Raw genomic sequence first — 72,089 nt, 5'->3', positions numbered from 1 at the left:
AAGCTTTGGATGTACCTGCATTTGTATCCAGGCTGCAAGCAAAATTTGCTTTGCTTAATGGATTCTGTTTGTCGTACTGTCTTGGAATAAGACACACCCACATTTCCAGGCAACTATTTAGGAAGCTTGTATTTCCAGAAGGTGCCTTAGCCTGGGTTGTGTCTGCCCTGGACAGAGACCCTGGACAGCGCCACTTCTGCCCTGGGGGAGTAACACAATGGACCACAGAGCAGTGCTGTCCAAGGGAAATACAATGTGAGCCATGTATGTAATTTAAAATTTTCTAGTAGCCACAAAAAAAAAAAAAGAAATAGGTGAGTTTAATTTTAGTAATATATTTATTTAATCCAATATATCTAAAATATTATGATTTCAACACAATAAGCAATATGAAAATGATTAATGAGATATTTTACATTAAGTCTTCATACTTTAGCACATCTCAATCCAGACTAGCCACATTTCAAGTGCTCAATAGCTGCATGTGGCTAGTGACTACTACATTGGACAGCACTGGTCCAGAGTTCTTCCACAGACTCCTTGAAGCCCTGGAGGGTCTTTTATTTTAACCTTCGTAGGCAATAAAGAGCCCAACCTTTTTTTGCCTTGACTAGGAATAGCTCACTACTTGGCCCTCCAACAGTATAATTGTCTCCGTTGCTCTCAGAGATGGAGTCTGGTAAATTTCAGGGGCCTTCCATTATGGTACCCATCGCTGCCACCCCTATTTGTGCTACATTCATACCTTGTCTGTGTTTCATGCTCTGGCACTTTTCATACTTCCTTTATCCTTTCAAAACTTACCTTTCCTGGGTCCCTTTTCCTTCAGGGTCCCACTCAGGGTTTGGAGGATAATGATAATAAGGGCTAATGGTCAAAATAGACTGTGGTATAATACTTCCTGGGTATCAGCATGTACCAACACACTTCAAAATTACAATCCTCCTGCAGATGGTGAGTGGCAATGGGACAGGATGGCAGAGCATTGGAAGTGGAAAGAATTTAGAGAGCTTCTAGTCCGGTATTTTATTTTTAAATTGGGGTAAAATTTAAAACTAATCATTGAAAGCATATAATTCAGATAAACAACAAGGTCCTATAGTATAGCACAGAGAACTGTATTCTGTGTGACAAACCATAATGGAAAAGAATATGAAAAAGAATATATATATGTATAACTGAGTCACTTTACTGCACAGAAGAAATTAACACAACACTGTTAATCAACTATACTTCAATAAAGGTTTTTTTTGTTTGTTTGTTTTTTTTTTCTTCAATAAAGTTTTAAAAAAGAAAACAAAATGTATGATTCAGTGCATTTAGTATATTCACTATGTAGTATAACCACCACTTCTATCTAGTTATAAAACATTTCCATCACTTCAAAGGAAACAGCAAAATTGAGCAGAAAATCCAGAGTTCCCATTTACCCCCTGTCCCCACACATACACAACCTTCCCCACTGTGGACAGCCCACAGCACAGGGGCACATTTGTGACAAATAGTGAAGCTGCATTGACACGTCATTATCACCAAAGTCCAGAGTTTGCATTAGGGTTCACTCTTCATGTTGTACATTCTATGGAATTTCACAAATGTACAGTGAGGTGTATCTACCACTGTAGTATCATACAAAATAGTTCTGCTGCCCTACAACTCCTCTGTGTTCCACCTCATTGTGGTTTCAATTTGCATTTCCCTAATGACTAATGACGTTCAGCAGTGGTCTAGTGGTTTTTAAGCAGCGCCTTGAGGAGACCCCTGAAGGGCCACCATGGTGAGGAAGAGAAGGCCAGGCAGGTAGCAACAGTATTCAAGACCCCTCATGCCTTCTTCTACCACAGTCACCCCACTTGTGTCTATTTGACACGTTTGACTTCGCGTTGAATGTTTCATCTGAGCAAAGGGTTCTGATGCTTGGGTAGGTTTAGCAGTCACTTACCCGGTCCTACATTTTCCACAACTCCATTTTACATGTGGTGAAATTGAGATCACAAGAAGCAAAAGATACTTGGCTAGTGTCTTGAGACTGGTAACTTCCAAAACCAATAGTGGAGCCCTATTTTTCTGACTCCTGGGCCCACCTGTCACTAATAACAATAATAATGATAATCACCACATATGAAATGCTTACCACGTGGCAGGCACTGTGGTAAGCACTGTCGTGTGACCCTCTCTTAATAACTCTATGAGGTTCACACCGTCATGAGGCATATGTCACACTTAGAGTAGAAGTCTTCACCATGGCCTGTGAGACCCCTCTCCAACCTCATACCTGCACCTCTTCCCCTCCATAGCTCTGCTCCAGCCACGTTCCTGCTGTTCCGTGTGAAGGCCAGTATGTTCCGACCTCAAGGCTTCCTCCATCCTCCTCTCTTGTCCTCCTTAATGATAAACTCTTACATTATATATAGTTTTGTAGACCTTTCAATAACAGATCATTGGGTTTTCTCAAAAACTCCTGTAGTAGGCACTGACACCTCCTTTAAAATTAAGGAAACTAAGTCTGGATTAACTAAAATCAGTTGTTCAAGGTCACACACATTTCCACATTCATATGTTCGTTTACTTAAAAAAAAATATTTTAGAAACTCTATTTTGTGCCAGGCACTGGGAGAGGTATGTTATGGTATTAAAGAGGCAAAAGAGAAAAAAATCCTTGCCCTCATGGAGCTTACAGATTCGTAGGACAGGTGAGATAGAAACACAATCATCTATAATACAAGGTAAGAATTCGAACTGCTATACATAATAACACCCGCGTGCAAAGATTTCATTAGAAGTAGGTTCATCTGCATACAAAGCCAAATCCCAGAATAACAGTGGCTTAAATAAAACAGACATTTATTGCTTTGTCACATAAAGGAGGTCTGGGGGTAAGCAGACCTCTGACTCTGGGGTCGTCAGAGATCCAGGCTCCTTCTATCCTGCCCTACCACCTTTGAGTGTGACTTCCATGTTAATACTGTAAGTTCGAGATGGCGCTGGACCACCAGCCACTCTACCTGAGTTCCATGCAGTAGAGGAGGAAAAGGAGGAGGGAAAAAATACAGCACTTCCCAGCTGAGTCAATTTCCTCCAAGCAGCCTTCCCGAGGTCCCACTTACCATTTCTATTTATCTCACTAACGCATGTTCTCTTGACCTAAGTTAATTGCCAGGGAAGCTGGGAAGTGACATTTTTTAGTTTACCTTTTTTGTCACACCAAAATAAAATTGAGATTCCATTCTAAAGAATAAGGGGAGAATGGAGTCTACCACAGTTGTTTATTGGAAGCACTTTTTCATAGTAAAAATTTGGGAATAATGTAAATATCTAAAAACATGATGGGTTCAATAAATCAACTGATTCATTAATACCATTTGAGCTTACATGTTACATTCTTGAAGAATATTTAATGACATGGTAAAATTTTATGATACTACAATGAGTGAAAAAAAATTACTGTTGTTCTAAGAAAACAATTAAGATAGTATGTAAGAACCATCAAAGAGGAAAAGCTACTTGATGATATAAAAGAATTCCGGTACTGTGCTTGTCTTTTAAAAGAGTCCCTATCATTTAGTGATATATTTATGGATGAAATGATATGATGTCTGGAATTTGCTTTATAGTCGAGGAGATTGAAAGGTTGGTGGGGGAATATAGATAAAACAAGAATGGCCATATGTTGATAACTGTTGAAGCTGTGAAGAGATAAATGGAGGTTTGTGATCCTATTTTTTTCTTTTATGCATGTTTGAAATTTTCCATAATACAGTTTTAAGCATAAAGTATAAATCATCTAACCTTTGTCTCATTTCTCAATTGGACTAATAATAATAATAATTAGCTCACAGGGTGGAGTAGAGGTTAAATGAAATGAAAGGTATGTAAAAATACTTGGAGATGAATAAAAGCGGTCAGAAATGCCAGTTACTCCCATCAGGATGGGGCTGGCATAAAGCCAAGTTAGAGACAAAAGCCAGGTTCTCAAACTTTTCATCTCTGGCGTCTTTCACCCCTCACTTTGCCTTCCGGCTAAGTACCCCAGGGGATGGCGGGATGTGCTGGCACAGCGGGGCTCAGTTCAAGCCAAGGGTGAGGCAGGTTTGATTATAAGGTGTCCCAGGCCCCCAACGCTACCCCTGTAGGTACCCACATTCTTGATCTAAACATGGGGTCAACACCACCACTATCACCCATTTAACTGCCACAGGCTGGGTCACAGTCAAGGTGCTCCACCAACTGGCTTTGTGGCATTGGGTGAATGACTCCCCTCCCAAGGCCTCAGAGTCCCCTCAGTCCAAGGAAGGAGTTGAACACACTTGTTTCCAAGGATTCTCTGCCCTTGATGTTTTCAGAAGATAAGTGTTAATAATATAACAACAACAGCCAGCATTTATTGAGTGCCAAGTATGAACCAGGCATAATGCTAAGCACCTTATAAGCTTTAATTCATGTGATTCTTACAACAATCTTTACAACACAGGGAAACAGGGTCATTTTCTTTTCTTTTTTGGCTGCATTGGGTCTTCATTGTTGTGCACGGGCTTTCTCTAGTTGCGGCGAGTGGGGGCTACTCTTGGTTGAGGTGTGCAGGCTTATTGCGGTGTCTTCTCTTGTTGCGGAGCACGGGCTCTAGGCGCGCAAGCTTCAGTAGTTGTGGCACACAGGCTCAGTAGTTGTGGCTCGCGGGCTCTAGAGTGCAGGCTCAGTAGCTGCAGCGCGTGAGCTTAGTTGCTCCACGGCATATGGGATCTTCCCGGACCAGGGCTTGAACCCGTGTCCCCTGCATTGGCAGGCGGATTCTTAACCACTGCGCCACCAGGGAAGTCCCAACACAGGGTCTTTTATTAGCTCCTTTTTATAAATGAAAAAGTAGGTTCAGAGAGGGTAAATCACAAGGTCACAGAGCTGGTAAGTAGCAGAGCTGGGTTTTGAACTCAGGCAGCCTGGCCCGGGTTCAATAGGAAGGAGAAAGCAGCAGATTGCATGGCATGTGCTTTTAGCTCTGTTAAGAAGGCTGCATCCATTGTACACACTAAATTCTGGAGTCCCTGACAAAGCCTTGGGTCTGTGAAACTCAGGAAAGAAGACCCCAGTACTTCTCCCAAGGAATGAGGAGGTGTTCTAGGCCTCAGTTGTGTAGATCAAAAGGAACAGGCTTTCAATGCCCCATTTAGGAGACATCAGACTGATGGTCAGCTGGCACGGACCAGTGTGGCCTTATGGACTCTTCATAGTTGTGATAGTTTTGATTAGTCTTTGCCCAGGGCATACCAGTTGCCAATTATTTACTATCACCCTGGATTAGAGAGAAGAATGTCTTGTTTGCAAGTATTTAGAAGTCAGATGGTCTTCTCTAAGGAGTCTGGAGAGATTCTCAGAAAATGATAGACAGCTCTCTGGCTTGGGCAGATAACCAAGCAATGTGCTTGATGGCCCTTCAAAGTCCTGCGAAGGCCCCAGGATCTCATAAACACTCACAAGTACTGGTAGATTGGTTGCTCATTTGGAGAAAGTGATAAGTCAAAACCACCAGAAGTGTTTTATAGTAGAAACATGTTTTTGCCAACCCAGTTTTGCCATTCCCTTGTTCAGTTACTCTATCTTGGTTTTCCTTTGGGGAACTAGCTCTCCCTCCCTACTTACTTTCTTGGTGGAACTGTCCATCAGGTTGCTCTATCCTCCCAGGCCAAGGGAGGACCACGTGACCCAGGGAGGCTGCTCAGATTCTCACTTGGAATATGAATCCCAAATCAAGATACAGTGACGGAAAACAGCACAGGTGCACCCCAAACAGCACCTTCAAGAGAGCCACTCTGGTTGCAAATATTTCTGAGACCCAGCTATTTCGTCTTTTTCTTCAATAGTTTTATTTTCTGAAGTTATCCGGAGTCTGTTTCTGATGCCTGTAACCCAAAAACCCAAACCCCAAACCCCTTACTCACACAGTGTTCAATATCAAACAAAAGTTAGTGTTTTTACTTAGAAGTTTTTTTTTTTTTTTTTTTTTTTTTTTTTTTTGCGGTGTGCAGGCCTCTCCCTGTTGTGGCCTCTCCCGTTGCGGAGCACAGGCTCCGGACACGCAGGCTCAGTGGCCATGGCACACGGACCCCATGTGGGATTCTTCCCAGACCAGGGCACGAACTCGTGTCCCCTGCATTGGCAGGCGGACTCTCAACCACTGCACCACCAGGGAAGCCCATTACTTAGAAGTTTTTAATCCTGAAGGACAGACCCTTCCTTCTTGGTTCAACCTCCCCTACCCCCAGAAGCTAGGTCTTTTCTCTTCCATTTCCTTCCAGAGCTTCCCGGGTCAGGGTAGAAAAAGGGCTCCTGTCAATGTGCTATGCTTTACCTTGAGGGATGAGTGAGGACACACTTTAAATTACCTATAAAACCCTTTGATTCACTCAGCAGAGGTTGCCATGGGCAATTTGCTAAGCTTATTGATTATTTTCTGTTTAAATTAAAGTTTGATGTCCTGGAACAGGCTGTGCAGTATATGGAGTTAATGGAAAAGGTTGAGATCCAGGGGAGAGACACTCGCTGGGGAAATGGAGGGTATTCAAGGGGAAAACAGGGAGTCTATGAAGAGGAGATTGTCAGCACCAAGTTGTAGTAAATATGATGGTGATAAAAAAGATAGAGAATGGAATTCTTTTATGGAGAAGGTAGCTTCCTTTAAAGCCTCAGGGAGACAGTGGGAAAAGTGTATTCATTCCACAAATATTTGTTGTGTTCGTGCCTGTTATATGCCAGGCATTGTGCTGGGCACTAGGGACAAATAGTGTGGAAGGTATGATCCTTGCCTCTGTGCTTAAAATCAGTGTTTCTGAAAGTGTGGTCGCTGGTGGGGCAACACCCCCATTGCCTGAGAATGTGTTAGGCCTGCAAATTCTCAAGTCCCACCTCAAACCTACTGAAATCAGAAACTATGGATGTGGGATCCAGTCCCTTCCAGGTGAATCTGATGCAGGCTAAGGCTTGAGGACCCCTGCTCTAGACCCTTAGGCCTCTGAGGAGTCGGCCTCAGGGTTCTGCCAACCCTGAGCTCAGTTCGTGTTGGTGTTTTTATTGCCAACATCTGTTGCGTATTTATCATTGCCAGGTTTTGTGCTAAGTATGGCATGGGTTACATTTCATCCTCAAAACAACCTGTTTATTAAAGGATGAAATGGAGACACACTGGAATTAAGTGGGGTCAATAGAATTCAAATGCAAGAATTAACCACCCTGCCTTACTGTTTCCCCAACACCAAACTCCCACAAGCTCTGTGACTCATTCTGCCCTGGTCAAAGCTGATTCCAGATAGAGACAGATCCCTGGTTTCCTCCAGATGAGTTATATTGTAGAGTTGGGTTTTAGATGCTCGAGGAAGTAAAAGAAGGGTAAAAAGTGTGAAATGCACTGGGAGGAGGCAGAGGGCATGATGGGTCCCAAGGAGAAGCCAGCCAGCAGTCCCCCATGCACAGTTAGGCCCGTCTCATGGGAGGCTAGAATTCAAAATCACCATATACTGATTGAGTGTGGGGAAATCTTGTCAATTCAGTCAGAAAGAGACTTCATGTTTGTTTGTTTAATTTATTTTTGGCTGTGTTGGGTCTTCGTTGCTGCACGTGGGCTTTCTCTAGTTGTAGCAAGCGGGGGCTACTCCTCGATGCGGTGCGTGGCCTCCGAATTGCGGTGGTTTCTCTTGTTGCAGAGCAGGGGCTCTAGGTGAGAGGGTTTCAATAGTTGTGACACACGGGCTCAGTAGTTGTGGCGCACAGGCCTACTTGCTCCGCGGCATGTGGGATCTTCCCGGACCAGGGCTTGAACCCGTGTCCCCTGCATTGGCAGGTGGATTCTTAACCACTGCACCACCAGGGAAGTCCCAAAAAGAGACTTTGTGTTATGACGCCTAAATCCAAGCCCTTTAACTCTTCCACTGATAGTGTGTATTGGTTTCCTATTGCTGCTGTAACAAAGTCAGTATTAGTTTCATGTTGCTGCTGTAACAAATTACCACAAATTTAGTGGCTTAAAGACAACACAAATTTATTCTCTCACAGTTCTGGAGGTCAGAAGCCTAAAATCAAGGTGTTGGCAGGGCTGTGTTCCTTCCAGAGGCTTCAGGGGTAAATCCATTTCCCTACTTTTCCAGCTTCTGGAGGCTGCTTATATCCCTTGGCTTTTGGCCCCCTCCTCCATCTTCTCTCCTATCTGACCTCTGCTGCCATTCTTACATCTCACTCTGACTTGAGACTTCTTTGTCCCTCTTGTAAGGACAGTTTAATTATATTATGCCCACCTGGATAATCCAGGATAATCTTCTCATCTTCATATCCTAACTTAATCATATCAACAAAGTCCTTTTGCCATGTAAGGTAACATATTCACAGGTTCTAGGAATTAGGATGTGAACATCTTTACAGAGGCATTATTCTGTTTACCTCACTATGTGACCTTAGGGAAGGCATTTTTCTTTCTGAAAGCCTCCAGTTCTCTCCAAAAATGGGAACTATAATAATTCTTAGTCCTAATTCTATAGGACTATGATTGTAATGAGTGGGTATCTCATTTCAATCACAGATGTAAATATTATTACTGCCTCAGTTTCCTCGTCTGGCAAATGGGAATAAGAGTGGTATTTCTTTTTCCTTCAGTTAAAACATATGTAATGCTTATTTTCTCTGAACCACATGGTTGTCACGTTGCATTGGAAAGGACTTGACACAGCATCTGCCACAGAAAAAAAACACTTGGTAAAATGCAGTTTGCAGTAGTTGTATAAGTTAGTTAGGTTGTAGAGCCCTAAATACGTGTCAGCCACAAGTGGAGATGAGGCCAATTCTCCTGAGAAACCAACCATCTGATGACTCATATCATGGTGCAATGTTTGGAAGACAAGTAATAAGCCCAGGTCCGAAGATGCTCCAGCAGTCATGAACTTAAGAGTCTGTCCACTGAGCTAACTGAGGGTCAAAATGAGCCTCCGCATCCCCGTGGTAGGTGACAGGTAAGGGCTGCATGTGCCCACTGGAGGCTGTTATTGCCAGTTCCTTGGATCTGGGTTTGTTGGGGATCGGGAGAACAGAAAGCAGCAGCCGGGTCCACCAGAAGAGAGACATTAAAGTTGATTAAGTGAGGGGCCAATTAGCGTCTGGCTTCATGCAGCGTGGAGTTAATTAGCCTCTACAAAACAACAACAGCTGCTTTAATGGTGGGGCAGGAGGCCCAGCAGAGGAGCCATGGGAAGAGAAGTGATAGGGCTGGTGCTTCATAACTTGGCTGCAGTGAGCCCTGCCCCACTAAAAATGTAGAACAAAGCCCTGGGTAAATTCCCTGCCTGCTTCCAGACAGTGCCTGGGCCAGAGAACCAGACCCTTCGAGGGTCCTCCCCCCAGGAAGAGGCCAAACTCAGACCTCAGACTTGAGTTTCTTTCTGAGCCTATTTAACACCACTTAGTTTGCCTTCTAACTAAAATCGCTACCGCACACATTTTGTCTTGATCCTCAACTTTATAATTCACATTGTTTCCTAACAGTGATATTTTTTTTCTTTATTCCCAAAGTAATACATATTCTGGGGGGAACATTTGGAAAGTATATAAAAGTACAGAGGAAAGAAATAGTCCCTCCACCCTGAAATAGATTCTTTCATTCATTAACCATTTATTGTTCACCTGTTAAATGCCAGTGCTATTCAAGGTGTTCAGACAAAGTATACATCAGTTTTGTTTTTTCTCCATGCAAATATATATGCTGTTTTACAAATTGGACTCACTATTCATGATCTTTAATAACCTACTGTTTTTAGCAATATGTCATCAACATTTCCTCCATCTTGTTAAAGTACCTTTTTAAACTACTCAGCCTTTATGGTTCTACTAATTAAGCTACATTTTAGCTGTCCATTTATTTATGCCTCTGCTACCTCTTCTAACAAAGTTCTTGGGGTCAGAGACAATATCTTTTTTTTTTTTTTTTTTTAACCACTACATCCCTAAGGCCTAGATGAGAGCCAGGCATGGGGTAGGTACTCATTAAAAATGTGATGAATGGGCTTCCCTGGTGGCGCAGTGGTTGAGAGTCCGCCTGCCGATGCAGGAGACACGGATTCGTGCCCCGGTCCGGGAAGATCCCACACGCCGCGGAGCAGCTGGGCCCGTGAGCGATGGCCGCTGAGCCTGCGCATCCGGAGCCTGTGCTCCGCAACGGGAGAGGCCACGACAGTGAGAGGCCCGCGTATGAGTCAGCAAATGGGTGAACGAATTTAACCATTCCCTTTTTATGGGCCACTGAGGTTGCTGTCACTTCTTTTCCATTATAAAAATGTTATTGTATCAGTTAAGATTGGGTTCAACTACAAGTGACAGAAAATCCCCCAAAGCAGTGACTTAAACAAGATAGAAGTTTACTTCTCTTTTGCAAAAGTGCAGGAAGTGAGTCCAGGGCTGGTCCCGAGCTTTGCTATCCACTGGCATGGACTCCATTTCCAAAGTCACCTCATTGTTCAAGATGGCTTGAACCACGGCCAACCACATTCCAGCCAAAAGCAAGGAAAGGAAGGGAAGAGAAGGACATGTACTCTTTCTTGAAGGACCCTTCCTGGAAGTTCCATATACGGCTTCTGCTTGCATTCTCATTAGTCAGAATTTGATCACATGAGCCTGTCTAACTGCAAGGGAGTCTGGGAAATGTGGTCTTAATTATGCAGCTAATATTCAGGGCTACTGTTAATGAGAAAGAAGGGGAAGGAAATTGGGGGACCATTAACCAGGATGGCTCTTGGACTGCTGGATTGACCCCAGCCTCTCAGGCTAGCCTTTCCCTAATGTGACCCTTAATGTTTCCAAATGGGGATCTGGATATCGATCAGGTCGCCATGGCTTCTTGGACTCAGGCCTGGGGCCAGTGCACCGGGAGGGTTTTAGAGCTTTCAACTCCCTGCTGCAAACTTCACCTTGCCAGTTGACATAGCCATCGCCAAAGATTGACTCAATAAAGATGCCCCATTTCCCAGAGGATGTTTCTCCAATTAGTGCAAAGAGGAAGTTCCAGCTGTGAGGACAGGAATAGGGTTCTGTCCTGAAATGCAATGATTATTAGTAACAATCAATCAAACGGCCTCTGAGGACAACGGAGAGAAGGCCAGCTCTCAAGGATGCTATGTGGGACAAGGATGACGGGCTGCCTGTAACAAGAGGCAGTGTGGCTCAGCCACAATGCGGCCAAGCCCCTGAGACGGTGAGGGACTTTGTAACAAGGTTTTACTGCCTGCAGTAAAAATCCTGCCAAAACGCATTCAGGAACATGTGGGGAGACGTGTATTCATTATTATGCCCCTAGCAGCTATCACAGGAAACCATCTGGGCTCGGCTGGCCTATAAATTTGCAACTTGCAGTTGGGTGGGCTGCGGGGACTTGGCCAAGTGGGAAGGCAAGGTGTGAAGTGGATCTGGCGGGTGGCACACACAGGCCTAGCTCAGAGAGTCGCCATACCTGGCAGCTACTTTTCTTTAAAATTTTTTACTGTGAAATACAGCACACACAGAAAAGTGAATAAAACATAAATATACACTTTAACAAATTATCATAAAGTGAATACATCTGTAACCACCACCCCAGTCAAGAAATAGGACATTGCCAGCCCCCCAAGACTCCCATGTGCTATTTCCTAAACACAGTGCTCTCTTTCCCCTCAAAGATAATAACCTTGACTTTAATGAGTATACCTTCCTTGCCTCACTTTACTGTTTCGTCACTTAAGTATTCACCCCAAAATGGTATAATTCAGTTTGCCTATTTTTAAAACTTTATTTATTTAATTTATTTATTTTTGGCTGCGTTGGGTCTTCGTTGCTGTGCGCGGGCTTTCTCTAGTTATGGCGAGCAGGGGCTACTCTTCATTGTGGTGCGCAGGTTTCTCATTGTGGTGGCTTCTCTCGTTGCAGAGCACGGGCTCTAGTTGCGCAGGCTTCAGTAGTTGTGGCACGTGGGCTCAGTAGTTGTGGCTCGCGGGCTCTAGAGCACAGGCTCAGTAGTTGTGGCGCACAGGCTTAGTTGCTCTGTGGCACGTGGGATCTTCCCAGACCAGGGCTCGACCGTGCCCCCTGCATTGGCAGGCGGATTCTTAACCACTGCACCACCAGGGAAGTCCCGGTTTGCCTACTTTTGAAACTTCTGATGTTGTACAGAATCATAGAGTTCATATTCTTTTGTGTCTGGATTTGTTGTGTGTGTGTGTGTGTGTGTGTGCGCTCAACATTATCTTTTTAATGCTAATCCATGTGGCATAAGACTCTGGTTTGTTCATTTTCATTCCTGAATCATTTTCATTCCACTTACCTATTTTATTGCTTTGGAACATTTTACTGATCCTGGACATTTGGGTGGTTTTTAGTTTGGGGCGATTACAGACAATGCTGCTGTGAACATTCTTGTACATATATCCTTGTGCACATATGTGTGAGTTTCTCCACAGCTGTGATTCTCAAACTTCAGTGTGCATGAAAATAGTCAAAAGCCTATTAAAATGCAGATTCCTGGTCCTTCTCCCTAAAGATTCTCATTCAGTTAAGTGTAGGGTACTGCCCATACAATTTCATTTCCAACAAATTGCTAGGTGATAATAGGAGGAAGTTGAAAACAACTTAAATGTCAGGTAAAGGAGGAATGGATAAGTAAATCATGGAATATTGTACAATTATTCAAATAAAGACAGTAGCAACATGAATAAATGAATTGATATGATGTATTAATGAATTAGTATAATGCTAAGTGAAAAAAAACCAGAACACAATGAACTTCCGTTCGTTAAAAGACACCACGATAGGGCTTCCCTGGTGGCGCAGTGGTTGAGAGTCCGCCTGCCGATGCAGGGGACATGGGTTCGTGCCCCGGTCTGGGAGGATCCCACGTGCCGCGGAGCGGCTGGGCCCGTGAGCCATGGCCACTGGGCCTGCGTGTCTGGAGCCTGTGCTCCGCAACGGCAGGGGCCGCAGCGGTGAGAGGTCCGCGTCCCGCAAAAAAAAAAAAAAAAAAAAAAAAAAGACACCACGATACAGTGAAAAGACAAGTCCCAGTGAAGAGAAGATATTTCCACACATATCAGTGACAAAGGAACGGTATTCAGAATAGGTAAAGGACAGATAACACAACAGAAAAAGGGGCAAAAGATTTGAACAGGCATTTCCTAAAGTATAAATCCAAATAGCCAATAAATATTTGAAAATGTATTTAACATCTATGGATAATCAGGAAAATGCAAATTAAAACCACAAAGGAGGGCTTCCCTGGTGGCGCAGTGGTTAAGAATCCACATGCCAATGCAGGGGACATGGGTTCGAGCCCTGGTCCAGGAAGATCTCCCATGCCGCAGAGCAACTAAGCCCGTGCACCACAGCTACTGAGCCTGCGTTCTAGAGCCCATGATCTGCAACAAGAGAAGCCACCGCAATGAGAAGCCCATGTACTGCAACGAAGAGTAGCCCCCGCTTGCCACAACTAGAGAAAAGCCTGCGCACAGCTACAAAGACAATGCAGCCCAAAATAAAATAAAATTAATTAACTAAACAAAACAAAACGCACAGAGGAATACCACTGCACACCCAGTAGACTGGTTAACATTTAATTTGGACAAAGTCAAGTGTTGGTAAGAAGGTGGAGCAATAGGAACTTTCAACTGCTGCTGATGGGAATGTAAAAGTGGTACAGCCACCTTAGAAACTGACATTATCTGGTAAAGGTGTTACAACTTCAAACCCTATAACACAGAAATTCCACTCAAAAGCATGCATTCTGGGTCGAGTATCAGCAAACTTTTTCTGTCAAAAACCAAACAGTAACTATTTTAGGCTTTCACGGCCAAATGATCTCTCACAACTACTCAACTCTGCTGAGCACTAATGCAGCCATAGACAGTACATAAAGAAATTAGCACAACTGTGTGCCAATAAAACTTTATTTATGGACACTGAAATTACAAAGAGAAAATAATTATCTCTGTGAGAAAAAAAATAGATGCGTTAGAAAAATCCTGGAAGGAATATACAGTAACGATAATAGCAGTTATGAATATGGGTATTTTTTTCTTTTTTCTATTTTCTAAACCTTTGGTAATATGGTTATATAAATTTATAGTAAAAATATAAGTTAAAGAGCCACTTCCTATTAGCAACTGACTCCTGTTTTCAGTACCTGCCGTGTGTCCGGCCTGTGTCCAGCAAGATGCTAAATGCCTTACATGTGTGATCTCATTTAATTCCCAGAGCCCTTGTGGAATGAGTGTTTTTAGATTATTGTCTCCTCATGAATGAGAAGTGGAGAAGGGGGCTTAGAGGTAGAGGAACTTCCCCCAAGTCACAAAATGAGAGGCAGAGCTGATGCACGGACGCAGATCTGCGACAGTCTGTGGTCTTCACCACTGCACCAGCCTGCTTCCACCTGCTAGAGAAGCACGGCATCTTTCAGAAGGAAACGGGTTTAAAGATGGTTAAAATGCAGTTCTGCTCAGAAGAAAGTAGGTCGTTAGCCTTTAGACCCCTCGGGCCCGGTGCCTCTGATTCTCAACCCCATCTCACGTGAACAAGCCGGGTGATCTTAGATGGTGCCCCGATCCTGCTGTGCCCCAGCTTATTCTTCTGTCAAGTGCAATAAACACAGCCCACCTCAGAGGTTGTTGTATTGATTAATGAGATAATATATATCCCATGTCCTTCAAAAGAGAGGCACTTGTTAATTTATTTCCCTCCACCCAAGGACACAGGAAAGTTTAAAAAGCCCCAGCCTTTTCCTGTCACTTGGCCTCTGGTTATTGTCCTGGGTGTAATGGAGTGGAAAACTCTATACATGTCTCACTCTGACAGTGAATTTCTAATCTTAGAAAACTTAATGGTTTTTGTCAACCTGATTGTCCAGTGAGAGCGGATTAAGAGAATGACTTCCTTGTCACTGGGAAGTTGACTTGCTTCACAGCGTTTTTCCTGGTGCCGGTGGGATGCATGATCGATACAACACAGACCTAAATACTTACCTGTGGTTTCGGGGCTGAGGACAAAGGTTGGGTGTTCCCTTTAAGTGCGTTCCTCCATTTCCACATAGACCCAGGCGGGATGTGCATTAAAGCAGTTTAGGCAGATGACCCGCGACTCTGCAGTCTGAGGGGCAGACCAGAAATTGAACAGTGGCTTTCTCTTGACCAGCGAAGCAGAGGCCCCTCTGGCTGAGGCTGGGTTTGTCTTTTCTGCTCTGTCTTTCCCGCCTGGGAAAGGAAGGTCCATTAGTTACTGTTTGTGCTACAGGGGAAGGATGGCCTTGCTTTTTTCTGTACCAGGACTTCCCAGACAATGCACCGGAGCAAAAATGGGTGATGACTGCTAATGAACACTTGGTTCCAAATCCCTGCCCACTGCCCGCCAAGGGCCAGGAACATCTCTCACACCAGGCTACCCTCTACAGCAGATGGAACTGAGGCAGCCTCCGCCAGAATTTTATCACCCAGGGAAACTCCTGCCCCGTGCAGGAAAGCTCTCTCAGTCCTGGAGGGCAAAACAAAGCCCTATTTTATTTGAGGCACTTAAAATGATGTCACTTCCTCAGGGATGTCATCTCTGACCTTTCCGATGAGGCAGGTCCCCTGTACTTTTTCTTCATGATAATTATTCTAACTAGAAATAAATCAATATTTACATCAATTAGAATGTAAGCTTCCTGAAGGCAAAGGTGTCTGCCTGCTTTGTTCACTGCTGAACCGCAGTGCTTGGAAACATTTTTGGCAGGCAGTAGGTACTCAATAAGTATTTGTTAAATATATTAACTAATAAATCTATATAATTGCTAGTTTATGACCTGTCTCCCCTATTTATGACTAGAGCCCCCATGGAAGAAGGAACCGTGTCTATCTCATTCACCGTGTATTCTGAGGACCTAGAACAGAACCTGGCACATAGGAGGCGCTCAATAAACACTGAAGGAATAATAAAGTACTTAAAAATGTTTACATTGAATTAATGGTAGTAATTTTATTCATGTAATAAAATGGTAATACAGTTATTTTAGAAAAAGAAAGTAAAGTAAAAGACACATCTCCCACCACTGTTAAACAGCTACTTTAATTATTTTGATGTTTTTCCTTTCAGAGTTTTTCACTTGTGTGTTTTATACATAATTTTAATCAGGTAGCTTTAAGTGCACTTGTGTGCACCCACCCCCACCCCCACACACATTAACAACTGTCCAGGTGGCAGGGATTTTTATGAATTTAAGAGCAGGAACGGAGGCCTGGATGAATAATGTCTTTCTTATTTTTATAATTAATTGTTGGTCCTACATTGGGATTGATAGCATCACGGGAACAGCTAGCGAGAAGCATTGCTCACTAAAGGTTTACCCCTGAGGTCAAGGCAAATCTGGCTATGGAAAATATTTGCAGGTTAGAAATAATCCAGAGGAAAATGCTTTATTTTTATGCTTACAAATCAGGGAAACTTGCCATGGCCGTTACTAAACATAAACTGGTTATAAACACCACAGTGGGCTTAGCAGCTCAGGGCTCATTTCTCAGGCTTTTTTATTTGGATCATTATGTGGAAATCAACCCAGTTTCTATCTTTAAGCCCCTAGTGATACAGTGCCAACAAGTGACTTTGACTGTATTTATAGAAGTGAGGAAACCACTGTATACTTTAAAAAACAAAACAACACCCTGTTCCGTTATATTCAAAATACCTTTCTAAACTTTTAGAGGGAAAAGTGTCTACTCCCTGTAAGGGGAAGCCTGTAATAGCAGAAAACCTGTTAGTTTACAATGAGAAAAATTCATGTGAATTACTTATTGATAAATAAGGTAGGCAGGAAGTTGAGTGAACAAATTACTCATCTATTGCTGGGGGACCACTTTGGGGCTTGGATACAGACTCTGTCTTGACTGGGAGGAAAAAGGTTGATCTTAATCTTTATCTTTTGTCTTTTATACCTGTTCCTTATTTGCAATAGAAAACAGGAGTAAAGGGTGAAGAGAGGGGATTTATTTGAGATTAATAAAACAGCACTCCTTCAGGAGATGGTCTAGTGGAAAGGCAGAGGAACTGGGTGCCGGTTCTAGCTCGGTGGCCACCGTAGTGTGTGAACCCAGTCACCTTTCTGGGGACTAAGGATGACGAAGACTTCATACCGCCTTCACAGAGTTGTTGGGGGGATCAGATAAAACCCTGACTGTAGAAGCCCTTGAGAACATGTAGTCAAATGTTTTTAAAATGAGCGGTAAGGCTCAACATTGCAGGAGGAAGCCATACTATTGAAAAGCCTGGATGAGGAACTTTGACATCTGAGCTACAGCAGCCGTATAGGAGACAAGCTGAGAACAAGCTGAGAGCTTGGGACTTTTGCGCACTGGAGGCACTGAGAGATGAAGAGAGTGTAGTTTTCTCAAGCAGTCAAAGGATTGCCCGAGTACTTGATAACAGTTGAGTTAAATGGGAAAAAGCATCCGTATCTGTTTCTACTTCTTTAATTTTTTCCTTTCTGTGACACTGATGTATTTGTAAAACAAAGATGGGAAGAGAAGATGAGCATTTATGCAAAAATTCTAAGAAAATTAGATTTCTAGGGTTAAATAGTAAGTTTTATCTCATTTTCCCCAGTTGTAATAACTGAAACTGCTGGATCTGATAAACAGTATATTCCCTTCAAACAGGCTTATTTTTTTTTTTTTTGGTACGCGGACCTCTCACTGTGTGGCCTCTCCTGTTGTGGAGCACAGGCTCCGGACGCGCAGGCTCAGCGGCCATGGCTCACAGGCTTAGCCGCTCCGCGGCATGTGGGATCTTCCCAGACCGGGGCATGAACCCGTGTCCCCTGCATCGGCAGGCAGACTCTCAACCACTGCACCACCAGGGAAGCCCCAAACAGGCTTATTGAATTCACTTATCCATTCAACAAATATGTATTGCATCCAGCTGAATGTCCATGGGGTAAATAATTAACTTCTCTAGGGCAGGTCTTAAAGCCCCATGTCTACTGGGCATTGCAAAGATCCACAAGATGAAACTAAAAAAGAAATTGCAAGATCAAAGTACCATTCAGAATTCAGAAAAGAAACATCAAATGTAATAGCAGGGACTGATGGCTACATGTTTCCCTCTCCTTCCTGGACACACAGATAGACTACATTTCCCAGTCCCCCTTGCATATGGCTACAGCCACAGGACTGTATTCTAGTCAGTGGAATGAGAAGCTGTACATCACTTTCAAGCCTGGCCCATAAAACCCTCCCACACAATGCTCTTTCCTTGTCCAGGTGGCTGGAACCCAGAGGACCTCACATGTTGAAGATGGCAGAGCCTCCATCAGTCTGGATCCCTGAACGACTGCACAGAAGAAGCCTGACCTGTGAGCTGTTCGCCAAGCCAGTGCCATTATGAGAAGAAGAAGTCAATCTCGATTATTTGGGGTCATTAGGCATTTGGGGTCTGTTGGTTCAGCAGTTATCCTAATTTAACTAATACATATGGCAACTGAGTCTTCACCTTATGGGCCTGTAAGAAGGAAGAAATCAGGAACAGTATCAGAGATTTATCAGCAATGGGTGCTTTTGCTAACTGTCATTAAAAAGTTCAAAGGCTTTGGGGTTCTCAGTCTGATTGTCCCAGGGACTTGCCTCCTAGTAGAATCATCTACACTTTTCTTTGCCTTGGTACTTCCATGGCAAGAGAGCGTATAGATAGACACATAGATACATAGATAGATATAGTTATATAGATATAAAGATATTTTTGAAGGTAAAGTATAAACATTATGTCCAAAATAGTAGCAATCTATTAAACTCTTTCAAGAGCAGATGGATGGAGATATGAAAGCAGGATATAATGTATCAGGAAGAACCTGATTTTCTATATCTCTGATCATTGCTCTGCCAACCCAACCCTGCCAGGGTACCCACAAAAATGTCAGGCATCTGTAGCCTGAGCCTTACTCAGGCCCTGGTCAGTGGGAGCCTGGCCTCATACTATACCAGGAACCTGCTATCTATCAGTGAGCACATGGGGTCTGGAAATAGGCTCTCTTCAGCTGCTTCAGCCTTGGGTTAGGATGCTTTGGTTGAAAGTGATAGAACACTCAAACCAAGCTGATTTCTGCTAATAGGGAGGAATTTACTGATATATGCAACTGAAAGCCCAGGGGCAGGGGCTAGCTCCAGGCACAGCTGGATTCAAGGACTCCAACAACGTCCTTAGAAACTGTCTCCTCTTTATTCTGCTGTTTATCATCCTCCAGTCTTGGCTTTGCCTGGTCCCAAATGGCTGCAGCAACATCAGCTACCTAAGGTGACTGCTCTTCTCTGAACCAATCCCAGTGGCCAGGGAGGCACAGTGCTTTGATTGGCCAGGTGTGCTCATATGGTCTACTCTGGCAGCTGGATGTGGGAACTCTACACAAAGTGCAGGGACTGAGAGTAGGGAGGAGATGGCTTCCCAGGGGGATATCAAGGGCTATTACCAAGAAAGGGGGGATGGGTGCCAAAGAGGCAAACCACACTGGGTACCGAGAGGTTCAGGTCACGGCCCTGTGCTGTTCGTTCATGCCTCCTTGCTCCCTGTGGTGCTAACCCACCTCCCTGGCCCTTCTAGGACCTAGGAAGAGAGACTGGAGCCCTAGTTCTGAACCCCAGCAGCAGGCTACAAATCCTGTCCCACTTGCTGAACCCTCCCTCCCCCAGGTCTGTTTTCTAGGTTTCCCCAATCCTGCAGGAGACCGGGGGCAGGGATGGGCAGCTCTGGGCTCTATAGTAGAATTCCTACCTGTGGATCTTGTTTCTGGCTTCTCTCACTGCTCTGCTCTCTGATCTCTGGTGCCATCCTGTCCCCATACACCATTCTGCCCACTCCATCAGGTTGCGCTCCTTGGTCATTATCATCTGCCTATATTGCACTTGGGTTTTGCTCACACTCTTTTGGACTTAACTGGCAAGTTCTCAAGAGATGAACTTCCATCTGGTTGGTCTCGTGGTGGTTCTGGATCCTGCCTTCCCCCTTCTCCCAACCCCAGTCCCACCTGCTCCCACAACCAGCCCTGCTCTACACTCAAGCCACCTCTAGACCCCATCGGCCCTATAGGCTCACAGGATGTGAGGCCTGGGCATTCAGCAGCCCTGAGAAGGACAGTCAAGTGTCCTCTGGACCACCTTGAGCCAGGGGGATAGTCTCTAGAATTGTGCTAGAGCTCTGACCTTGTGACTCTTCTCTGGCCTTGTAGAGTGGGAAGACTGGTGCTGTTTGGAGATCTGAAAATAAAATCACTTTTAATGCAGATGTGTCTATAGCTTGTCGGTGTACAGGCCTGGAGACAGCTCCTGCACAGAAAACATCCTGGCCCTGAGCTGCTGGAATGACAGAAGTATTATGGATTCCCCAGAGGCAGGATGGGAGCCATCCCACATGGGGCAGGGTCTCCATCATCAATCTTGGGGGAATTCAGGACATTTCAGGGGTTGGTTTTCCATGAAAACCATCTTGAAGAAACTTTCAGGTTTCAGGGAAAAGGGAATAAATGTTCTTTATTTGGAAACTAATGGAGACACTTATAAAGATAATGATAATTGTATTTATTGGGCCTTTTCTAACATGTTCCAGGCACCGTTAGGAGCCCTTTACATATCTCATTGCCCTGAATCCTTACAACACTTCGATGAGATGGTATTATAATCCCTACCTTTTATAGGTAAGAGGATGGAAGCATGGGAAGGCAAAATCATGTATCCACAGTTACACAACTAGTGAGTGACAAAGGACTAGGGTTCAAACACAGCTAGTCTGACACTAGGGGCTACATCAAAGTGCTTAGTTTTAGAAAAGGCTCAGGCTATATAAAGGGCTTAGATGAACTCGGGGACAGTCCCAGGTAGAAAATGCCAAAGCAAAGCAGACACGTCACTAGGAATAGACAACAGGTTGTCAGGCTGGTCCTCACCCGGAGTCTAGGCTCAGCCAATGTCACATACAGGGAGAAAGACAGACCAGAGACACCAGTGCTCAGAGTCAGGTTGCCAAGGTCTGAATAACAAGGGCAGGAGGCCCGGGGCTGGGCAGGCAGGGCCAGAGAGAAAGGTGATCTGCCAGGAGCCGACTGACCTGGCTCCAGACATGTGGGTGTTTCCTTCCTCCTGTGTGTATCTTGGCTCACAGTTCAACCCCTTTGTACTGAATCTGGACCTCAAAGCATAGTTCGCGGTGGGTTGGAAGGGGGCAGAAGTGGTCAGCCAGAGCTCAGAGACCACATCAAAGTATTTTGTGGGCTGAGTGTCCCGAGGGGGCCAAACAATGCCAGGGGAACTCACTGGAATATTTAAGGTGTGTGCAGAAGAGAGAAATGGGAAACAAGAAAGTGAGAATTCGAAGGGCAAAAAAGGAGAAAACTGAGGCGATTGTGATGGGAGGCCAGAGACTCACACTTTGACAATTACTGCCTTGCCCTGCAGTGCTGCCCCCAGAAACCTGTGCAGGGGTTGGGGTGGGAGGGTAGGCTGTACTGGACAACCTGGGCTTCCTTCCCCCAGTTTGTCCACTCTTTTGAATGAGTTTTGAGTACAAAATATCTCTCCCTAAGTAGGAAGAGCTCCGGTAATAAGATGCCCAGAGTTAGTTATGACACTCAGGCCTCTCGTAGGAAGGAAATATTTTTTTATGCCATCGTAAAACTGCCCAGCTCACCTAAACCTGCTGTGGAAATGGTGGCTCTGAGGACAGAGTGGAGATAAGGGCATCTGACCTGAAGCTGAGGCAGAAGGGAAAGTCAGGGACCCAGGTCCCCTCCCAGCCAAGAGTCAAACTGGCTTTTCTACTGCGCCCGAGTCAGCAGGAAGCAACACACAGCAGTCAGGGAGGGAAATGAAAGGACAAATGGGGGTCCCTGGCCTAGGTCCAGCCCTGTCCAGAGGAATGAAGTCTGCGAAAGCCTCTCAGGGACCAGTCTTCTCCCCGGGGGCAGGTGTGGTTGGGTGGGGGCAGGTGTCCACGGACAGCTGCCCTGAACTCTCTGCTTAACTGGAGCGCCTCGTCCTAGCTCCCGCCTAAGGTAAGCAAACGTAGGTCTGCCAGGCCGTGTCCACAGACCTCTCCCTCAAACGAGAGGCATCGCAGCATCTGAACTCTGGAGGCAGGAAGACCTCTGTCCAAATGTCACTCTGCCATTTCTAGCTGAGTCATCCTGGATGACTGCCCATCTCTGAGCCTCTGTTCCCTCATCTGGGAGTTGGGGGAAACAGTACCCATCTCACAGTGCTCTGAGGCTCAGAGCCACAGAGTGCAAAGCACCGCCGGTGAAGCTCAAAGCGTTGTATCTAAAAATATAATTACACAATTGTCCCAGCCAGAGCCTTAATGGTACGTTTCCTTCCAGAGATACAGCTTTGAGGGTCTTTCTCACACAGAGAAAGAGATGGAGACAGAGATGAATAAGGCAGGGGCCTGCCCTCCAGGGCTCACAGCAAGCCCGGGAGATGAGACAGGCAGACACCTGATTAGAATCGGCGCTAAAAGACCTGAGATGCATGAGCAGCAGACTCTAGGGAGTCGGTGTAGGATCTGAGCCTTGAAGGGTGAGCAGGATATTATGGGATAGGTAATATCCTATAGGGAATAATAGGGAATAGGGAATAATATCCCTATTCCTGTGGGATAGGAAATATCCATTTCCCCCTAAAATAGAGGGAGGACATTTTAGGAAGAAGGAACCACATGAACGAAAAGTACAGTGATTGAATATGACCCAGAATATTGGGAACACAGTGAATGGTCTAAAGGGCTGGCGAACATGGTCCGTAATGGGCAGTGGCAAGAGGGAGGTGAGAAAGGCAAGCTGGTCAACATTTAGAAGTGGTTAATATAGCTGAAAATGACCCCATAAAACAGTGAATGCTATCCCAGAGGACTTTCTGCGATGGAAATGTTCTGTATTAGCACTGTCCAATATGGTAGCCGCTTGGTCACATGTACCTATCGAGCACCTAACATGAAGCTAGTATGACTGAGAGATGACGTTTTTGTTTTATTTAATTGCAATGTAAATTGAAGTAGCTACATGTGGCTGGTGGCTACCATATTGGACAGCGCAGCCATCAAACTTACGACAATAAATTCAAGCATGTAGAGGGAGCCCTCAGGGTCCCCACCTTGCAGTCCTGTCCTCAGCCCATAAAACGGGGGCTCCCACACCCGCCGTTGCTACAGTTGCGCAGCCAAGTGGATGAGACGGGCTGAAACATAGCCTGTTTCCTGCTTGCCAAGCCGTGCCCCCCGATGTGGCTGTGTCTGCTTGGAGGAAGGGGCACCTTTCTTACAAAGGTGTTAGGCGGGCTAGCAGCAGCCCTTTTTCTGTCCGCAATGGCCTGTCTGCAGGCAAAGTCAGGTTTCCTCTCTGCTTCTACTTCCTGGAGCTGCCGGGCCAGGTGAGCGCAGCAATGCTCCCACAAGGCGATGAGGCATTCTCATTAAGGCTGTCAGTATCCGCTTCTGTCCTGCAGCCGTAACTGTCTGCAAGCAGATTCCTTGGCCTGAACTCGGGAAGAAGTAATGGGAGGCTCCGACTCTGGTCAAGGTTAAAAGGGAGGTCATTATTCAGCTTTACCAGCAATAAAGCATATATCATAGTTTAGTCCCCACTTTGCTTCCTGGTCTAGTTCTCAGTTGTTTCTAATATAAAAGGGAGGAGGAGGAAAGGTAAGCCATTATGTTCCTTCAGAACCTGCTCGCCTCCCAACCAATAGGACATGGACACGCTTTCTAGTCTGGAATACAAAACAGTAACGTATTCATGAGCTGACATGTCCATTCATGATGTCCTGCTCTAGAACATAGGCACAGACTTTCTGAGTTGGAAGGAATATTGAATTCTAAAATCTCATCATATGATGAGGAAAATTTGGTCCCAGAGAAGTTTGATGAACTGCTCGAGGCCATGCAGAGATCAGAGGCAGATAGGACTGGATCCCAGTTCTTCTGACTCAGACAGGTCCTAATTATAAAACTCAGATTGCAAACTGGTGGCTAAGGGTTAAAGTTAGCTTGCTGTTTTTGTTGTTGTTGTTTTAATGTACACAGTGTTGGCCCATGCAGGGTTTAAAAAATATTTCTGAATCATTTGCCTATACTTAAAAATCAGATGAATTCGCTTTGAAATCCAGATTAGCTATCATTTTTAGGCCTGTAATTCCACATGGCAACAAAGGCCTGTAGCGAAGTAGTGCCTGGCCCTGCCACAAAGAGAGGTAAACGGGAGAAAGGAGACGTGTGGACCATTTCAGAAACTGATCCTCCAAAGCCATCTAACTGGATCCCAAATGAATATAAGCTGCTTTTAAAATGCCTGGTTAGTAATTTGTTACTGCTTATTTTAAGGACTTAGAGTTTCAGTTTGTAGAAGTTTAAACAAAATATAGATCTTAGAAATCACCTGGTTGAGCCCATTCTTTTTACAGATGAGTTTCATGGATCTAAACCATCACGTGTCTAAGCCTGCTGATAAAACAGGGTCACAGGGTGTTGTAACCAGGTAGGATTTGATTGGCTCCCTTGGCTCCAGCTCTGTAGGGGTTCCAGGTCCATCACATGTCCCCCTAAAGTAGTTTTGGGAAAAAATTCCTAGGGATATTTCTTGTGGACTCACATGTATTAACAGTACTGATGTCTGCAGCAAACACACTGATGTCCAACTCAGCACATAATAGGCATTCATTCAATAAATGTGTTGAACAAGTGAACAAATGAGTATCAAATGATATCAAAATTGGGTGTAGCTTCCTTATACATGTTGCCATTTTCAGTACATAATCTTTTCAGATTAATATTAATGAATCTTGGCAAAATACGGGTATCTATGGCAATTATAATCTGCTTTTTATAAATAGATGCAACATTGCTCTGATTTGGAGAAGTAGAGAATCAGAGCACTGGTGTTATATTTTTCAGGATGTATTTTGCAGTCTCATAAAATATGAATATTTTAATTGCCCCAAAATAAAACTTAAATAAATCTTAACTTCACTAGGAAGGAAATCAGTGAACAAAACAAAACGAAACCATGCTGCTGCCCAAACTAAGGCAACCATGTTTTGAAGCCACCAGTGCCATCTTTGCTCACAGCCGAGGAGCTGACCCCAAAGTCTTGTGTCTTGTTATCCCCTGGATATTTCAGTGAAAAACCCTTGATTCTACTTTCAGTCGCTCTCTTAATTATAGCTCTCTTGTTCTAGGACTCCACTGTGGGTGCCATAGTTGTCCTCAGAAATAATTCTGCCCTCTCTCCACTGTTACCCATTGTCTTTGAATGAGACAAATGTCCCTCAACTTCGCCTCTCCCTGGGACAAGTCGTCTTCTGAGAAGTAGTTTGGTCCTGCAGGTAATTAAATCCTGGGGAGGGGAGGGTGCCCCACTGGTCCTCCAGACTGCTTCCAACAAGTCTGGACCCAGCTTAAGCTACTTTGTCTATTACATAAAGATGGTAACACATTGGAAAGAAAATGACACAAGTGCTTTGCTCCTTCTTTGCTGCTGTCTAGTAGAGCAGCGTGGGGTCCTTGCTTAGCATTTGGTGGGCTCCACTTAACAGAAGGATATCCCTGGTCTTGATCACTGTCCGAAAACAGGTTCTACCACTTCCATAGCCTTTGGCAATTGAAAGCTTTTTTCTCCGTAAACATCAATAGACTGGAGAGAAATCTCCACAGTGAAAACCTCTTTTTAATTTTTAAAAATTAAGTCTCAGGTGGCATTTTGGGACAGAGGGGCAATAAATTACAATTTACCATGTGCCAGGAATCATACCAATTCTATATCTTATTAAATCCTCACAACAGCCTGGAGAGGACCTTATGATCTCCACTGAGAGAGGAGAAGTGGAGGTGGAGAGAGGAGGTGGCTTGCCTGTGTAAAGGGCTGAGCCAGAATTCAAATTCAGGTTTTTCTAATTACAAAGCTAGTGTCCCTTTCTTAGTGTTGGCCCTCCAGAGGCATTTTTTTCTTCAAAGCACCCCAAATCACACAATAGAGCCTCCTTCTCTGTGTGTCACCACTGGGAGCTCATAAAACACCATATTCCCACCATAATCTGAGACTCTGCAAAATGCACATACAGCTAACTGGGAAAATATAATATTTGAATCATCCTGTAGAGAGAACCTCAAAGCAATAGTCAGCCCATGACAAATGCCATTCTGATCGCCCAGCCCAAGGCTCAGCCTAAAACTTGCTGCAGGGTGTCAGTCTAAAGATAACCCAAAAGGTCTCATAGCTTCCTGGTTGTTAAAACAACAACTACAGTAGCAGGAATTGAGACCTAAAGATCAGCGGGGTAGAAATGAGGAAGGAAATGGCATGTTAAATGACTATTTTTCCCCAACTGGCCCTGTTCTTTCTAGATATAGTCCCAGAACTTGCATAGTTACAGTGGGAGAATTTGATCAATCAAATGCTGAAAGTTTTCTACCAAATTCGAGGCTGTTCAAATCTTGATGTACTTTGAATTCTGGAGTACAGTAGAATTCCTAGGAGATTTATGCTTCTATCTCTGTTAGGCTGGTTTGACACAAATACCCCCTTAGGAGGCCCTTCCCAAGCCACTACGTAAACTCTCCTAGGCCAGCAGTAAAGAGAGTGTGTTCTCGTAGTCCTCTGCCCTCCAAGGATCTCATCTTAATTCCCTCCTCTTCTTTTTGTCCCTTTCTGGTTTCATCAATTCATTGTCACTTTGGTTCTTTCTCCCTCTCTCTTCCCACTTTTCTACTTCAGATCAAAGGAGTTCCCCACTTCCCCACTTCTGAATTTGCTCCCTGGAAGGCAAAGCACGTTAATTTCCCACCTCCTTTTCAAGGCACACAGGGCGCTCCTTAGCCAAATAAAATCTCCTCTTCTCCCACTCCCCCACCCCCGACACACCCTTGCCCAGAGCGATTTCAGGCTCTCAGGTTGTAGTAGGAGAAAAGGTTTAGTCTGATGTGGTTAAGCCAGTCATCACTGCATCTTCAGATTCTCAGCCCCAAACCACTCTCCGGTACATCACTCTCACTTTCCATTTCTCTGGATTATCTTTCATCTGTTCACCACTAACCCTCACAGCCTCAAGCAAGGCTGAAGCTGGGGCCAGAAGGGTGGTACGCTTCCTTTCCTGGTTGAAATGCTGACTGCCGTGGCTAAGCCATTCCCTTTAGGGCTCATTACAGGGAACAAGAGAAAGAGAAAGCAAGAGTGAGGGGGGCTGCAATGACTGTTGTTACATGGTTTCCCTTAAGCCCCAGAAATAGAAAGCCAGACTTCCGACTTGCAGAGCCCCCCTGCAAACCACCAGACCACACTGCCAGATAAGAAAAATGTTCGATTGTGTCATATTTCCTTCATCAGCGCCAGTTTCTGAAAATGTCCCTGAATTTCAGAGAGCCTCGTCATGATCCTAAGATTTAGAGAAGATGGAAGAGGGAAGAACAAGGTATCAGATCTCTCTCTTTTCTGGTATAAATTTATTTTTAACCACAGAAGTAAAGGAAAGAAAATATTATGAGAGATTAGTCATGAACTAACTTTGTTTGCAAGAGAAATTTCTTATTTGCAAGAGAAAGAAATGAATTGGACATCAACAGGCGTTGAGAAAGGGAATCTGCTAGCTTAAAAAAACATGTCCTTGGCCTTTTCAATTCACGTGTGTTCATTTATTGAGTACCTACTGTATGCCAAGCGCTGTGCTTGTTGCTGCAGATCCAAAGAGGGTGAGGCACCTGCTTACAGAACCAGGAAGCTGGACTAGATTCAGATTCACCTAGATTCCAACTCCTGTGCTCCACACCACCTGCACCACTAAAATAATTTTGCTTCCCTCTCCCAGAGCAGCCTCGGCAGGCGCCTGTGTTGTCAGCTGCTGCAGCAAGAATGATGGCCGGGGTGTTGACAAGCTCCCAATTGTAAGGTAGGAGGTACCGTGAGAGATCAGCTAGGAAAGATATCTTTGGACCAGGGTGGGCTGTTAATGCTTGGAAAAGACTTGGGGGTGAGGCCTAGTGAGCTGTCACCCTGGGGTAGGGCCTGGCCCAGCAGATAGACAACGCAGGCAGGGGAATCAGGTGACAGGCAAGGCCCTTGTGGGGAAGCAGCCATTTCAGGGGACAGCAACAATAGCATGGAAGCCAGGACCTCAGGAGCTGGTGAGCTCACTAGGGGTTGGGGCACAAAGAAGGGAGAGCCTAGTGTGACCCCAAAGACCAGGATCAAAGAGGCCGGGCCAGGAGAGCTGCTGATAGCAGCCTTGTGGTGAAGATAAAGGATGGAGAGACAGGAGTCAGGAGTCTCTTTTATTCAGCCAATACGGAAACAACTACTTATGAGTGACTTCTGTATGCCTATAGCTGTTCCAGGCCCTGAGGGGTTCAAAGCAAGAATCAAGTTAGAATTACACATCCAATTAAGAGATGATCAAATCCATACCCTGAAATCACTGCTGGGTGAGACAATACTGCGATAGGCACTCGCCTCAATCGACACAAGCGCTTTCCTTGCCTCATCTCATTGAATCCATCCAACAACGCTGCAAGGTGGGGACTCTCGTCCCGGTTTTAGAAATGAGGGTGCTGAGGTTCTGAGCCAGCTAGTAAGTGGCTGAGCCAGGATTCAGATCCAAGTCTGTGTGAGCCTCTGAACTTTCTGGTATAGCCTGCAGCATCCCTGTACTGGAATAATACGGTGCCGCATTAAGCAAGAGGGAAAAGTAGATACTTACGGGCTGAAAGTGCAGGGAGAAGTTCAAAGGGAGGAGCCCTAGTAGAGGAGAGGGCGCTATGCATGCACAGGGTCAAGGATGGCTTCTTGGAATCGGACGGTCTTTTGGAGCTGGGTCAAAGCTGTAGATCATAAGTCTTCTCCACTTTCTGAGCCAGAGAAGGAGGGTCTGAGTTAGGACTTGGGCTGCTGTCTGCGCAGCAGGGTGGCCCTGCCCTGAAGACGCAGGGGAGCCACACAGAGCACATGTGGTGTGAGAGCTCACGGCAGGAACCATGCTCCACCCTGTCAGACAGACACCCAGGCGGCCCACAGGCCCAGCCTCTGAGCCATGGGCTTACAACACCCCCAAAGAACAGCAACTGGCCTCGAGCAGAAGGGTGAAGGAAACCCCCCCTCAGCCCCAGGCCGTGGAGGGGGGCCTGGCTGTCCACAGGGCCTGCCGGTGTCCTGGCAGAGAGAGGAGGTGGCACAGGCACCAGGCCCTAGGTTGCCAGGGCCTCCCAAGAAGGAACAGGTGCAAAGCAGGGCAATTAGTTGAGAAGGCATCCGGGGGGCAGGTGGCCTAGACCTGACTGGGGGAGCCACCAGGGTTACACCCTCTGCGGGTGAGTAGGCTTGATTTACTCTCCGATGAATGGAGCGTTGCAAGGGAACTTTTCTCTTCTTCGAGGAGCCAGATGAAGCGATCATTAGATTTGGGTTTTAAAATAAAACAGTTCTGAAGGGGGCACAAGCCCTCAAGCTTCCCCGGGTGTACTTGGCACTCTGGCTTCTCTCCGTGAGGAAGGAAGAGCGTCTGCTCATGCGCTGTGACTTGGAGGGGTCCCACGGTGAGTCAGGCGCTCTATGTGTGTGCCCCGTGATTACAATGTCCTGAGGAACTGCTAATTTACTCATGTAATGTGTTCCTCTACACCAGCCACAAAGAAGACTGCTCAGTTATTTTGATCCCAAAGAGAGGCTGGTGTTTACCATGAACTCCCCAGCAACCCCGTGTATGTGTGTGTATGTGTGTGTGTGCGTGTGTGTGTGTGTGCGCGTGCACTCGCGCGCGCATGCATACATATATGTATTTGCATAACGACCTTACACAATGAAGAGGTGGGGCCACTGCCCTGTCCAGCATTTACAAACACATTTCAACTCTGAATTGAGAGCAGGGATCGGCACGGAGTGGCCTCCACGGGGATGATGACCTGTATTCTTCTAAAAACCCAGGTGCATGGAGAAAGTTGTCACGTGTTCCTACCACCACAGGGGATGGGGAAAGGGGGCAAACGTTTGAGAGTATGTACTTCTTGCCAGGGTTTTATGTATATTGTTGGCTTCTTCCAGCTACCCTTTGAAGCAGGTATTATGCTTTCATTGTTCCAGGTTCTTGCCCCACTGTTTTTGCTTAGGGGAAACCCATACTTCCTTAGGTGCCCTCTGAAAAATTCTGTAAAGCCTTTTCTGACTTTATCAGTAAAATTAGTTATACTCTCCTTCGTGCTCCCAGAAAATCATAGACTTTAGGGAGATGGCAGCCTCAGTTTCCTCATCTGCCACATTGGGGTGACCATAGGGTCATTGTGAGGAAGAAATGAAATAAATCATGTAAGTGCTTCAACAGTGGCTGGCACTTAGCCCTTGTCAGCCATCGTTGTTGTTATTAATAACAGTAACAATAATACCCCATATAATTACTTACCACGATGTAAGTTCCTTGAATATAGGGATGATGCTTACTCGGTTCATTGTTTTATACGCAGTCTAGGAGTATTTGGCACATGGGAAGCGCTCGTTTTCTAGCTGGTGAATGAATGAATAACAGTGAAGGATTTGTGCGCTCTCACTTCTGTGTGCCCCTGAGGATGAGCCCTTGTCTGACCCGCTTCTGTATTTCTAATGTCACCACTTCATCTCGCACAACCTACGTGTTCAGTGACTCTGTTGAACAGAGGAACAGGACCATGAGCTGCTGCTACTCAGCCAGTGCCCGGCTGAGGGGGTGCAGCTGCACGCCTGTCTCATGCTCCGGGGGGCGGGGGCCCCTCCTCCTCCCTGAATTCAGTAAGGCCCTTGACACACCACCTCTACAGGGTGAGCTCCTCGAGGTGGAGACCATGCCTTGCTTACTTTTAAATCCTTGGTGTCCAGCACCGCACCTGGCACACAGGACATGCTCAGATGGCTATATGGGGACTCTCATGTCCTCTTGGACTCCGAGGAGCACAGAGTCCAAAATGGATTTGTCATCTCTCTTCCATCACCACCTAACCCTCTTCTTCCAGAGACGTTCCCATTTCTGTTTATTAAAGACCCTTCTTCTCAGTTACAAAGGTCTAAGTCTCCTTGGGAGTATTGTACCCTAATGGAGAGAGCAGTCATTGTAGTCAGGCTTTTCTGGGCTCGAATCCTGGCTTTGGCAACCACTGGCTGCCCTGTCTGGATGAGTTGCTTACCCCTCTTGAGCGTTAGTTTCCCCTTTCATCGAAGGAGGATGACAATACACTCGTAAGTGTTTATTGGGCCCCTAAGACATGGTGGGAACTGTTCTAGGCCCTAGAGATACATAGATGTGAACAAAACAGACATTGCTCTTGTCTGAATGGCACCTGCAAACTAGAGAGGGAGAGATAGACACTAAACAAAGAGGCCAGTAAACAGGGTGTTGGATGGTGTATGAGCTGTGTGGAAGGAAGTGGGCAGTCAGGGTGTCAGTGTCTTATTCAGGGGATGAAGGAAGGCCTTTCTAATAAGGAGAACCTGCATCTGGAGAATAAGATTCCAGGGAGAGGGAAAGAACCAAGGCACCTCCTGCCTCTCCCACCCCAATCCAGCCCCAGTACAATCCAGTCACACCCCTTCCCTGCTCAAAAGTCTGCAAAGGACTAACAGCTCATTAAGTTCACATTCTTAGACGCTGATATTTAAGACCATCTCCAATATGATGCTACATTTACCTTTCCCACGCATATTCTACTGCTCTCCCAGAAATATTAAATACTAGGGGAGAGAGTCAGTGCACTCTGTCACTCCCAGCAGGATGACTGAGAAGCCTAACCACACTCCCAAAGACAAACTGACTGCAGTGGAACCTTACCCCAGATTCCCTGAGCCACTGTATGCTCCAGCCACGGCAGACATGACACCTGTCTATTACTGGCTCACCCTTCCCGCCATGCTACAATATCATGAACTCCGTGATAATGGGTCTTCTCTTAAAGCTACAAAATGGCATATGGTTTCCCAAATCACTTTTCTTTCACTGCTCTTATCTCCCCTGATACCTGCCCCTAAAGGCCCCTCACCCATAACAAAATATCCTTATTTTGACTTTGCTGGTTCTAATGGGAGATCCAGGCTCAAGTCATGAATTCCTACATCCAACTCTCTGTCCCAAGCTCTCTCCATCCCCCATTCTTCTATCCCCTTTCAATCTGCGCTCAGTCCACAAAGGACTGGTGCCTGGTCTGAGGGCAGATCGTAAACTGGGACCCGTTGGCGCTACACGGAACAGCAAAATCCCTGATACTGTGCTTCTTGCAGCCTGGCGAACAGACACCACCATCCCCTGAAACATCCCCCATGGTGGAATTTATGATGAATTTATAGGCTGGCTAATTTCGGGCCCTTCTCCCAGGGAAGGCCCTTGGACTGACACCTATCACCATGTGGATCTTGGAGAAAAGCAAAAGAGATCCTGGGCCCCAACACCGATATTCTAAAATAGTATTCCTGAGGCTTTCTGTTCCCCACCACACGACGCTGAAGCAAGGACAGGCACTCGTAGCTGTGGGATACAGATGCCCCCTAGCATTATAAATGGGCAATCTTAAATACCACTGTAGAGCCTACAAACCTGAAAATGTTATTGGTGGGCTTCCCTGGTGGCGCAGTGGTTGGGAGGCCGCCTGCCGATGCAGGGGACGCGGGTTCGTGCCCCGGTCCGGGAGGATCCCACATGCCGCGGAGCGGCTGGGCCCGTGAGCCATGGCCGCTGAGCCTGTGCATCCGGAGCCTGTGCTCCGCAACGGGAGAGGCCACAGCAGTGAGAGGCCCGCGTACCGCAAAAATAAATAAATAAATAAATGTTACTGTTGAACCTTTAGGTTATCATTAGCTGGCTATGCTTGTTATGGTTGATATAGCCGCGGTCTGGGACACAGTTTTCCTACTCAATGCCAGGACGCCTGGGCAATATGGCACCCACGCTGTCATCCCTATCTGTTTGGAGTGTACCACTCTTCTTCCACAATACCATAGGCCAAACATATTACATCATCCTGAGCAGCCATCAGGAAAAACAAACAGGAATGTGGTCCTGCATTCTAGTGCCCCCCAAAGGCTACCTCCACCATAGTTATGATGTCCAGTTGGCTGCCCAGCACATAGCTACACGTGACTTCGACCACTCCTTCCACCTTGTACATCTTTGTGACAGCCTTGCCAATGTCAATCTATGCCTCTGAGGCCTGGCTCAAGAGTTGTGCTGGCTCAGGGAGCCTACCACCGCATTACAGGTGATGACCACGGCCCAGACAACCACTCCATCTCAGAAGATGACTACCCAGCTACCCACATCATCTACCAAGGTGCCCCCTGCCAGAACACAGGCATCTTCCCCTCAGGGGATTCCCCCACTCAGCATGTACCGCATACCCAAAAGAGTGAACACCACAGACCTCCAGACTCATACCTCTCTCCTCCCCACCTTCCCCCCTGCGCACAATAAAGCCCACTACCGCTGTGGCTAAAACTTCCCCTCCTGGACTTCCTAAAGCAAACCTCCTGCTTAAGGCCATCCCCAGGCTAGTCTGTACGTACGTATGGTCAAGGCTGCATCCCAGAGGCCCAGCCACTGGGTGCACTCTGCCCTCATGAGCAAGCCACTTCCTTATGCACACCATGCCAGATGACCCAAGGCTCATGAAAAAGGCCCACAAAACCACCAACACTAATGCTACTTGTCTAGGCTCCTGGGTCTTGCCCTGTCTTATCCAGGACCTGATGGACAGGACATTGACTGAGGTTGTCGAGTCTGGTCCCTGGCCCATGAGTCCAGATCATGCATCTATCCAAATCCACAGGCCTATGTTGATACCTTCCTAGGCCCTCACAGCATGACGGGAGGCATAACCCTCCGCTGGCCCAGAGAGTAAAGGAGCATGAGTGATCAGAAGACCCAGAAGGAACCTGGTTCACCGGTGCCCTACCCTAGACGACGCCCTCCAGATGTCCCAACTCCTTAAACTCACACACACACTCTGCTAACTCCACTGACCTTCTTAACATTTTCCAGCCACCCCATGATGGGGTCCTGCTGTTCACAGTCCCCAGGCAAAGGTGATGAGCATTTCCCTACCCAACGCCCTAGGCATAAGAGTGACATTTGGGCTGGAGGAGTGGGACTAAAGGCTCGGTTACACAAGGAAAATAGCAGATGCAGCAGAGGAAATGTCCAAGATTCTATCAGCACCTTGTGACATTCACAGTGTAACGTAAACAGTGGCAGCACTTGAGGCTTTCACTGAAGGGCAAAAAGCCTAACTGCCAGGGGCCAGGGTGGCAGATAACAGACTAGCTCCAAATGATGTCCTGACTGCCCAAGAGGAGTATGTGCCCTCCAGGGAATTGCACATTTTGTGTGGATAAACAATGCAGGAAAAGTAATCTAAATAGCCCAACAGATGCACCACCAAACGAAAACCAAATTTTATACAAAGCACCCTGAAGTCCCTAGTTCCTGGATATCCCCTGCATCCTGGGGTGACCTTGTTACAGGGACACTTCTGCCAGAAAGTGGACTTTACGTGCTGAACTGGCCACGAAAAACCAGTACAGCCCACAGCCAAGTATGTTAATAAGAGATAATTAATCTCGCCCCTCTACCATCTCCCGGCATTCTGCAACAGGTGGGTTCCTGTCCTGTATCTGTGTCCCCAGGACCATGCGTTCTCCCTCTGAAGATGACGGGGAGCCCTCTTTTCAGTGGGCCCCTCGCCTGGGATTTCCCTCACTTTGCCAATGTCTGAGTCGGTAATAAACCTTTGAGTCACTTGTGATCATGGCAGGGGTGGTGTGTTTGGACATGCAACGCCTTTAAACAGGAGGGAATGGCAGACTGGTTGTTGAGTGGCCTTATAACAATATTCCAGGAAAAGGCAACTTGAACATGTCTTTATTCCATCACTGCCCCAGAACAGCACCTCAAACTCCTGATCCCACACCCAGACCCTTGCTCAGGCTTTTTCCTGCCAGCCACACCTGCTTCACTCACCAGGTGTTTAGGAGAAGTGGCTTTGAAACCACTGGCTGTTAATCCCTACTCACTTCTAAGCTCTGTGACCTGGAACAAGTTCCTTAGCCTTTCTGTGACTCACTTTCCCCATCCATAAAGTTATGAACACAGTACTCACTCCATTAGGGTTTTGTAAGGGGTGTGAAAAACCCCACTCTAGGTAAAGCTCACAGTACAAGTCTGACACAAAGGAAATACCCAGGTATTTACTCATTTAGAGGTAACTCAATTTCTACTTCCTCCAGAAAAACTTCATACCTATTCCCACTTCAGCTTATCCTTAATCCGACCAGTCTGATTGCATTTCTGTTCAGCACCTTGCTGTTGACCGTGTATCTGTTCTCCATTACTTATGCGTTCACTTTCACCTTCCCAAGTAAGAGATAAAGGTCCATGAAGGAAGGGACAACATTATACCTGGCTCTCCTACTGACTTGCTGTGTCATCTTGCACATAATTTTCTTAGGATTGTGTTTCTTTCCCTGGAATGGCAATTACATGGCATGTGTGCCAACACCTCCCTACCCCAAGGCCTTGGGAGACACTAGTACCCAATAATAATTCTCTTCCCCCGAGCCTGGGTCCAGACTCAGAATCCTTCTTAACACAGTGCTTTGGACAATGTCTAGTAATGTATTCAATAAATATGTATTGAGTACTTACTAGGTACTACTTCCCATTTAGTATTCTGGAGATAAAACTTTGGGCGTCCTGTCGCTGCACTTACGGAACTTGTCACTTAGTGAGGAAGAAAAACAATATGTAAATTCATAAATGAGAAAAGATCAGATAGTGATCAGTACAGTGATGAAAATAAAATAGTGCTGTGTTACTGCCTGGGGAGAAGGCTACTTTAGATTGGGTGTCCAGGGACTTTCTGAAATCCCTGGAGATTTTGATCTGGTAGATTTTGTGTGGGCCCCAGAATATGTGTTGTTAACAAGCAAATGCAGGAAATTTGGGAAAGGCTGACACGGTGAGTAAGAGTGTCAGAAGTCAGAAGACCTAGGTTCACATCCCGTTTCCTACACTTATGCAGTTGTGTGACCCGAGCAAGTTATTGAACTTCTGTGACCCTCAGTTTCCTTATCTGTAAAATTGGAATAATACTACTACTCATCTCAGAAGGTTATATTAGGATTAAAATAGGACAAAAAACAAGATTTAAGATTCCTGGCACATAGTACGTGCTCAATAAAAGGCAGCAATTACTTACAACAATAGGCGCATCTACTCCTAACTATAATCTTCTGTTTGAATTACTCGAAAGACAGACCCAACAAGTACCACTTAGTAGGCAGTTAATATAGCCTCTAAGTTGATTTTTGCCCAATAAAACTCTTCCTCTTGAAAAATAAATTCTCAAAAGACCTTCTTGTGAGCAGGAATGCCAGAGTCCAATGAATATATGTCCTACGGCACTCTGGTTTAGGCAGGTTTCAGGTTTGGAAGGGCTTTGGCCTAATTTCCTCTCCTATCAAAAGGGAGCCTGGCTACTTGCCCTTTCTAATTCAGTGGGCAAGGGGGGGGGGGGTGGGGGGGTGGGGCGGACATATTTCTGAGACCTAAAGGGATGTGAGATTTGCAAAGCGTAAGGCACAAACAGGACACTCGCCTTCTCAGAGCAGCCGGCCCATCCAACTGAAGGGCCCAACAGCAGCAATAAACACGTTCCTGCTCTACTGGCTTCCACTCATTTGGAGAAGGGGGCTGCTCCCTCACGTTGTAAGCTGAGCTGGTACATAAGGAAGAAAAAAAAAGTTGGGCAGGAAGCAGCCTTTTCAACCAGTGAAGAAACCGTTAGAATCCATCCCTTTGCCCTGATGCCAAAGCTCAGCCTGCACCACCCAGCTACACTATCGAGGACACTCAGGCTATCGCAGAGCCCTGGAGGTATTTGTCCCTAGTTTATCAGGGACCTGTGGAAACATTTCTCTAACTGAAGATAAAGGACTCTTCCTCCCCACCCCCATTCTACTTCTAGCTACCTACCAGAGAGTTTCTCTTTTTCTTTCAGTAACACCAGTTCTGAAAAGAAGATATTTTTCAACCTGGACTTGAAGTAACTGGTGGAGAGGCAGGTAAGATGAGTTTTATTCATTCATTCCTTCAATAAATAAGTATTGGGTACTTACTAAGTGCTGGGCTAGGCTCTTGGATTCAATTCCAAGCAGAAGGAGCTTGCAGTCTTTGGGGGAGCTCAACAGAACTTAACAACCACAAAACATAGAATTACCAATTGTGATCCAAACTGGGAGTGAGTAGATAAACAGCAAGGTCCTACTGTATAGCACAGGGAACTATATTCAATATCTTGTAATAACCTATAATGGAAAAGAATCTGAAAAAAAATAACTGAATCACTTTGCTATACACCAGAAACTAACACGGCATTGTAAATCAACTATACTTAAATAAATAAGTAAAAAGAAAAAAAAGGGAAAAAAACAATTTAAAAAAACCTGGGAGTGAGATCATATAATGATGGGTCCTAATCTAGTCATGAGAGGCTGGAGGCTTCCCTGCAGAAGTAACATTTGAGCTGAGAGAGAGTGCGTATAATAATCTTCTAGATTTCGCTCTTGCCCTCCAAGTGGGCGTTTTCAGGGTTAAAAAGATGCCTCAGGGCCAGAAAGAATCGCTGCCATGCCAGTCCTGTTTTGAAGACCAAGTCATGATTCCTTGACCCTGGTGAAGGTTAGGATGGAAATATCTTATTGGAGTGATAGAGAGGCCAGCATAAACCTGCCAGGACCTCCTTCAAGATTCAGCTTTGTAAAAGTTGCCAGATAAAAGATATTTCCAGATGGAGGGCCACGCAGGAAATACAAATGGAAAAGGTTTTAATAGCTCTTCCTTTGCAAGCTACGACCCAAGGCAGCTTTTTGCAATGCGATGGGATGGGAGGCACTGTAGCCTGATACCATAGGAGGAGCTGAACTGGCCCACGAGCATCCTGGGGGCCTTTGGAGAGGGGCTGTGGCCTCAAGGGAGCATTAAAGATGCTCTACTTACATGAGACCCCCTACTCCAGCCATCCCCACCCCAAATGGAACCTGTACCTGCTATACTCTAACCCTTGGCTTCTCAGAGGACAGGGCAGATAGGAATCTATAAGAGCATGAGTCCCTTTAAGGATGTGGCTGTACTTACTAATAACAAGCTGCCCCCTTTTCCCCTGTCCTTGGGGCCTAGTGGGCTCCTGCAAAGAAGGTCATCTAGAAGTCAGGGATCAGTGCTGCTGATGGGGGCATAAGTGAGCAGGAATTGCCATTGGGGACCTGAAGAATGTCTCAGAGCTCACGGGACTGGCTTCACCATACATTGGGGTTGTCAAATTGGTCCATGGATGAACCTGAGAATGTTGTGAGCTCCCTGAAATGAAAGGTAAAATTCTGCACCTTGGACAGCTCTGCACCTAGGGAAATGTCTTTAAATTTTATCTAAAAACTTTTAGATTTTGTGTGTGTGTGTGTGTGTGTGTTAAAAATATACATGGGCATAACACTGGCCATTTTAACCACTCCCCCGTATACAGTTGAGTGGCATTAAGCATATTTATATTGTTGTGCAACTATCACCCACCATCCATCTCCAGGACTTTTTTTTTTTTTTTTTTTTTTTTTTTTTTTGTGGTACGCGGGCCTCTCACCGCTGCGACCTTTCCCGTCGCGGAGCACAGGCTCCGGACGCGCAGGCCCAGCGGCCACGGCCCACGGGCCCAGCCGCTCTGCGGCACGCGGGACCCTCCCGGACCAGGACACGAACCTGCATCCCCCGCATTGGCAGGCGGCCTCCCAACCACTGCGCCACCAGGGAAGCCCAGGACTTTTTTTATTCTTCCCAAACTGAAACACTATATCCATTAAAAAATAATTTCCCCCTCCCCCCAGCCCCTGGCAACCCCCATTCTACTCTCTGTCTCTGTGAATTTGACTACTCTAGGTACTTCCTATGAGTGGAATCATACAGTCTTTGTCCTTTTGTGACTGGCTTGTTTCGCTTAGCATAATGTCCTCAAGTCTCATCCATATTGTAGCACGTGACAGGACTTCTTTTTTAAGGCAGAATAATATTCCATTGTATGCATATTTATTTATTGGGTATATACCCAGAAGTAGAACTGATGACTCATATAGTAATTCTATTTTTAATTTTTTGTGGAACTTGCATGCACCATTTTATATTCCCACCAGCAGAGCACAGAATTTCCAATTTGCCCACATCTTTGCCAACACTTGTTATTTTCTGTTTAGGGGATAACAGCCGTCCTAATGGGTGTGAAGTGGTGCTTCATTGTGGTTTTGTTTTGCATTTCTCTAGTGATTAGTGATGTTGAACATCTTTCTATATGCTTATTGGCCATCTGTATATCCTCTTTTTTTTTAATTAAATTAAATTAAATTTATTTTTCGCTGCATTGGGTCTTCATTGCTGTGTGTGGGTTTTCTCTAGTTGCGGTGAGCGGGGGCTACTCTTTGTTGCGGTGCATGGGCCTCTCATTGCGGTGGCTTCTCTTGCTGTGGAGCACAGGCTCTAGGCATGTGGGCTTCAGTAGTTGTGGCTCATGAGCTCTAGAGTGCAGTCTCAGTAGTTGTGGCGCACGGGCTTAGTTGCTCTGCGGCATGTGGGAACTTCCAGGACCAGGGCTCAAACTTGTGTACCCTGCATTGGCAGGTGGATTCTTAACCACTGTGCCACCAGGGAAACCCCTGTATATCTTCTTTAGAGAAATATCACTCCAAGTCTTTTGCCTACTTTTTTAAAATAAAAACAATTTTTTAGTTCTCTTCCTTGTAGTTTTTTAAAATTTATTTAATTTTGGCTGCGTTGGGTCTTTGTTGCTGCACGCGGGCTTTCTCTAGTTGCGGTGAGTGGGGGCTACTCTTCATTGTGGTGCGCAGGTTTCTCATTGAAGTGGCTTCTCTTGTTGCAGAGCATGGGCTGTAGGCATGCAGGCTTCAGTAGTTGTGGCACACGATCTCAGTAGTGGTGGCTTGTGGGCTCTAGAGAGCAGTCTCAGTAGTTGTGGCGCACGGGCTTAGTTGCTCTGCAGCATGTGGGAACTTCCAGGACCAGGGCTCGAACCTGTGTCCCCTGCATTGGGAGGCGGATTCTTAACCACTGCGCCACCAGGGAAGTCCTTGCCTACTTTTTAATTGGGTTTTTGGGGGTTTTGCTGTTGAATTGCAGGAGTTCTTTAAATATTCTGGATATTAACCTTTTATCAGATATATAATTTGCAAATATTTTCTCCCATTCCATAGGTTGCCTTTTTAATCTCTTGATACTGACCTTTGATGCACACAAGTTTTTAACTTTGATTGCAGTCCAATGTATCTGTTTTTAATTTTGTAGCCTGTGTTTTTAGTGTCATAGTCAAGAAATCATTGCCAAATCCAATGTCATGTAGTTTTTACCCTACATTTTCTTCTAAGAGCTTTATAGTTTCGAGTTGCCAGGTTTTTAAGAAGTTTATGACTGTCAATGCATGGGGCCATCCTCAATACCGATTCTGGGGAGACCCTCAGGTCTTGACGAATGTCAGTGTGAAGCTAGAATTGGGAAATTGATAACATGCATGTGATATCTGAAGCCTTTAATTCAAAAGGAATTATTGAGTATCTCCAAATTTATATCAATACCCTGGGAACTAGTAAAAATGAAAATCATGGCCTCTCTTCTCTAAGAACATAAGTCACTTACAAGGTGGCAAGATGGTATGCACACATAAAATTATGGCACTGCAAGGCAGAGTCTAACGAGCACCTAACCAGGCCCTAGAGCCAAGAGCTGGAAGGAGTTGAGGTCAGGGGACAGAAAAACCTTCAGTGCAAAGATGTGGCTTGAGTGGGGTCCAGGTTGATTTGGAGAGGCAGAGAGGAGTCGGAGGCTTTTGTACTATCTGCAGTAATGACTGCCATTTACCGAGCGCTCACCCTGTGCCAGGCTCTGTGCTCTGCCTGCTGCACACATTATCTCAGCTATGCCTCCTTACCCTATGTTTATCATTGCCTCTAGTTTACCACTGCAAGCACTGAAGCACAGAGATTTGCCTAAGATTAATTATCCAGATAGTAAGTTGTAAAGTGGAGCCTAGAAACCAGGTTTATCTCTATTCTTAACCCCTCTGCTCTTCTAGCACCAAAGTTTTGAAGCACAGACATTCCAGATACAAAGAACAGAATAAGACAGTGTGTAGAAACGGTCATGAGCAGGATGTCTGAGGTCAAAGAGGAGCAGCCTGCCTGGTGGGAAGGTTCAGGCTCTAGGGCTTTGGGATATGAAGTTCATTTGATGGCGTGGGCAGGATCACAGGCACCTTTAATGGAATCATGGGGACTTTGGTCTTGATTTGCTAGAAGGACAGAATCACACATAGAGCTGCAGCTCTAACCTTCCAGTCAACCTCTTTCCTCTATAAAATGAGAACATCGAGGTCCCAAGAGGTTAAGCTACTCGCCAATAATCAGAGGAAACAGGGAGCCATTGCAAATTCTTGAGCAGGGTAGTAACAGTGAAGAAAACAGTATTCCAGATGGGTTAGTCTGGCAGTCAGATACATGACGGGCAGCTGAAGGGAAGCAGAGAAAACTGGCAGGAAGAAGCAAGCAGCTCTTTCCCTCGTTTTGGCTGAAAGCTACCTCCCTCAGCAATTGGTATTTCTAGGAGCGTCACACACAAGACTCCTTTCCGCTGAGGTTTAAGCTTAGGAAGTCAAGTGTCATCAGGAAGGCCAGAATCTTCTTCCCCTGCCAGGCTCAGTGCCCTCAGCTAGACACGAGTGCCAGAAAACACCACTTCCCTGGAAGCAGCCTGGCCTCTCCTCCAATGGAAGGTGTGTTTGGAGTGCAGTGTCTCAGACCAGAGACTCCCCCAACCCTGAAGAGCCAGTGACCAGGACAGGCTCCTGACACCATCTCTTTATGTCGCCTTCCTGATCATGAAGCTAGGCCAGGTGTCTGCAAGCCTAACCCATCTGCCCCGTGGGGGTTGGGGGTTGCCAGAGAAGGTAAGATTAGGCAAGGGTCCCCCAGGCAAGGAGGCTGACCCCACCTGCTTGGGCTGAGCCCTCATTGTGGCAGAACTCCAGTTATCCACCTCTGTGTCAAGAAAGGCCCGCCCTGGTCGACTATCCTCCTCTGAGCTTCTCTTTGCTTAATGAACTCTAATAATAGCTGTCGTCCACTGAGCACTGTGCTAAGCATTTGACATGCACGGCCTCATTTTATTGCTCCCGCCCTGCGATGAAGATATAATTATCCCTATTCTACGCGTGACGGAACTGAGGCTCAGACTGTCAAATAATTTGCCTAAAATCACGTAGCTGAAAGAGCCAGGACTCAAACATAAGCCTGTCTGTCTCCAAAGCCTGTGCCTTTACCCATGTAATTGACTGCATCCTACACATTGGTCCACTGTAGCCACATCTCCTTGTGTGTATGGGGGCCCTGCAGTGGAGACTCAAGCTTCAAAGTGGGGCCTTGTGGCTTCCTGAAAACACCTGTATCTGCGTGTTCCTAGCAGCCAAGAGCTTGATCTCGTTCCCAAACCAAACTCTTAGGTCTGCATCTGAATGGTATCTGGGCCCTTATCATCTCCCAAAAGCGATGCTCAAGGAAGACAAGGGATCTTCAAGTTCCTTCTTAACTTTTACCCAGAGAGCATAATGCAGGCATGCTTTGGCCAAAGGGGAAGGCTACCATTTGTACATTCATTCATTGAATAGTTATTGAGGGCCTACTGTGTGCTAGGCACATTCTAGGTCCTGAGGACACAACTGGAAACAAGTCATAAAGAATTTCTATTCTCATGGAGTTTACATTCTAGCTGGGAAGAAAAGCCAAAACCAAACCCATAAAAAACTACAAATACATATGTAAAGTATAAGTAATGATGACACTAGGAAGAAAAATAAAGCAGGATGAGGAGATGGAGAATGGTGAGAAATGGGGTTTTAAAAGGCTCTTATGAGGGTAAACATTTGAACCTGAGTGAAGTACATGGGAGCCATGGGATGATCTAGAGGAAGAGCATCTCAGACAGAGGGAGGAGCAGGTGCAAAAGCCCTCCAATAGGAGTCGGCTTGGTTTGTTTTAAGGAATAGAGAAAAGGTCAGTGTGGTTCAAGCAGAGAGAGTGAGGGGGTTGTGATGGAAAAGAGTAGTAGGGGCCAGATAGTATAAAGCTTTCTAGGCCACATAAGGGAGCTTGGATCTCAAATGTGCTGTTGCAGGGTCCCAGGCACTGTGGTGTGTCAGCCGGGTGGGGCTGCCTCTGAGCAGCTAAAGAGAGGAAATGGAGCATGTGAGCAAAGGGCCCCGGGACAGCTCTGTGAGTCAGCTAGCTCACCCAGCTCTGATTCCCCCTTGAACACAGAGCAGCAGATAAGTTCAGGTCTGGTACCCAAAGAGAGAACGTGGGGGAGGATTTGATGGGGGCAGAGGTGGAAGAAGGAGCTGTTGACTCCATGTCTCATTTGCCTTGTCCATCAAAGGGGCTCTGAATCACCAATGGTTGTTCAAATATTTTAAAGTTGGAATCTCTCTGTATAAGCAAAATCTTCCACAGAAGCTTACTATGTGCCACTCTCCTTTCCAAGCACCTTATATGTTTCTTTCACAGAATTGTTATAGCAGCTCCATGAGATAGGTACTCTGAATATGCCCACTTTACAGATGCAGAAGCTAAAGTCCAGAGAGGCTGAGCAACATGTCAATAAGTGCAGAGCTGCTACAGTTGGAGCAGGGACGGTGGAGCCCACTAGGGAAGCACTTCAGAACCCCTACTGCTCCAAGGAGCAAGCTGGGAAATCACATTTCAGAGGCTCCTTCTACTAGGACATGGTGTGAGGTTAACTCTGCTAAGACCTAGCTGTGGAGCTGTGACATTTGGGGACAGTTACTTTAGCACTTGATTTTGCCTCTTGTCTTAGTTGTAAAAGGTGATTTAGAAGTTGTTGGAAAGGGGAAAAGCAGATGAATAAAATCAGGGATGTGGCTGAAACAGGCAATGTGGTAGGGAAGCAGTGAAGCTGTCAGCAGCCTACCCAGGACCTAAATGGGCACAATCCTGCATTTCGGTTGAAATATGGGGGCTCCCCAAGCCTGAAGCCTGCTGATGTCTTAGGCACACTTCAGCTCTTTCTACAGCACCCCAGTCGCAGCATTCTTTGCCAGATGTCCTGACTAGCTGGGAGATTGTTGCTACCTAATACGGTGGTGATGACTTCTGAAAGATAGGGTAAGAACAACAGGTATCATTTCTGAGCATATATTATGCACCATCACTGTACAAAGCATTTTTACACACTTTATCCTATTAAATCCTCTTAAAATTCCTGTGAAGTAAGCAGGCATCCCTATGGCCTCACCCTAGTCCCAGCCCTGCTGAGTGTTACTATTGCCTCCATTTGACAAATATAGAAACTGAGGTTCAGAGAGGTGAAGTAACTTCCCCCAAGTCACACAGCTAGTAAACAGCTGAGCTATGCCTTCTGACACCTATGCTCATCTCCTAAACTCGGTTGATAAAGATTTTTGTTTTAGATTTTTGGAGCTCTTTTCTACTGTATAGGAAATCTGCTTTATTTATCACTAAGATCACTAATAGGTCTAACATTCTGAAAACATATCCATCAATATGCCCTGAAATGTTCTGAAATGTGTTTGGAAGCCAGATACTTGTGACCATTGAGTAGTTTAAAGACGTTTGCATGGGAGCTGAAGCCATAATAAAATAAACCTTTATTTTTGTTCCTGTATGTGAATGTCACAACTAACAGGTATATGACACAAGTTGGTTTCTAATGGTTGGAAAAAAATAAAAGAGGTAAATTGTCATTCTTGACATTTTCCCAATGACATTTGCATTTTCCTTTCTATTGGAAGTCCATTTTAACAAAGAAATGTAGCCTTAGTCACTTAAACTGCTCTTCCGGAGAAAACAACTGTAGATGTAATAAGCAAAAAAAGAATAGAAAATGCCAACAGGAAGAAAGTAATCCACCTAGGGTCAGATTCATCATGCCAACTCATTCAGTCTTCCTCTGACATTCACATTCAGGATGGAAAACTTGGAAATTTTCTAAATTTTAGGGTATTTAAGATCTGCAAGGAGTTGGGGGAAGGCAAAAGGAATTAAATTACAATCCCACTGGATAGGGATCAAGTATAGATTTCCCCAACTCTCAAGAACCATTTTACATGTTCAAATTGCCTCATAGTTACTGAGTCCCTCTTCTGCATAAGGCATAAGGTTGCTATGGAAGGATACAATAAGGTCATGATTGCTTTAAAATTAGTCATAATGAAAACACATTTTGAGACTCGATTCTAAATGTTAAACTTAAATTTGAGCAATTTAATTGCCCGTTGAATAGAAATGAAATCCCACCGGTAGGCAGTTATTTCTTACAACTACTGTGTGTGAAATTGAAATCTTAAGATACCATTTCAAATATTCATTTTCTCTAAGGAAGTTCTCCCCAAAGAGTGGTGAGAGATAAGAAACTGACCCAAAGTCATCGGCAGTAATCGCTCTTTCTTTACACATTCGGGTCAAAACAGAAGCATATTATTAAAAGGAAACTTCATCCCCCAAAGTTGGCCGTTTAGAGGTTACCTCCGGAACCCAAGGATATATTTAATATAACAACTAACTTAAGCTCCATGCAAAACTATATAGCAAGGTTGGAAGCAACTTATCAGATTTAATAAAAGCAAGCAGATGCAAACATATCATGTAATCACCAAGGCAGTGAACATTGAAGTGGAAAATGCATATATGTTTTGTATACGAGCACAAGGAGGTGAAGTGAAGGGACCCTCCTCTGTTTGCTTTTAAAAAATGGGACAGTTATTTTAATTTGGGCAGAAAATTCTTATTTTTAACCCCCAGCTCACCTTTAAATTTAATTTCAAACTCTTTTTAAATTCTCCCAACGATAGTCTGCTGTAACACAGAAGCTACCATTTATGAGAGCTTAATACACACCAAATGCTATCCATGTATGTAATCTCATGTCTGTATTTCCCCCAGCTCATTACATGTCTAAGGGCCACACTGCATGCAATCACTCATCCTCACAACAACTAATCAATAGATTCTGGCACCCCCATTGACAGATGAGGATCTTGGGCATTTAAATTCCTGCTGTTTGCCCAGGTTCACAGGTGGGAAATGGTGGGTCGCTGTGCAGGCTGTCTGACTCCAGAGCCACTACCAATACTGCCTCCTGAGGTTAAGTAACTTTCCTAGATAGGCCCCGCTAGCTTATAACTAAGAGCTTAAATCAAATCCAGGCAGTCGGATGCCCAAGTCCTAGCATTTAATCACCACGTTGACTGGTTGTAAATAGGTGAACTGCTCCTCACAGCCTATATATATGTTTATTTTCATTTCCGATTGTAGAGTAGTAGGTTACATGGTTATCACATAATTTAGGCTGACCTAAAAATTCTAGGCATTTTCCCTTTTTAAATTAAAAACAAGGAGCAGAGAAAGCCTTTTCAGAGACTCAAGAAAGCCTTGAGTTGGACCCAAAGCTGCTCTTAAGGCTTCCTTTCACACACACACACACACACACACACACACACACACACACACACACACACCCCGGAGGGGTGGAGATTGGGAGAGATTTTAATTATACCCATAGGGACCCAAGCTTTGGACATGGCGGTAAGGAAAGGAAGGACAAGAGCATGCAAGCAATAGTAAATTCTGGTTTTACGTGTGAGAAGTTACTGAGGATAAGCTCTGAACAGGGAAAACGATGCCTACAGGGATGCACTTCTGATTTCAGCCACCACCTTTCAGGGTGAATTCATCCAGGTCCTTCAGTGCCATCTTTAAAATGGGAATACAATATCCATGACCATGATCCAGACTGCTCATATAAAACTATGGATCCTGAAAGTACTTGGTAGTTTCTTCTTTACAAGACTTGTGACTGGTGTCATGCACAAGTAGGCCTTTAGTAATAATTTCCGAATGCAGTTATTTTCAAGGAATTCTGATGAGGCCCAAGGGACGTGAAGTTTTGCTCTACACAAGAGCAGATTATTAGCCTCCTCCTCTCCCCTTCTGCATTCCTCCCTCTTCCTAGAATTTGCCCTTGAGGTTGGAGGGGAAACCTGAACTCGAAAATCAAGTCTGGCTTCTCTCGCTTTCCCTGACCCAGGGCAAAATAGTCTCTCCCTCATTGGAGAGGCACTCTTCTCTGTGCAGAGTACTATTGGCACTTTACAGGGGCCAGTTTAACCGCAGGAGTCCGATTTTTGAAAGATGCTGAGGGAGGGAATTCCGCCGCCAGCAGATGGAGAGGAGACTGAGATCAGCTTGGTCCCTCCCAACCACGCTCCCTCTGGGATTAGCAGCCCCTGGCACTGCTCAGGCGTACCCAGCCCGTGCGGCCTCTGCTCGCACAGTTCCCGTCGCCTGTCTGGAGCGCGGACGCAGTCACAAGTCCGCACCCAGCAGAGCCGCGCTGTCTGGGGCATCTCCGCGCTCCGTGTCCGCGGACCTGGAACCTCGAACGGGCGCGAACGCCACTCGGAACGCGTGCATCTCTGTATGTGCTTATTTCGCATTCTTGTCTTTTCTTTCTTCCTCGAGCGGCCCGCTGGTTACTTTCAATCTTAGTTTACCAAAAGGGCAACGCCGAAGAGGGGCATCCCTAAAGAATGATTTAGAGGCAGCCCAGCCGCCTCTCCAAGGAGAGGTGTTCACTGAGAGACTCTCCCCGTCCCCGACGCTGGCCCCTTTAAGACGCCAACTCAGTCCTGCTGCGGAGGCTGCTGCGGCGGCGGCTGCTGCGGCAGCGGCGCGGCTGCTGCTGTTTGTATCGCTAATCCCCAGGAGCCCCGTTAAAAAAAAAAAAAGAAAAAAGAAGGGGGGGTGGGTACCGGGCAGCTGTCTCTTTAAATGTGATTTCCTTCTATTGTATTTGAATCGTGATCAGGAAAAAGGAAATGAAACCAGAGACAGAGGGAAGCTGAGCGAAAATAGACCTTCCCGAGTGAGGAGGGAACCGGGGGAGAGAGGCGCGCAGTCCCCTCCCGGCCCCCAGGCCGCCGCCCCCTCCGTGCCCTCGGCGGCTAGCTGCGCGCCGCGACCCGGGCCGAAGGGGCGAGGGGCGAGGGGCGAGGGGCGGCCGGAAGGTCGCGCCCCATTCCCGCGGGCGGCGCGGAGCCGGCGACAGCGCGCGAGCCGAGCCGGACCGGGCGGCGGCGGCGGCGGCGGCGGCGGCGGCGGGACCGGGATGGAAGGTTAAGTCCTGAGCAGCAGCGGCAGCTGCAGCCGCCCGGGGCAGGCTGCGCGCCCCTGTCCCCGCCTCGGCCGCGGCGCGCGGCAGCCCGGTGATTCGCTCTCTCTCTTTGGCGTTTGAAGGGAGTGCGGTGACTGTCCTTGAGCGCGGAGGGGCGAGCTCGCCGCCAGAGCGCCGGAGCAAGAGGAGGCGCAGGAGCGGAGGCGGCGGCGCCCGAGCATCCGAGGGGGTCCGAGCCCCGGCAGCCGGCCAGCCCCGCGCCACAAAGGGAGCGCCCCCGCCGCCTGGCACACCACCTCCCTCCCCAATGTCCTCGGCCATCGAGAGGAAGAGCCTGGACCCGTCTGAGTAAGTGCGGCGCCCCTGCCACCCACGATGTCCACGGCCTCGCGCCCCGGGGCGGCAGGGTGGCGCGGGCGGCCGGCGAGAAGGCTCTAGGTGCGCGCCCGCAGCGTGCCCTTGGTTTCCTCTGCCTTGCGCGGGGCTCCCGCATCCTATCGGGTGACTCCGGGGACACTGTGAGAGGGGCTGGGCGGCGGGCGGCAGGAAGAGGGGGTCGACCCGGCGCCGCTGTGGGCCCCTCCCGGCTACCTGGGACTCTCCCCAAAGCCACTGCGGGCCAGAAAGTTTACACCGGAGCAGGCAGAGGGGGAGGTCGGAGGCGCGCAGGTGCAGTCCCGAGAGCCTTCAGGACTCGATTCTGCTCCTTTCTCCCCTCTCGTTCCTTCTCGGTCCCCTTTCTCCTTGTCCATTTGGTCCTGGAAAGGGGGATATTACAAGTGGAGGCCTCCCGAGTCCCCGACGGCCCCCTTCCCGGTCCGCAGGTGGAGCGGCTGCCCGCAGCGCCAGGGACCGGCGGGTAAGGAGGTGCGAGAATTCACCTCGGAGCTCACTCAGGCCTCCAGAGACTTTAGAGCAGCTAAACACGGAGTTAATCTGGATACACGTCCCCGCCTCTCCCCTCGGGGTCCACCGATGGGGACCACTGAACCTCGAAAGTTAGTGCACCATTTTGCGTATAGGTGAATTTTTTCTGGGGAGCGGAGTCTCACGGCTTTTATCACAGTCTCAAAGGGTTTGGAGTCTGGGAACCGGAGCTCTAATGAACTGCATTTGTTTTCTGAGGCTCTGACTGGTTTGAAGTAACCCCTCTTCCCAATGTTTACCTCCAGCCCATTCCTTAGTGTTAAGATGCGGAGAAAGGGTTGTTTTAAGATATCATTTAGCCGTCAGCGCAAATGCCCTTTTAAGATTCATTAGCTGTCTGGTTTTGAGAACATTTATTCCTTTGAAGTCCCCATCTAATCCTTTGAAGGGATTTGTTACACAGACCAAAGGAGCTGGTTAATGACTTGTCCATTTGTGCTTTTAAGAGGCATTTGTTTTGTTTTGTTTTCTTTTCTTTTTCTGCTTTAAAAGAATTGTGCTTTCCTGATTGAAGTACCTCCTCCTCCCAATTTCAGTCTCCTATGGTGTTTATATACCTGGGTTTTACCCTCAGTTACGAGCATAAAAGCTCAGCGCGTTCTCATAAAACACAGGAAGTACCATGATCTAGTGAGAATATAAACAGCCCTATTCAATCTTGAAGGTTCAGATGCCAGTTCTATAAGGAGTCTGGTTTGTTCTAACAAAAACCCAGCTTCCTTAAATTCTCAGGAGAAAGATAACATTCCTTTTTAAAAGTATATATCTACGAAAACACTGGGTTTAAAGGGTGGTTTGCTCTTTTTTTTTTTTTAACAAACCGAGAATTACAACTTAGCCCTGAGTTTTCAGAGCCTGGGCAAGACCATAGTAATACAATAAGAGAGTGAATTGGATGAATTACCTTTGAAAGGCTCCTAATGCCTTTTCGATCAGTAGAACTCAATCACTAAGCCTTTTATTAGAAGATAAATCTGGAGGTTTCAGTTCCCTGAAGGGAGTGTTTCTCTTTTCAAAGTTTGTGCTTTTTCACTGAGATTGGAAAATTGAAACATCTTTACCTCATAACACAGCAGGCACCTACTGAAGGGTGCTCTTCTCCATCCTTTGCTTCACTATTTGCCCAATGCAGACAAGCTCTCATTGGAGATGGACCAGCTCATTGAGAAATTACTGCAGCACATTTTTTCCCTATCGCTCTTGGAAATTGTTGAGAAATTATCCCAGAAATCCAGGCCGAAGTGTGTTTAGGTATAATATTCAGATAGGCTCTAGGAGAATATAAAATATTAGGGAGTGAATCCCACTCAGTTATTGGCTTGGAACATCCACCAAAGATAATGTGATATTATCATTAATTATAGAAAGATAGAAGCAATATCTTATCCTATCCTTTTCCTATCTCATCTCAGGCCATCACAATAGCTCTTTTGCTTACCATTTCTACTGCGAACCACTATTCTACCAGAAGCTTCATTGTGTACATACTTGGGTCAGTGGAGCTGAGGTCAGTCTGATCAGCATCTCCAAATTACACACAGAAATTTGCCAAGGCATATGCAAATGAAACATTTAGACAGAAAGACAGCCAGAATTCACACAGAGATTTCCTCTACTGGGCCACCAGTGGCCCCTACCGCCTCCCTGTGAGTAACAAGAGCAGTTCATTTTAATTCCAGGCAGTTTTGCACCAGCTAAGTGCAAATTCTCTTCTTTCACAGTTGGTTGGCAGGCTCAGCATCAGGGCATCCAGCAGTGTTGAGGTTCCATGAGCGTTTCTGAAAGCCTAAAGTAAGACCATGGGCTGTGGAAAGGGAAGAGATGCGATTCTGAGGTGATGCATGTGAAAATGCTGGTGTTTTATTTTTCAGGAGGGTGAATGGAAGTCTTTATGTATAACCCGTGGAAACAAAGAAAAGCAAGCCAGGCTTCAGTGAATTCTTAAAACTATTCAAAGTCTTGAGTTCTTAGGAGGAAACTGGTTTGGGTTTTACATTTCCCTGTTCTAAAAGGAGATCATCTCACAAAGGACCCTCATACTTGATCTACAAAGTGTGGGCTCGGTTTCAGTAGCCCTAAATATTCACAGGGAGGTATGCACATTACAGACAGAGTCACCTGAAGCTGTCAGAGTGTGTTATCAACACTGGTTCCCTGAGCCTTGTCATCCCTAGGTGTAAAGGACGCTGAGTGCTGTGGGCACAGGCCAATCAGGACACAAGGTCACTTGGTAAGTTAGCGTCAGCTGGAAATAGGAGACACAGATTTATACCCTCAAAGTACCAAGGGGGAAACTCCCTTTGGGAATTTCACAGTTGGAGGCAGTTCCATTTTTCAAAACATAATAGAATTTTGAAAAATAGATTTGTGTTTGAGTGAGGTTCAAGAAAGCACTTGTTAATTGTCACAGATCAACAGGTATACTGTTTTTCCTGTGTCCCATCTGGTGAGAGAATCATTTCTCCCACTCCCTTTATTTTCTTTTGGCAAATAAAGTTATTTCTTTTAAAATGTAAAACAGAAGTATTCAGATTCCAGTGAAGCAAAGTGAACTGGAGACACCGTATGACATTGTAGTGAAAGAACACACATCACAGGCTCACTCTTAACAATTGCCTGGGTGGAGATTTCAGAGTCTGTTTAATTGCCTTCCACTCTCTCGAAAATAATTATTGCCCCTCTCCCCATTTTCTTTCCTAAATCAACTTCATCCGCATCAGTTTTGCTGCTGTAAAAATGTTGACGTGCAGAAAGTTCTGTTTGACGTCCTTTATAAGTTTAACAGTGGCCTTAATTAACACCTGAGATTTTTCTCCAAGGATTCATTCAGTAAGAAGGATGGGATGCGGAATTTCTATTAAAAGATAATAATAATGAGAATTTCTATTATATCCTGATGGAATTTTTATCTTGGAAAGAGAAAGCAACCTAAAATAACTTGGGGTCCCTTTCTTCTTTTTCCTTCCTCACCTATGCTTTTGTGCAGTTGGGAAGGGTTTGAGGCAGGATGGCACGGAGATTCAAAAGGGAATTTGCAGATTCTTAGCCCTCTAGGAAGTCACTGTCCTGGCAGCAAGCAACTCTTATAGTCCTGGGTGCCTCCTCTGGGTTTGGGCAGTGCCCTTGGGTCCTGGGTATGTGAGGAGGAAAGAGGAGAGGTGTGGAGATGGAGTAGAAGGGAGATAAAGAAGAGAGACCACAGGTGCCGAGAAAGTGGGGCTGGACTGTGGGTAGGGGTGCAGTACCACCTGCAGTTGCCTTGGTGCCTCTTGGTGCCCTGCACTTGCTTCTTCCGGGATCTAGGGTGTAGGGTCTAGCTCTCTCCTGTCCTAACCCAAGGCTGGCAGGGTCTCTCTGCAGTCTGCCCTAGGTATAAGCTGTCCCCTCCTTTCTCCTATGTCACCTACAGACAATTGAATGAGGTTTCCTTTTGGGCACAGCATGACTCCTGACCCCTCTCCCGTGCTTGTCTCCCCAAGATGAGGTCATCCCTAATGCTTGGCCTTCTTTCCAGGGAGCCAGTGGATGAGGTGCTGCAGATCCCCCCATCCCTGCTGACATGTGGAGGCTGCCAGCAGAACATCGGGGACCGCTACTTCCTGAAGGCCATCGACCAGTACTGGCACGAGGACTGCCTCAGCTGTGACCTCTGCGGGTGCCGGCTGGGCGAGGTGGGCCGGCGCCTCTACTACAAGCTGGGCAGGAAGCTCTGCCGCAGAGACTATCTCAGGTACTGTCCTCGCTGCCCTCCTGGGGCTGTGGGTCTGTCTCCCCCAGTGCCTGCCTTTTGCCCCAGTGAGGTCAGGCTGGGTCTCAGCTGCCCGATGCAGGGAAGCAGTCGGCCTTTCTTCCTGTTCGAGAAGCATGTTCTCAGGGATACATTCCTGCATGGTCAAATTCTAATATTTTAAAGGCAAGAGAGTGATGAACACAGAATTCAGAATAGCGGTTCCCTCTGTGGGGCAGAAAAGGGGAGAAGGTTGGGGAGAAGGCACAGGACGTGCCAAAGGAACTGGGAGCTTTGTAGTTTCTAAGTTTGAGTGTGGGCTCCTAGGAGCTCATTTAATGCTTCAAAATATACCTATAGGTTCCAAATAGTCTTTTGTAAGATTCCAATATTATGTGATGAGAAATTTAAAAATAGAAAGCATGATCTCGCCACGGCATTCCAAGGATTTGACGGTCACAGCAGGAAGGCCCTGAAGTCAGCTGTAGGTTTGAGCCCCGGCACCACTGCTTTCTAGCTCTGTGACCTTGGACAAGTTACGTAACCTTCCTAAGCCTCGATTTCCTCATCTGTAAAATGGGGATAACAGCGATACCTACTTCCAGGAAGGGGTGGGAATTAGATGGGGTGATACATGTAAAGTGCTGGGCTTGGTGCATGAGTATGAGGATGAAATAGATGTTAGCTGCTCATGACATTTATCATTAGAGTCTTTTCCGATCTAATGAACAAAGAAATGGAAGAATGGAAAGGCAAAATAGGAACTATAGAACACCCAGTGAGACAGGCACTGAGGCCATCTTGGATGCTCTGGGTCATGAGTTTGGCTATGTGAATTTTCCAGCACTCAGATGAGTGCCTTTGCCCGGAATGTTCTAGCATTTCCAGTTTCATATTAGCTGCTGCAGAGGTAACTCTGTGCCCTCTGCTGTCAAATCTGCTTAACTGTGTAGCTGTCAGATTTTTGCCATCTTCCTGTGGCAGAGGGTCTGTGGAGCATGGAGCCCTAATACATTAGAACCACCCAAACCAGGGAAGCTTGTTTAGACTCCAGCGCCCTTGGCTGCCAGGCCAGCTCTTTCTCCCAAACCTGCCCTCAGAGCATTTTACATTAAAAAAAAAAAAAAAAAATGCAGGCAATTCCATGGTGAAGGAAGCTTATCTGTTCACCCAGAGACTGACAGAGTAAGCTCCCCACCCCCAAATTTCCTGATAAAGTCCTTGCAAATTTGGTGGTTCAGAGAAAAGAAGGCAGGTTTCCAAGGATCATGATTTTAATTTTGGTCAATTTTTTATTAAGTAACAAGAAAACAGAACTGGGATAAATAGAGACCTGGTTCTGCTCGCTCTCAGTTTGCCAAGACACTGCAGAAAGCAGACGGGTAAATGATTCCCATTGGGCCCCCTGACTACATCCCTGTCAAATCATTTGAATCTTATTAAATGAAGTACAGATTGAGTAAGGTCAAAAGAGCCCGGGCTTCTCCCTATTTCTGCGGTTTTTATATAACATTCAAGAATAAACCCCGTGCTGCCCGGGCTTGTTAATCTCTTGCATTTTTAAAACGGAGAGAAAAAAAACAGTCTGGGAGAACCCCGTGTTAATTAACCTGTGTCTCGGTGACATGAAATAATTCTTCTCCCTGTTACATTCCTAGGCAACATGTTAATTAACTCTGTGTTAGTGCAAGCGTTTCCAGCCATCCTTTCATATTTATATTATTGTTATTAAAATGGGCAGGAGGGAGCTTCAGACATGACATCTCTTGACGGAGGAGAAAAATCATTTCTTGCTGCAGGCATGGCCCTTTAGCCATGGACTTGTTTGCTTGCATTCTTGACATATCTGGCAGTGTCTTTGCAAAAGGCAAGTTGGAGGAGTGAGGAAATGGGTTCTATGATGGGGTTCAGTCCTTCTCCCCCTGCCCACCCACCCCTGCCCCAGGAGAACTTCTCCCCCTGAGGGTTTCCAGTGTTTGACTTGCCTGTTACAGTCCCTTTCAGACATTTAGCCTCAAATATTCATGAGACCCCCATGCAGAACCTAAATAAACCCTGTGCTCTTATGTTGTTTTCTTGGGAACCGAAGAGTAACTGTTAATATCAGTGCCCAGCCCAGATCCCCCCTTGGATCGCTTTTTACCAGTTTTTGTGTGCAGTGCCTCCCCACCCCTAAGTGTTTTACTTTCAACAGCCAGCACCTGTGTCTGTTAAAGCCAGAAGTGTGCCCACTGCCCACCTCCCCCCCATGCCCAACAGACCTGGTCCAGTGGCTGGCACTGTCGGAGACCAAAGTCCTGCAATCTTGCCGGGAGCCAGGGCCGCTTGGAGACATAACTTACACCCCAGAGTCCCCGTGTAGTCAGGCTGAAGCTCCCCTCGAGTGTGCAACTTTGCTTGCCTTGCACCCCTTCTGTCCGGCTTCCCTTGCCACCTTACCTGTTTTCCCTGATGACACATCCTTAACAAATCCTGGTCTCAGGGTCTATTTCTGGGATATCCAGCCTAAGGCACCAATTCTTGGTGCCAGAGGTGAACGCCCAAGTTAGATGTCAAGTCCTGGCTATTTTCACCATTAGTGAAGTCCCAGCAAACCAGAGCTTGCAAGGGCCTGCAGAGGCCTTCTCTTCCAGTTCTCTTGCATTATAGCTTAAGACACAGAAGCCAGGGCAGAGGGTGTCATTGGCTCTGGGGCACCCGGCTAGTTAGAGGTGATGCTGGGACCTGAACTTGTCTCCCAAATACAAGTCCTTCATCCTTCCCTTCATTAGCTGCCTGACGTGTGTTGTAATTTACCCCCAACTTCCCTTTAATAAACGCTCTCCTTCCGTAAGGGTCACACCCCCCAGGTGGTTGGCTTCATTCCACACACACTGTTTTGTAAGTCACTTGGACCCAAACTCAACTTACTGAACAATCAGGAAATCAGAACTGTCTTTCCACTCTGTGACCTCCAGGGTGGCAGTTCCCTACAGCTCCACCATCTGCTGCCTTGGGATAAAATGTTCTCCCCCAGTAATGAGTTTGCTCCCGGGTGGTGCCTTGAAAACACTCAGAGCTCTTCAAATGGAAAGCGGGATTCGGAGGGAAATTAGCTGGCCTGGCTGTAACCATGAGTTCTCTACCCACAGACCACGTCTTCCTGGTTCCATTAATTTTGTTCATGTGTTTCAAAATTTGTCAACTGCCCTCATCTCCCCTAGAACCTCTCAGAACGTACCAGTTGATTCTCTGCTCTTCTGAAGTTAGTAAGAACTTCCAAGAAGAACAGGCATTCACCTAAAACCACCCTGAAGGCTTTCCGTGGAAAGGACCTGCTGACATGCCATGTAATCAGGCATGTGGGAAAATGACTTCTGGCAGCAAGACTGGCCCTGTTGGAATACCCCCAAGATGTGTTAAAACCCAGCCAGCGCTGGCTTTGCCCTTGAACGCTGGTGCTTTGACATGCTGCGTCCATCCTTTAACAGCCGGGTGAGGGGCATGCTATGATCACTGCCAAGCTCAGAGGAATCAGAGGTCTCACCAGGGTCACTCAGGTACTCAGGGCTAGTGCTGGCTGAACCCAAGTCTTCTGATTCCAGTGCTTGTGTTATCCCACTCTTGCGGGCTGATTCTCAAGCTTCAGCCTGCATCAGAATCACCTGGCTGTGCTCAGGACCACACAGACGGCTGGGCCTCACCCGCAGAGCTTCTCAATCAGGAGGGCCTGAGTGAACATTTCTAACAAGTTCCCGGGTGATGCAAATTCGGCTGGTCCCAGGACCACACTTTGAGGACCACTGCACTAGGCTCCACCATATTGCGTCTCCCACTTCGGCACTACATGTTGCTTAATATAAGTAACCTGTCAGCTGAGACTTAGGAGAGTCTTGATTTCAATGTCAGAAGAGACGTTTCTCCAGAGACTCATGCCATTGGGGCAGCGAGGATCTCGAATTAAGATCTTCCATTCTATGTGGAGAAATGCTGCCCATCCTCCAGATGTCCGAGGCACAATTAACTATACCGCGTGTTTTCGGTTCAACTCCCTCTGTCTCCCAGAAGCTGGGGTCCCAGCAAACAATCATGTGGAGATGGCCTTGGTACCTTTGAAGGAATTCAAGACCAACTCTCCGCATGGGTGGAATTAGTGGCTGTTGATGTGATAGAATTTGGGAGCCTCAGAAAGATGCCCATTTCGTTGCATTCCTGGTCAGTTTCCTCTCAAAGGGGCCTCTGGGGTTTACTCCTGGCCCCTCTTCTAAAATGAAAGTTCCCCTGGGAAGAGACACACAACCCATGCCTAACCTCTGAAATCACTTCAGCTGAGAGTCTTTTCCACAGAGGTGGGGCCCGGGGCAACCTGGAGGTGTGGAGGGTGGTGGCTGCAGGCAGGGAGAGAGCTCAGAAAAGGGACGAGTTATGCCAAACACAAATGCCACAGATACGGTCTCATCCCAGAGGACCCACTTCTAGGAAGCACTGCGAACGAGTCAGCCATCGATCTGGACCCAGCTCTTCCTCGCTGGGACGTCTTGGGAATCCAGCCTACAGCATGGAACCCATCCTCAGGCCCTTTCTTCCAGTATTATCTGTGCCACTGTCTCTTTAGCTCTTCTCTCTGTTTTCTCCCCAGGCTCTTTGGCCAGGACGGCCTCTGCGCATCCTGTGACAGGCGGATCCGTGCCTACGAGATGACGATGCGGGTGAGGGACAAAGTGTATCACCTGGAATGTTTCAAATGTGCCGCCTGTCAGAAGCATTTCTGTGTGGGTGACAGATACCTCCTCATCAACTCCGATATAGTGTGTGAACAGGACATCTATGAGTGGACTAAGGTCAATGGGATGATATAGGCCAGATGCCCCAGCATCTCTGGAGAGGTGTTTCACTGAAGTCACTGTCTCCGTGGGGTCTTCACTCTTAGGCTTTTGGGGGATTTGAGGGTGGGCTGAGACATTTCTTAGGGGATGAAAGACCCTAATTGGGGATGAAAGACCCTAATTGGACACCAAGAACCAATACACAGCATCCAAGTGACATAATGCAAGGGGGCAAAACTTAAACGTGACAAAATGACTGGCCTTGAGGGAGAATTTATGGACAATGGCCACAGCCTGTGGGTAATAACTGACATGATTAGTGAGGGAGAGAGTGTTCTGTGCCGTCATGATGGAACTTCCCATCTACAGATGGGGACTTGTTCTGCCCAGACTTGTTATGTCTTTAACCCTTGAAAACTAGAGATGTGCAATTGATTTCTTTTCTTCCCGGCTTTTATGAGAACCCTGTTCCAACCACTGTCCTCCACAAGAGGGAAGGACAGAGAGAAGAGTGGCCATCCTTTTCTTCTTGGCCACTTTCCCAAGGCCTTAAGCTTTGGACCCAAGGGACACTGCATGGAGACAACATTTCAGTTGAGAATGAAAACTGCAACTTTTAACCAAACAATTCTTTAAAGCAATGCTGATGGATCACTGTTTTTAGACACCTTAGTTTTGAAGTGAGGAGTTCTACAGATTGTTTCTATACAAATGTAAATCTAAAAAAAAAAAGTTGTTCACCTATTTTATTATCTTAGATTATATCAAAGTATTTGTTGTGTGTAGTTTAAAAAAACTCTGAGGACAATAAAAATGACTGACTAAAATACAGTGTTGTTTACCTGGTAATGACTTACAATTTGGGATGGCAGGAAAAAAAATGGCTTTTTATATTGTAAAGGAGAAGTAAATAAGCAATTTACTTTTAGGTCAAATAAAAACAAGTTTATGGCTAGGGTTTATATGAGGCAGGCACGTTTCTATATTACTAGCAATTAGTATCTAACGGGTCATCATGTAGCTCAGAGGGATGTAGAATAATTAGATTGCTATTGTAAAACCTGCATTTTACTTCAGCATTGTATAGAGTGAACAGAAGGCAAGATCTTTGCCTTTGGGAAACCTGTAACCTAGGAAGGACACAAATACATAAAACAGATTCCCTTGGGAGAGAAGGTAATTACCTAGTTTGAAATGTGGCAAAGATGCTGAGCTTGACACTTCGATTTTCCAAGAGTGTGTCTCAGGGTATTTTATGACAAGTGGTTAAGAGAACTTTACCTTGAGGATTTAAAGCAGGCACCTTGTCTGTGCGGTTGCCTTTCACCGCATCCAGGCAGCCATGAACTGACTCAGAGCGCCACCTGCTGGTCATCACCTCTCAGCTCACTAGTTCAAGAACGTCCCAATGAAAGACTAACGGGAGATGTATTTCAATTGTTACATTAAAATGTTGGCAAGTACCAAGAAGTCTTAATGTGTTTAATTATCAAGACATCAGAAACATGCATCTAGTGCTACAATTAATTAACTGTGATATTCCTTTAAAAAGTTCATCACTAGGGTTTGCTTGGTTTTTTTCTTCTTCTGGAGAAATAATTAAGTGATGGCTCTCTTGGTCTGTAAAATACTAAAAGTGGTTGGGAAGTTTGACTGCTTAGGGTGGCCTATTTAAAACAAATCTAGTTATACTGAATTTCAACTAGGTGTTGGTAAGGGACTTCCAGTGAGGGGATATTTGTTCTAAATCAACAAAGGGAAGTGGTTCTCCGATTGTGGTCCATGAACCAGCAATATCAGCATCACTTGAGAACTTATTAAAAATGAAGATTCATGGGCTCCATCCCAGACAGAGTGAGTCGGAAATGCTGGGGATGGGGTTCAGCAATCTGTGTTTTAACAAAGCCCTAAAGATGATTCTGACTCATGCTGAGGCTTAAAAATGTTCTGAAACATCCCCCAGTTTGGTAGATCATCTGCTCTAAGTTGTTAATAGTTAGTATTTGACACAATGGTTAATCACTGAGTAACTTTTCCACATGTAGACCAACTCTGTCTTCCCCTGGTCCCTAAGCTGAAAACCTTTACATAATTCTGTCACTCAGCTAGCCGTTGTCATCTACCAGATCAATCACAATTCAATCCACCATTTTTAACCATATCGACATTAATAATAATAATAGATTTTAGTTATGTGGATGATCCTATGTGCAGTATTTGGTCAAAATAAAAATGGTTCTTGCTTTTGAAATGTAAACTTTATTCTTAATCCCCATGATAGTATAATACACATAAGATTCAGGAGCTCAGCCAATACCTTTGCTATCCTCAACAAAGCGATAATTAACGTTTTCTATTTGTCCATGGCATCATTTTGCAGAATTGTGAATGCATAGGCAGAGTCTTTGTGGTAAGTCACCCCAGGGGCCCAAATGTCTAACCCACAACTGACTTGAGAGGAAGGACATGTAAAGAGAGGGACCAGCTCCCAGAATCTACCCTGGTGGTCCTTGCCTGAGCATGCAGGCTGTGTGCCCAAGACCCAGAGGCAGAGAACCAGGCATCTGCACCCTTCCCCCGTCCATGACTTACTTCAGCAATTTGGTGGAACATTTCACTTCCTCTTACCTTATTAACGTCTTGTAACCTGAACCAGCTTCCTTTTATTGCCGTCTCTAATAGAATCACTGCTTCTCAGGGAATCTTGGAATCCTACAAAGTTACAACAGAGCAGTGGCTAGGAGCTCTATCATCATAAGACTGGGATATGAATGGCAATGATGTGACTTAATTATTTAACAAACATTTACACAGCAGTTACCACGTGCCAGGCACTCTTCTAGGGGCTGTACAAATAGCAACTCCTTTAAGTGACAGAACAGCGCCATGTGTCAGTTTCTATTTATTATCATCCACATTGACTCCCGGGGAAACTGCAGCACAGACAGGCTTAGTCACCTGCCTGAGGTCCTACGGCTAATAAAGGGCAGAAGTAGCCTGTAACTGAGGCCTCACCCTGTGCTCTGCTGCCTCTCTTAGGCTCACCTCCTTGACCCTCAGGTTTCTCACCTGCAAAATAGGGAAAATGAATACCTTTCTCCCCAGGTTATTTGAAACCATTCGAGTACAGTCTAGCCAGAAATGTAACCAAAGTACAATGATATGAGATTAGCACCATAATAAAGATATGTCAAAAGTGCTATGGAAACACAGATGAGGGAACAAACAGATGAGGGAACATTGGCCCCTGGGCGGCTATCTGGAGTAAAGCAGAAGTGACATTTCAAATGCCCCTGGACCAGCAAGGAGGTGACACAGGCAAGAGCAAAGACTCAGAGACCTTGACCTAGTGGAGCAGGTAGTCAAGTGAGCCCAGAGTTTTCATGGTGGTGGTGGTGGAGATGGTGAGCTTTGGCTGGAGGGGGGCCTGGGCCAGTGAGTAAATAACAGGGGAGATGAGGTCTTGCACAGTTTTGAGACTGAATGGCAAATCAAAATCCAAGCCCAGGGCTTCCCTGGTGGCGCAGTGGTTGAGAGTCTGCCTGCCGATGCAGGGGACACGGGTTCGTGCCCCGGTCCGGGAAGATCCCACATGCCGCGGAGCGGCTGGGCCCGTGCGCCATGGCCGCTGAGCCTGCGCGTCCGGAGCCTGTGCTCCGCAACGGGAGAGGCCACAACAGTGAGAGGCCCGCGTACAGCAAAAAAAAAAAAAAAAAAAAAAAAAAAAATCCAAGCCCAGGAATCTCTGAGAGGTGGAGGGAGGGTGCAAGGAAGGTATAACAGGGGCCTGGAACATCTTATTATGCTAGAAAATAAGGAACTGCTTTGAAAAAAAGTGATGTAGGCATGCCACAAGGACAAAGAAGCCAGCTTGAAGGGGCTGGCCAATCTGGAGCAATTTGACTACCAAAATAATTAAGGATAGTAATGAGTTACAAAGTGTTGGGGGGGAAATAAGAATTCGTGAGTTCATACCAATAATAAATAAGTGGAGAGAAGAAAGGGCTCTTGTTTACAGCAGAATCTTGAATGCCAACAGGTAAATGTGAAGAGAGTGTGGGAGTTGGCAAGTCATCATTCTGCAACTATCATAGTGAAATGATAGACTCAAGCAAGAATCATCAAGAGTTGCTAAATTTCAACAAAGAGAGAGCAGGATACTTGGACGGGCTTAAAGTACCTTTCCATATATTGTTATTCGTTGCAAGGGGGAAACCCGTAATTACACAGTGGAGACGTTGGACAGTACCCTGACCAGGTGATCAGTGAGGAGCGGATGGACCATGTGTGCCTCCAGATGTGATTCTCTGTGAGGGACATACCATCACTGTTTTAGGATTCCTCCTGAGAATGCATAGCGTGAATCTAAGTATGAGACAAATTACCAGGCAAACTCAAAACGATGAACATTGTATTTTTAAAAAGGGAGGAGATGGGACTCTATTTTCAAAAATGTCAGTGTCATAAAGAATAAAGAGGGCTTCCCTGGTGGCGCAGTGGTTGAGAGTCCTCCTGCCGATGCAGGGGACACGGGTTTGTGCCCCGGTCCGGGAAGATCCACGTGCCGTGGAGTGGCTGGGCCTGTGAGCCATAGCCACTGAGCCTGCGCGTCCGGAGCCTGTGCTCCGCAACGGGAGAGGCCACAACAGTGAGATGCCCGCGTATGGCAAAAAAAAAAAAAAAAAAAAGAATAAAGAAAAGCTGTGGGAATGTTCCAGATTCAAGAAGGCTAAGGAGACCTGACAACTAAGTCCAATACCTGGCCCTTTAACTTCCCTTCAGCACTGGAGGGGGAAAATGCTATAGAGGATATCATTGGGGCAATTGATAACATTGAAATATGAGAGGGTAGATTAGTTCAAATTATTGCACAAATGCTAAATTTATTGTGGTTGACAACTGTACTGTGGTTACATAAGAGACTGTCCCTATTTTTAGGAAATACACAGTGAAATATTCAGGACAAAATGGTCATGACATATGGAACTTAGTCTCAAATAATTAAGGAAAATTTACATGTGTGGTGTGTGTGTGTGTGTCTGCTGTGTGTGTGTAGAAAGAGAGAGACAGAGACAGAGAGAGGGCAGGGTGGGAGGAGTAAATGGCAAAGCAAATGGGTAAAAATGTTAACAGGTGAATCTAGGTATGGGATACACAGGTACACTATTTTTATTCATGCATTTTTCTATCAGTTTGACACGTTTACAAATAAAAAGTTTTTTTAAACTTTAGAAATCTTGACCTTTTCTTTTTGGGAGCTTTTGATTTAATTAGGAGAAGAATAGGAGAGATGATAAAGAGAGGAAAAATATAGTTTGCAAGTCAGTGATACTCTACTATTTGTTTATCACAATTTTAATGTACTTCTAGCCTTAGAAGTAAAGTTCATGTGTCTCAAGCCAGCAGTTCCTTGCAAACACACACATGTAATGTAAATGATGTGTCTAGGAGGATTCACTTAGTGCCAGTGAAGCAGGTTATATCTCAACCTTATAAAATGAGCTTGATACAAATTCTTCATTTCCTTTGAAATTAGGATCAAGATGTGATCATCTGGCTCTGAAATGTGTGTATTTTAGGACCAGGAATCTAAGCTATAATGTTTTGTACGTAGATCTAAGAATTGAGTTGAAAGAAGTTTCAAAGCACTAAAGTGACTTTCGTCCTCTACCAGTGGCTGTGTGTTAATTCTCCCAGAAAACCATCATTTCTCTGAGTTAATAGAATCTTTGAAGCTAAATCAAGTCAATTTCCATTGTAACGTTGTGAAGCTTTTGAACTGGGCTCACGGAATTATCCTACTTGATGGCCACCTTGAAGACGGCTTTGAGGTGATCCTAAGAAAACCCACAGCCACAGCTGTGTGTCACGGCCTTTCCACCCCACCTGATTCAGTCTCATTACTTAATGAGCAGCTCAGGCCAAATGCCCCCCACCCCACCCTTTAGATAAATAGTAGGTAAAATAGATATAAAGGCAATCTAATGTGGTAGAAAGAACCCTGAAATGGAAATTGGAAATGTGATTTTGCCTCCAATTAGGGTTATGTCTTCAGGCAGACCTCAGTTTCCTCATCTGCAAAATAAAGAATGTATTACAGATTATCTCTAGGAATTTGCTACTCAAATTTTGGTTTACAGACAGGGAAGTGTGGGAATTGGGAATAAGCATTTGTAGTAGCTGGTCTCCAAGATGCCTCCAGAGATTCTCGCCTCCTGGCCTCAGGCTTATGCGGTCTCCGCCCACATCAAATAGGGCTAACCTGTCTAACCAACAGGATATTGCAGAGATGATAGAGTATGATGTCTGATGTTAGGTCATAAAGGACTCTGCGGCTTCTACCGAGCTCCCTCTTGGATGACTTGCTCCGGAGAAAACCAGCTACCATGCCTTAAAGGTGCTCCATCAGCTCTATGGGGAGGTCCATGCGGTAAAAGGAACTGAGGCCTCTTGCCATCAGCCAGCACTTGCCTGTCCTATGAAGAAGCCATCTTGAAAGCAGATCCTCAAGCCCCAGTCAGGTTTTCAGGTGACTGCAACCCTGGCACACCTTGAATGTAACCTCACGAGAGACTCCTAAGCCAGAATTAGTCGATTAAGCTGCTTCTGAATTTCTGACCCACAGAAATTATGTAAGATAAATAATTGTTTTAAGTCACTGAGTTCTGAGGTATTTTATAATGTGGCAAGACATAATTAAAACACATTTAGAAACTTTTATTTTTATTTTTTTGCGGTATGCGGGCCTCTCACTGTTGTGGCCTCTCCCGTTGTGGAGCACAGGCTCCGGACGCGCAGGCTCACGGGCCCAGCCGCTCCATGGCATGTGGGATCTTCCCGGACCGGGGCACGAGCCCATGTCCCCTGCATCGGCAGGCGGACTCTCAACCACTGCGCCACCAGGGAAGCCCGAGAAATAACGGTGGCTTGGACGAGGGTGTTTGCAGTGAGGATGGAGAAAAGGCAACAGGTTCAAGATGTATTTCAGAGGTAGCTGAAATTACTTAGTGACACTAAAAAAATGGTTGTTTTCTTGTTATTGTTATTAATAGGGACTTCTTAAACATCTTGGGCGTCAGTTTTTGCTGATGAAACATTGTCTTCATAGTGTTTGTTGCAACACAATTTGCCATGTTCTCTAAGGTTTTACTTGCTTCGTGTGATCAGAGGAAATGAGCTACTAAGAAAAGAAAATTTTTCAGGTTTTTCTGGTGGCACAGTGGTTAAGAATCTGCCTTCCAATGCAGGGGTCATGGGTTTGAGCCCTGGTCCGGGAAGACCCCACATGGTGCGAAGCAACTAAGCCCGTGTGCCACAATTACTGAGCCTGTGCTCTAGAGCCCACAAGCCACAACTACTGAGCCTGCATGCTGCAACTACTGAAGCCTGTGTGCCTAGAGCCTGTGCTCCACAAGAAGAGAAGCCACCGCAATGAGAAGCCTGCGTGCCACAACTAGAGAAAGACTGTGCACAGCAACAAAGACCCAACTCAGCCAAAAATAAAAATAAATAAAATAAATAAATTTATTTTTAAAAAAAGAAAATTTTCATTTGAATATAGACAAATATTTCCTTCCTTACCCGGTGCTTGAAGAAAAAAAAAGATAGTTGGTCTTAGGTTCTGGGTAATTGGTATTGTTAGAAAAGAATGTGAATCTTCTTTTTTAAATTGAGGTAACTGGTTTAAAACATTATATGTTTCACATGTATTTCTGTACACACTAGAGTGTGCTCAGCACCAAAAATTTAGTTTCCAACCGTCACCATACAGTTGATCCCCTTTACCCATTTTGCCTTCCTCCCCACCCCTTCTCCCTCTGGTAACCACTAGAATGTGAATCTTCTGATCCTGCCTGCCACGGCTTATAACAAAACCAAGGTGCCCAATGATGAGTATACCCAGCATACACCCAGAACAAAGGGAAGGTAGGATGCATCAGACCCAGCTGTACACAAAGATGTAGTAGAATCTAAACTGGAGAACGTTTAGTTTGGGCAAGATGGTCACCTAGGATAACCTACCACACCTATAAATGCTGAATAAAACCAATCCAAAGATATTTAAACACAAAATTGAGCTGCAAGAAAAGCAAACATAGAAAATATTAGGTCCAGAAATAAATAGAGGTGGGAAGAACTGCGTAAAGCTGATCCTGAGATGCCCTGGGGGAATTACTGGCCACTGCAATCTGGCTGCATGCAGGGATTAAGAGATGAGAATTGTTGTGAAGTGGGAGATTGGAAGCAAAAACCTACATAAAAGCAGAGATGGCAAAGGGCCACATCCACAGTGAAAGGGTAGACCGGAAAAAAAAATACCTATCCACAGTCTCAGAGAGATGTCAAGGAAGTTTGTAATCTCTGCCTGGATGTACTGGATGAGAGCAAACAAAAGTTTCCTCTGGGTACCCAAAACCTCAGGCCTACTGCTCACAGATTGTGAATTTACAATAAATGCACAGCCCAGAAAATTATAATGAAAATCTACACTGGGCCAGTGATTCCTCTTGTCTCACTGGGAAGAAGAAAACCTCAACTTTCTCTGAAGGGACATTCTTGCAACTTAGATCATTCAGAATTTCCACGGAAAACTAAAGCCTCACTCAAGAAGAGCTTTAAGTAAATAAGTAAGTAAAATGCAAAGTATACACTCCTTCCATGAACAAGTATCAGAAAATACAACACACAGAGACCCCCAAGAACTTCAGTTCACAGAAAAACTGTTTAAAGGATAATATAAAATAAATATATTTTTAAATGACTAAATACATTAAGAATTGAAATCTATTAAAAGAACAAGTCTAATTTTTTTTAAAAAATGTAGATTTGAACAGGTATCAGATAAAACTTCTAGAAAGAAAAAAAAACTGAAAATTAAGGCTCAATGAATGGGTTAAACAGTTTAGACCACTGAACAAAGAATTCGTGAGCCTATAGACAGAGTTAAGAAAATCACCCAGGGTGAGATTAAGAAAAATGGAGGTTAGAACAAGAAGTTTCAACTTATACCTACTAGGAGTTCCAAAACAAAAGAATAGAGAGACCTGAGAAGAGGAAATATTTGAAGAAATAATGGCTGATAATATCCCAGAATTGATTAAATCACACACATGAATTTTCACACGCCAGAGTCACAACATATTAGCCAGTGTTCTCCAGAGAAACAGAACCAACAGGATGTGTTGTGTGTATTTATATAGATACGATAAAGAAAAACCCACAATTAAAATTATACATAATGTGAAAGACTGAATACTTTCAATTTCGGTTTGGGAAAAATTCAAGGATGCCTACTCTCATAACTTCTCTTCAACATTGTACTAAAGATTCTAACCCATGTAGTGAGGCAAGAAAAAAGAAATAGAAAGCATATGGACTGGAAAAGAAGAAGTAAAATTGTCTTTTCATAAACAGAATGCTTGTCTAGAAAATTTGAAGGGGTTTCCCAGAAAAAACCACTTAGAACTAAAGAGTTTAGCAAGGTCACAGACAAAAATCAGTTGCATTTACATATACTAGCAATGAAAAATCAGACTTCGAAAGAAAATTAAATACCATTTAAAATAGCATAAGAATATTAGATACTTGGGGATCCATCTAAAAAAATGTCCCAAATCTATACACTAAAAACTTCTAAACATTGCTGAGAATGATTAAATAAGACCTAGATAAATGAAGAGCAATACCATGATCATGGATCTGAAGCGTTAGTATTGTTAAGATGTCAATTCTCCCCAAATTGTTCTGTAGATTCAGCATAATCCCAATCATGACCCCAGGAAACTTTTTAGGCGGTAGCTATTGATAAACTAATTCTAAAAGTTGCATAAAGTGCAAAGGATATAAATAGCAAAACAATTTTGAAAAAGAACAAAGTTGGAGGACTCACCTACTACCTGATCAAGATAGAGTGATATTGGTGAAAGACTAGACAATGGAACAAAACAGATAGTCCAGAAATAGACTCACACATATACGGTCAATTGATTTTTGACAAGATGCCAAGGCAATTCAATAGAGTAACTCAAATGGTGTTGAAATAATTGAAAATCTATACTGGAAAAAAGGGTAAATCTCAATCCTTTATGCCATACAAAAAATTAACTCAAAATGAAATGAATTATAGACCTATATGTAACCCATAAAACTATAAAATTTCCATAAGAAAACTTAAGAGAAAATCTTGCAACTTTTGGGTAGGCAATGATCCCTTAATGCAATATAAACAGCATAAATCCTAAAACAAAAAATTGATAAAATGGGCTTTATCAAAATTTTAAGTTTTTACTCTTCCAAAGATACCATTAAGAAAATGTAAAAGCAAGATACAGACAGGGAGAAAATACTTACAAAGCATGTATCTAATAAAGGACTTGTATCCTGAATGTATAATGAACTCTTATAACTCAATATTGGAAGACAAGTCAACTAAAGTGGGCAAAAGATTTGAATAGACACTTCGCTAAAGGAGATGTACAAATGGAAGACTACTCAGCGATAAAAAGGAAAAATTAAAACCTACTGATACAGGCAATGTGAATAAACCTCAGAATCATTGCACTGGGAGAAGCCAGACACAAAAGGCTTTGTATTATACAATTCCATTTACATTAAGTTCTAGAAAAAGGAAAATCAGTGATGTAAAACAAATCAATGGTTGCCAGGAGCTGGGAGTATGGATTTCAGAGGGGCATGAAAGACATTTGGGGATGATATACGTGTCCTGTATCATGACCGTAGTCATGGTTACGTGACTGTACTTTTGTTAAAACTCATTGAATCGAACACTTAAAATTGGTGGATTTGATCATATGTAAATTATGCCTCAACAAAACTTATTTTAAAAACTAGACATGGTCTCTCACTAGACAGGGCTAGAAATATATGAACAGTTTTCTGTACCCTTTGACCAAACACAATATCTGCGTGACATTGGATAATGTAATTAACTTCTCTGGGTCTTGGTTTCCTCAAGTGCAATGTGGGGGTAATAACAGAATATTATGGATTGTTATGAGGACCAAATTACATAATCTATGTAAAGTACTTTGCACAGCACCTGACCCAAAATTCAATCACCAGCTCAGGGACACTCTCTAAGCCTCTTGTCTTTGTCTGACTCATTCAACAGCCTTCACAACAAACTTCTGTTAAGATTTGTCTTCCCTAGGAGTTTCCTCCAGGGAGAGTTGGCCCAAAGAATGTCCACTTCCCTAGATAATTTTATTTCAGAATGTTATAACTGCATTCTTGGTTATAGTTTAATCTCATGTGAGTTGCTTTCCTATCTCCCATCACCCTCTGGGAGGCTGATTAGATCCTGTCTCTAGACTTGCAAGGCTGAGGGCCTGATCCCCTAGTGTGAAGGAAGGAGGCCCAAATGGGTGGACTTCCCTGGTACCATTTCTGGGCCATCGTGCTCTAATGGTAATTCAAGATGGTGACAATAAATGCCAGAGGGAAGCTGACCTCTCCAGTAACTTCCAGTCTTTAAAAATATTTTTGGATACAGGAAGTATAGTTTACCTTGCTCAGGGGAGAGAGAGAGGTGGAGGCACTAATGAAGTATGATTCCATTTTCCTGGAATAGGCATAAGTCTGGATGATTTTGTATGGCTATTCTGGCTTACACAGGATATCCTCTTTTCTTGTTCCACGAGGAATTCCTGACTTTGAATTGAAATGCACATTTTGGTGGAATTCTCATTTCCAGTAAGAGCAAGTAAAAAAGAGAATAAATTCTCTTCTAATGCTTCCTAATATTCCCATATCCTGGCACACATAGAGCAGAATGCTGCAGTAATGGGAGGAGGCTGCTTGTTGCCCAACAAGATTTCTGAGTATGCTGATAACATAGACCCAACTGTAACCCTTTCTAGGCATCCCAGGGTTCCCCAACACACCAATGGCTCTGCTCCTGGAGCTATAGCTGCAAATGAAGTGCTTGCTAACTAGGAAGGAATAATGGATTAAATGCTGGCCAGCTGCAATGCTAATTCTTTAGCAAGAGACCCATAAGTCAATCAGAACATCCCAGTGCAGACCCATGACCACGTTCCTGGAGAGTTTCCATGAAGGTGAACTGATATCACTGCTGAATTTATCTTTGCTCCTTCAACATTGGCTTCATGTCCTAAGGTTCGATCCCAAATTCATGAATCTAGGAGAAAAGCTGAATCTGGGGACATGTTGTCGATGAATTTTCATCCATTCATTAACTCTTTTTGACTGTCTGTCCAAAGTACTTCTGTAGCAGAAACAAGATATATTATAAATTATTTCTTACAACGGTTAAATTGGAATAATAATTCCTACCTACCTACTTCACAGGGTTGTTGTGAAAATAAATAAAGCATTCGAACAGTACTGGTCACAGAGTAAATGCTCTGTAAATAGTTGCAATTATTATGTACATGTTCACTTTCTTAGAACTAATTAGTAGGTTAATAAAAAGTGTCAAAATGTTAAATTTTCATATCATATTAAAGGAATATGACTTTTTTAGGAAACGTGGAGTCAAGATACCTGGGAACTTGGTCAATGCTACTATTAGTAATAAATTGTCAAATGAAATAATAGAATCAGGGAATTGAGGACACGGAGGAAAGACCAACACTTTCCTTTTTTAGATGGAGAAAAGGAGTTATAGAGAAAGAAAGTCACAGTGGCAAACCTGTGACCAATAGCTCATATAGTCCCCGTCCACAGTTCTTCTCCAGAACGCTATGCCATGGATAAAAAGGCTTTTTAAAATCAGTGCTTCAGAAAAGCTAAACACTGTACAAACAAGAGGTAGCATGAGTACTACATTTGGACAAATAAGGTCCGAATCTGCTCATCAGCTCCCCTAATGGAAACGACAACCAGCACAAGCAAAACGCTTTGTGATTCAAAAGATAACAGGACCCAGCTCACCAGATCTCCTGTTATTACTGACGGAATCCTCCCAGCTATTACACCTTGGGAAAATATTCACGTGCTCAGCCAACAAAGACAAATTTAAAAGACGAAGCAAGTGATGCTACACATTGCAATGCCACCCGATATTCAAATGTGCTCTTCTGAGCTATGTCTAATGTCAGCATCATTTTTTTAAGGAGACATATCAGTTTCAGTCAAGGTTTTTATTTCACTTTCCCCATTCTTCACTGCCTGGACTAGGAAAAAAAAATAAAAAGAATTACCAGTGACATTACTTTTTAATTTAATGCCCTTGAGTAAGGGCAATAGCAAGGAGGCAGGATAGAGATTTCGATTTCGGAAGGACAGTGGATGGAGAACAGTTGTTAATGCCACATCTTCCATGAATATTGGTTGCAGCAGCTGTCTCTGCCATCATTCTCTCAAGGTAATGCCTTGCTTCCCATTGTCATGGTATCTCAGAATCAAATTATTTGAATTCCGGACACATCGACAACACACTGAAGGGCCCTTGCCAATTTTTGCAGCTCGCTTGGAGGAGAACATCACGAAGCATTACTCATTTATACGACTCCCAGGCTCCTGTTGTAAATTCAGCACGCAGCACTGCCTCCACGTGCTGCCCTTCAGCTTAGCTCTCTAATCCTGTAACCCTTTACCACCAACTCCTTCTCATAAATTTGTGCAGAAAATCCCCAGGCCAGGTCCTGCACCTCTTTGAGCTTCCGTGGGTGCAGATGGAGTCCAGGCTGCCAGAGCTGACCTGGAGACAGAAGCCAGCTATTTTGCCTCAGTCTGGCCTAGGGGTGAAAGCCCCAAAGCACAACACACTGAATCGTCCCCAGAGCCATCCCGCTGACATTTTCATACAGGTGAAGTCCAGTTAAAATTAACATCTGTCCTGCAATAGTGAAGCAGCTGATAATGGCCCGTCTCTTGGAGCGCAAGGGAACCATACGCAAGGGTGTTTTGGACGATTTCTTTTTAATGACCTAGGAAATATCTCACAACATAAATGAAAAAAAAGTGTGTAATTCCATATCTTATAGAAGTTTTATATATGCATGTAGGTATATATATATATATATATATATATATATATATATATATATATATATATCTAACTAGAAGAAAACATATCCAAATTAACAGTGATGAGTTTACTTTTTCTTCTTTATTGTTTTCTATATTTTCTAAAATAAACAGGTATTTCTCTTATATTCAGGAAAATAGATCCTCTTTATAAAGAAAATTTCCATCAAGGGTGTTTTTTAAACAAAAGGACTGTTTTCAAAAGGTTCACTACATAGTCAGCCCACACTCCCCCATTCTGAAAGCAAGGGGTTCCTTCCCACTGGCGCCTGTTTAGAAGAGCTGCCCCAGGGGTGTCCTTTTAGCACCCCCTTAGCAAGGGGGTTCTAGTTAAGG

At 45.1% G+C, this 72,089-nt stretch overlaps 1 protein-coding gene across 3 annotated transcripts; it reads left to right on the top strand.

Moving 5' to 3' along the window:
- Nucleotides 1–37,033: 37,033 nt before the first annotated feature.
- LMO2 (LIM domain only 2) lies at nt 37,034–59,203 on the top strand. Of its 3 annotated transcripts, none has more exons than XM_032641653.1 (4): nt 37,034–37,093; nt 48,404–48,629; nt 52,723–52,938; nt 57,554–59,203. In XM_032641653.1, the coding sequence occupies exons 2-4, from the start codon at nt 48,589–48,591 to the stop codon at nt 57,771–57,773; spliced, it is 477 nt and encodes a 158-aa protein (XP_032497544.1). In that variant the 5' UTR covers nt 37,034–37,093; nt 48,404–48,588; the 3' UTR covers nt 57,774–59,203. The 3 variants fall into 3 exon arrangements, with proteins under 3 accessions (XP_032497544.1, XP_032497543.1, XP_032497541.1); XM_032641652.1 differs by lacking the exon at nt 37,034–37,093 and adding an exon at nt 47,349–47,585; XM_032641650.1 differs by lacking the exon at nt 37,034–37,093 and adding an exon at nt 48,041–48,282.
- Nucleotides 59,204–72,089: the final 12,886 nt, after the last annotated feature.

The sequence above is a fragment of the Phocoena sinus genome, chromosome 8 (assembly GCF_008692025.1).
Source record: "Phocoena sinus isolate mPhoSin1 chromosome 8, mPhoSin1.pri, whole genome shotgun sequence".
In the NCBI taxonomy this organism is placed as follows: domain Eukaryota; kingdom Metazoa; phylum Chordata; class Mammalia; order Artiodactyla; family Phocoenidae; genus Phocoena; species Phocoena sinus.
Note: the sequence above shows the minus strand (reverse complement) of the source record. Positions and strands in the feature narration are given on the sequence as shown.

What these genes read in the sequence shown, in the direction of transcription:
- LMO2 (XM_032641650.1), top strand. An exon ending in AAGAGCCTGGACCCGTCTGA is followed by an intron (nt 48,630 to 52,722) that starts GTAAGTGCGGCG and finishes CCTTCTTTCCAG; the next exon opens with GGAGCCAGTGGATGAGGTGC. An exon ending in TGCCGCAGAGACTATCTCAG is followed by an intron (nt 52,939 to 57,553) that starts GTACTGTCCTCG and finishes TTTTCTCCCCAG; the next exon opens with GCTCTTTGGCCAGGACGGCC.